This window comes from Leuresthes tenuis, unplaced genomic scaffold, assembly GCF_036924035.1.
Source record: "Leuresthes tenuis unplaced genomic scaffold, fLeuTen1.0.hap1 SCAF_11, whole genome shotgun sequence".
NCBI lineage: Eukaryota > Metazoa > Chordata > Actinopteri > Atheriniformes > Atherinopsidae > Leuresthes > Leuresthes tenuis.
Genome location: NW_027325365.1, coordinates 34,348,336 through 34,420,424, shown reverse-complemented (window position 1 = coordinate 34,420,424; position 72,089 = coordinate 34,348,336). Strand labels below are relative to the sequence as shown.

General features: G+C 37.6%; 1 protein-coding gene across 1 annotated transcript; it reads right to left on the bottom strand.

Moving 5' to 3' along the window:
• Positions 1-30,099: 30,099 nt before the first annotated feature.
• LOC140317803 (fibroblast growth factor 4A-like) lies at positions 30,100-65,805 on the bottom strand. The gene is made up of 3 exons (XM_072395306.1): positions 65,514-65,805; positions 47,487-47,590; positions 30,100-30,312 (listed from the first exon to the last, which is right to left on the bottom strand). Exons 1-3 carry the CDS (start codon positions 65,803-65,805, stop codon positions 30,100-30,102), a joined length of 609 nt encoding a protein of 202 aa, XP_072251407.1.
• Between the last annotated feature and the right edge of the window lie 6,284 nt (positions 65,806-72,089).

The following is a 72,089-nucleotide window of genomic DNA, read 5'->3' as shown; positions in this document are numbered from 1 at the left end:
ACTAAATTTTCCTGATACCAATCTGTCTGTAACCCATCATAAAATAGAGTAACATGGGGGGAATCTGGAGGTGAGACATAGGGTTCGAGTTGGGAAATCCAGGGTTTCCACTGGAGGTAAGCCGAGAGGATACCACGCCGCTCAGATGTTTCCGGCTGTAATAGACCCCAGTATATGTCCGCGTATTGTTCATTCACTGGCTGCACAAGATATTGACCAGTGATGTTCTCCATCGGTCCAGAGCACGGCAAATGAGATCCATCAGGCATGACAACAACCAGGCCATCGGCGCTGCAGAGTATCGTGGCCCCCAGTTTTATCAGGAGATCTCTTCCCAGCAAGTTCATCGGTACAGAAGGTGAATGTACAAATGGATGTGTCACAGTCTGTTTTCCCACCTGGGTGAGTAGCGGCTTAGTGAACGGCAGTGTCTTTTTCTCCCCAGAGAAGCCCATAAGCGTGATGGTACGTGATGACAGGGAACCAGCTGGTACAACTTTCAATGTGGAACATGTGGCTCCAGTGTCAACCAAGAAAGGCAGATCTTTTTTCTCAATCTGAACTGACAGCATCGGTTCTGCCGTAGTGATGCTGTCTGAGAGTCTCTGTGGGGTGTGTCAATACTGACCGGACTGGTCAGGGTTCTCCCCATTGTCCCACAATGGGAACTGACCAGCAGCAGCTGCTCCCCAAGGCTGCTGAGGATACATAGGTGCAGTAACAGGAGGTCCGGAGCCGCGACCCCTGCCTCTCCCAGGAGGACCACTATCCACACCTTTCTGTGCTCTTGGATTATGTGGGCAGCTTCTTATCCAATGATTAGGGTCTCCACAGAGATAACAACAACGAGTCTCCCCTGACTGTCCTCTTCCTGTACCGCCCCTTAGTCCCCGACCTCTTCCCCCAAAGCCTCCACCCCGCATTGGTCCTCCCCCATGTCTTCTCCCGCCTGATGGGGGCTGCGGTACCCATGGTGGGACCGGAAATAAATCAGGAACCTGTGGTGGCTCGGCAGCCAACATGACCTTCGCAGCTTCCCCTTTTTGTTTTTTATTTTTATCATTACATTTCTGTCTGGCTTCCGTTAATTGTAATTTTAACAGCTGAACCTGCAATTCTTTTAAGTCATCCTGTTCCTTCTGCGTATTATCTTGAGCACGGGTGAGGTGGTGTATTAAGTGTTTCTCCCAGACATGGGATTCACTACCGAGCATGTCCGGGTTATTTACCATGGCTGTTTTGACATTCTCCGGCACTCCTTCCAGTATAGCCTGTCTAAACCACTCTCTCTGAGCTCCAGCTCTCCCTGGGTGGCATCCTGTGTGTTTCAACCATAAATCCTTGCTCTGATCCACATACTCCCTGGGATTTTGTTTGGGGTCCCATCTCATCTTTGGCATTACGGTGGCGTTAGGTAGTGGATATTTTTCTCTCATAGCTTTCCCTATTTCAGTGCTATGATGCGTGAAAGGGGTGTCATCTGTCACCCTGTCTGTATGAGCGATAGTCTCAATTTCTCTCATGTCCCCACCCGTCATGCATCGTCCTGCAATAGCTCTAAAGTCCCCCAATGCCAATTTCTGTCCTGCCGTCAGAGAATCCAATTTGCTGAGCCACAAATTTCCACCCTCGGCTACAGGTGGTAATTTCTCCACTATGGCCTGTATGTCCCCTATAGTAAATGGTCGGTACCGGTCACCTTGTCCTGGTACTGCTGTTAGTGGGTACATTGTGACCGGAAGGATTGTCCCACCACGTCGGCGCTGGCTAACTCTTCTGCCTATCGTATCTGTCAGTTCCTCTGCCGCCTTCATTCCTTTCTCTACACTTCTCACCAGTCCGTCCCTTTTTTGACAGAGCTCTTCTATCTCTCTCCGACATAACTCATCTAGCTCTCTCTCTTTCCTGACGGCTGAATCTTCCTCCTCTTCCCTCCATGATCCTGCCAAGCTAAAACTTACTGGTACTTCTTGTCTTTCACCTTCCCACTGTCCCTTTCCTTGAAAAGAAGCTGTCCCTGTTGCTTCTGCTTCCTCCTCACAATCTGAAATCTCACTTCCCCTCATGACCTGCCTCCGTGGCTGTGGTGTGACTTCTCGTTCTACTGTGGGCTGTGGAGCCTGTTCCCTTGCCCGTCTCTGCGAGAATGGGTCTGGGGGCGCCGAAAGGTTATCACCTGTGAAGGGGTTATAAGAGGATTTGGACGTCGTCCCTGTCCTTACTGAAGTCTCAGCGGTTGATGCTGTAGGTGTGGCTGCACCTGCTTCAGTCACACTGTCACTTACAAGTGTCTCTTCTGAGGATCCAACCTGAAGTGTACCACTAGTCACATATAGTGTGGGATATAACCCTGGTGTCGGTGCAGCAGGCGGTGCATATGGAGGTGGGCATGTAGGAGTGTCAGGTGCAGTTACCATTTGTTTGCCTCCTGGTTTTCCTGCGTTCTCATGGAGATGTCTCACACTTTGCCAGAAGACCGCCAGCTCAGACCAGCCCCGTCGTCGCTCCTCCTGCTCTTTCGCCTCCTTTTTTAATTTCGAACGTTGCAGCACACCTGCCTTTTGTCCCTGCTCTGCCAGCTCTTCTTTCCTCACCTTACATTCTTTCTCCTTTTCCCACAACCAGGCCCCTAACGGACCGGGGTCTGACATTTTCTTGCCCTTATATCTCACCAATTGTTCCACTTGTCCCTTCATGTCGGCTAATTTCCTGTCCCTACCCTTTTTAGGTAACACTGCCCCTGCTGCTTTTAACGTATTCTCTAACTGCAGCTCGAGGGGCCTCCAGGCACCCGTACCTGGGCCCCATCCCCCATCATCTATTTCCCTGTCAAACTCTCCCTCCATTTTACTTCTCTTTTTCTAAATTCTGAGGCCAGCCGGTTTGTATGACGTACGTCCGAGCAACAGGCCTTGTAAGGTGATGATTTATTAACGGCCAGTCAGTTTGTATGGCATAACACCCGAGCAACTGACCCTTTTGACAAACCAAGCCACTTATGTTAGCACCGCTAGGTTTCGATGGCTCAGACAGATTACGTTATCACCGTTAGGTTTCCTCTGTCTGATTGTCGAGTTTGTCAAGACACCGTTTTATGCACCATTCACCTTTAGACACCTCAGAATTTTATTCTTCCCACAGCCCGCTTCTCCTTATTTCTCTCAAACAAATACAAAACACACAAAGCACGTTACAATCTTCACAAACTGTTTCAAAATGCACTTATAGAAAAATACCTCAGGAACCCTGTTCCTGTACTCTAGTATAGGGGACTCTAGCCCCAAACAGACTTCAAGAATTTATGAGGAGTATAACCTCAAGGGACTCTAACCCAACTCCGTAGAGTATACTACTTTAGGGGACTCTAACCCCAAACAGACTTCAAGAATTTATGAGGAGTATAACCTCAAGGGACTCTAACCCAACTCCGTAGAGTATACTACTTTAGGGGACTCTAACCCCAAACAGACTTCAAGAATTTATGAGGAGTATAACCTCAAGGGACTCTAACCCAACTCCGTAGAGTATACTACTTTAGGGGACTCTAACCCCAGGGACTCAAACCCAGTAGAATTCGGGGTGTCTTCACCTCCCCGGGACTCTAACCCAGCAGCCTCTCAGGCTTCCGGTTCCTCGTCAGGCAACCGGTGGGGTCCGCCACGACCAAAGACAGTCTGTTTTATCCTCTTTTATATTCACTTTTCTCTTATAGTTTCACGCAGTTATCGACATTAATTCTTATCGTCTTTTGCTGATTCAACCACCAGTTTCAGGACAGGACACGTTGTTTTAAAATATTCAATGTGCAGAGTTTGATAAAACAGGTTCTGCTTACCTCTGTGTTAACGTGCCGGCTCGTGTCCCGTCTCTGTCACCGTGAAGGAATCTTTTATCCGAATGAACTCCGTCCTCTCCTCACCACATCCCGAACGAGCCCCCAAAATTGTTGAGGTCAACCTGTACCTCTTTCCTGAGTCCGTTGATGCAGTGAAGGAGGAAGACAGAGGAGACGATATAAGAATCATCACAGTTTTATTTGCGCAGTTTGCAAAGTGCGGAGAGCAGTTCAGTACAATGCATGCGAACAGCACAAAGTACGGAAAAGCTCTGTCTTTGTCTAGGGGTGTGATGTTATATAGACTTGAGTTCAGTCTCCGCCTTATGAGATGTGTGTGCGTCAATATCTTATCTCTTCCTCTATGTGTGCGTGTGTGTACTGGTATAAGGCGTTACTTTCAGAAGACCGTTGTGGGTGCGGTCCTAGTTTTACAACATGTTGTTCTCAGAGATATTTCCTTATCAGGCTGCTGTGCAAGCACAGAAATGAGCAAGCCAGTTATACAGGATATCACCTTATACAGCTATCCTCACTCGCATTAAGGCATTCTCACTATTGTTTTCCTGTTTCTCTTTATTATTGTGAGAATGCATTAAGGCATTCTCACTATTTTCCTGTTTCCCTTTATTATTATTGTGAGAATGCATTAAGGCATTCTCACTATTGTTTTCCTGTTTATCTTTATTGTGAGAATGCATTAAGGCATTCTCACTATTCTTTTCCTGTTTATCTTTATTATTATTGTGAGAATGCATTAAGGCATTCTCACTATTGTTTTCCTGTTTATCTTTATTGTGAGAATGCATTAAGGCATTCTCACTATTCTTTTCCTGTTTATCTTTATTATTATTGTGAGAATGCATTAAGGCATTCTCACTATTGTTTCCCTGTTTATCTTTATTATCATTGTGAGAATGCATTAAGGCATTCTCACTATTGTTTTCCTGTTTCTCTTTATTATTATTGTGAGAATGCATTAAGGCATTCTCACTATTCTTTTCCTGTTTATCTTTATTGTGAGAATGCATTAAGGCATTCTCACTATTCTTTTCCTGTTTATCTTTATTATTATTGTGAGAATGCATTAAGGCATTCTCACTATTGTTTTCCTGTTTATGTTTATTGTGAGAATGCATTAAGGCATTCTCACTATTGTTTTCCTGTTTATCTTTATTGTGAGAATGCATTAAGGCATTCTCACTATTGTTTTCCTGTTTATCTTTATTATTGTGAGAATGCATTAAGGCATTCTCACTATTGTTTTCCTGTTTATCTTTATTGTGAGAATGCATTAAGGCATTCTCACTATTATTTTCCTGTTTATCTTTAGTATTATTATTGTGAGAATGCATTATGGCATTCTCACTATTGTTTTCGTGTTTATCTATATTATTGTGAGAATGCATTAAGGCATTCTCACTATTGTTTTCCTGTTTATCTTTATTGTGAGAATGCATTAAGGCATTCTCACTATTGTTTTCCTGTTTATCTTTATTGTGAGAATGCATTAAGGTATTCTTACTATTGTTTTGCTGTTTATCTTTATTGTGAGAATGCATTAAGGCATTCTCACTATTGTTTTCCTGTTTATCTTTATTGTGAGAATGCATTAAGGCATTCTCACTATTGTTTTCCTGTTTATCTTTATTATCATTGTGAGAATGCATTAAGGCATTCTCACTATTGTTTTCCTGTTTCTCTTTATTATTATTGTGAGAATGCATTAAGGCATTCTCACTATTGTTTTCGTGTTTATCTATATTATTGTGAGAATGCATTAAGGCATTCTCACTATTGTTTTCCTGTTTATCTTTATTGTGAGAATGCATTAAGGCATTCTCACTATTGTTTTCCTGTTTATCTTTATTGTGAGAATGCATTAAGGTATTCTTACTATTGTTTTGCTGTTTATCTTTATTGTGAGAATGCATTAAGGCATTCTCACTATTGTTTTCCTGTTTATCTTTATTGTGAGAATGCATTAAGGCATTCTCACTATTGTTTTCCTGTTTATCTTTAGTATTATTATTGTGAGAATGCATTAAGGCATTCTCACTATTGTTTTCCTGTTTATCTTTATTATTGTGAGAATGCTGTAAGGCATTCTCACTATTGTTTTCCTGTTTATCTTTATTGTGAGAATGCATCAAGGCATTCTCACTATTGTATTCCTGTTTATCTTTAGTATTATTATTGTGAGAATGCATTAAGGCATTCTCACTATTGTTTTCCTGTTTATCTTTATTGTGAGAATGTATTAAGGCATTCTCACTATTGTTTTCCTGTTTATTTTTATTGTGAGAATGCATTAGGGCATTCTCACTATTGTTTTCCTGTTTATCTTTATTATTATTGTGAGAATGCATTAAGGCATTCTCACTATTGTTTTCCTGTTTATCTTTATTGTGAGAATGCATCAAGGCATTCTCACTATTGTTTTCCTGTTTATCTTTAGTATTATTATTGTGAGAATGCATTAAGGCATTCTCACTATTGTTTTCCTGTCTATCTTTATTATTATTGTGAGAATGCATTAAGGCATTCTCACTATTGTTTTCCTGTTTCGCTTTATTATTATTGTGAGAATGCTTTAAGGCATTCTCACTATTGTTTTCCTGTTTCTCTTTATTATTGTGAGAATGCATTAAGGCATTCTCACTATTGTTTCCCTGTTTATCTTTATTATCATTGTGAGAATGCATTAAGGCATTCTCACTATTGTTTTCCTGTTTATCTTTATTGTGAGAATGTATTAAGGCATTCTCACTATTCTTTTCCTGTTTATCTTTATTATTGTTAGAATGCATTAATGCATTCTCACAATTGTTTTCCTGTTTATCTTTATTGTGAGAATGCATTAAGGCATTCTCACTATTGTTTTCCTGTTTATCTTTATTGTGAGAATGTATTAAGGCATTCTCACTATTGTTTTCCTGTTTATTTTTATTGTGAGAATGCATTAGGGCATTCTCACTATTGTTTTCCTGTTTATCTTTATTATTATTGTGAGAATGCATTAAGGCATTCTCACTATTGTTTTCCTGTTTATCTTTATTGTGAGAATGCATCAAGGCATTCTCACTATTGTTTTCCTGTTTATCTTTAGTATTATTATTGTGAGAATGCATTAAGGCATTCTCACTATTGTTTTCCTGTCTATCTTTATTATTATTGTGAGAATGCATTAAGGCATTCTCACTATTGTTTTCCTGTTTCGCTTTATTATTATTGTGAGAATGCTTTAAGGCATTCTCACTATTGTTTTCCTGTTTCTCTTTATTATTGTGAGAATGCATTAAGGCATTCTCACTATTGTTTCCCTGTTTATCTTTATTATCATTGTGAGAATGCATTAAGGCATTCTCACTATTGTTTTCCTGTTTATCTTTATTGTGAGAATGAATTAAGGCATTCTCACTATTCTTTTCCTGTTTATCTTTATTATTGTTAGAATGCATTAATGCATTCTCACAATTGTTTTCCTGTTTATCTTTATTATAGTGAGAATGCCCTAATGCATTCTCACTATTGTTTTCCTGTTTATCTTTATTATTATTGTGAGAATGCATTAAAGCATTCTCACTATTGTTTTCCTGTTTATCTTTATTGTGAGAATGCATTAAGGCATTCTCACTATTGTTTTCCTGTTTATCTTTATTGTGAGAATGCATTAAGGCATTCTCACTATTGTTTTCCTGTTTGTCTTTATTATTATTGTGAGAATGCATTAAGGCATTCTCACTATTGTTTTCCTGTTTCTCTTTATTATTGTGAGAATGCATTAAGGCATTCTCACTATTTTCCTGTTTCCCTTTATTATTATTGTGAGAATGCATTAAGGCATTCTCACTATTGTTTTCCTGTTTATCTTTATTGTGAGAATGCATTAAGGCATTCTCACTATTCTTTTCCTGTTTATCTTTATTATTATTGTGAGAATGCATTAAGGCATTCTCACTATTGTTTTCCTGTTTATCTTTATTGTGAGAATGCATTAAGGCATTCTCACTATTCTTTTCCTGTTTATCTTTATTATTATTGTGAGAATGCATTAAGGCATTCTCACTATTGTTTCCCTGTTTATCTTTATTATCATTGTGAGAATGCATTAAGGCATTCTCACTATTGTTTTCCTGTTTCTCTTTATTATTATTGTGAGAATGCATTAAGGCATTCTCACTATTCTTTTCCTGTTTATCTTTATTGTGAGAATGCATTAAGGCATTCTCACTATTCTTTTCCTGTTTATCTTTATTATTATTGTGAGAATGCATTAAGGCATTCTCACTATTGTTTTCCTGTTTATGTTTATTGTGAGAATGCATTAAGGCATTCTCACTATTGTTTTCCTGTTTATCTTTATTGTGAGAATGCATTAAGGCATTCTCACTATTGTTTTCCTGTTTATCTTTATTATTGTGAGAATGCATTAAGGCATTCTCACTATTGTTTTCCTGTTTATCTTTATTGTGAGAATGCATTAAGGCATTCTCACTATTATTTTCCTGTTTATCTTTAGTATTATTATTGTGAGAATGCATTATGGCATTCTCACTATTGTTTTCGTGTTTATCTATATTATTGTGAGAATGCATTAAGGCATTCTCACTATTGTTTTCCTGTTTATCTTTATTGTGAGAATGCATTAAGGCATTCTCACTATTGTTTTCCTGTTTATCTTTATTGTGAGAATGCATTAAGTTATTCTTACTATTGTTTTGCTGTTTATCTTTATTGTGAGAATGCATTAAGGCATTCTCACTATTGTTTTCCTGTTTATCTTTATTGTGAGAATGCATTAAGGCATTCTCACTATTGTTTTCCTGTTTATCTTTATTATCATTGTGAGAATGCATTAAGGCATTCTCACTATTGTTTTCCTGTTTCTCTTTATTATTATTGTGAGAATGCATTAAGGCATTCTCACTATTGTTTTCGTGTTTATCTATATTATTGTGAGAATGCATTAAGGCATTCTCACTATTGTTTTCCTGTTTATCTTTATTGTGAGAATGCATTAAGGCATTCTCACTATTGTTTTCCTGTTTATCTTTATTGTGAGAATGCATTAAGGTATTCTTACTATTGTTTTGCTGTTTATCTTTATTGTGAGAATGCATTAAGGCATTCTCACTATTGTTTTCCTGTTTATCTTTATTGTGAGAATGCATTAAGGCATTCTCACTATTGTTTTCCTGTTTATCTTTAGTATTATTATTGTGAGAATGCATTAAGGCATTCTCACTATTGTTTTCCTGTTTATCTTTATTATTGTGAGAATACTGTAAGGCATTCTCACTATTGTTTTCCTGTTTATCTTTATTGTGAGAATGCATCAAGGCATTCTCACTATTGTTTTCCTGTTTATCTTTAGTATTATTATTGTGAGAATGCATTAAGGCATTCTCACTATTGTTTTCCTGTTTATCTTTATTGTGAGAATGTATTAAGGCATTCTCACTATTGTTTTCCTGTTTATTTTTATTGTGAGAATGCATTAGGGCATTCTCACTATTGTTTTCCTGTTTATCTTTATTATTATTGTGAGAATGCATTAAGGCATTCTCACTATTGTTTTCCTGTTTATCTTTATTGTGAGAATGCATCAAGGCATTCTCACTATTGTTTTCCTGTTTATCTTTAGTATTATTATTGTGAGAATGCATTAAGGCATTCTCACTATTGTTTTCCTGTCTATCTTTATTATTATTGTGAGAATGCATTAAGGCATTCTCACTATTGTTTTCCTGTTTCGCTTTATTATTATTGTGAGAATGCTTTAAGGCATTCTCACTATTGTTTTCCTGTTTCTCTTTATTATTGTGAGAATGCATTAAGGCATTCTCACTATTGTTTCCCTGTTTATCTTTATTATCATTGTGAGAATGCATTAAGGCATTCTCACTATTGTTTTCCTGTTTATCTTTATTGTGAGAATGTATTAAGGCATTCTCACTATTCTTTTCCTGATTATCTTTATTATTGTTAGAATGCATTAATGCATTCTCACAATTGTTTTCCTGTTTATCTTTATTGTGAGAATGCATTAAGGCATTCTCACTATTGTTTTCCTGTTTATCTTTATTGTGAGAATGTATTAAGGCATTCTCACTATTGTTTTCCTGTTTATTTTTATTGTGAGAATGCATTAGGGCATTCTCACTATTGTTTTCCTGTTTATCTTTATTATTATTGTGAGAATGCATTAAGGCATTCTCACTATTGTTTTCCTGTTTATCTTTATTGTGAGAATGCATCAAGGCATTCTCACTATTGTTTTCCTGTTTATCTTTAGTATTATTATTGTGAGAATGCATTAAGGCATTCTCACTATTGTTTTCCTGTCTATCTTTATTATTATTGTGAGAATGCATTAAGGCATTCTCACTATTGTTTTCCTGTTTCGCTTTATTATTATTGTGAGAATGCTTTAAGGCATTCTCACTATTGTTTTCCTGTTTCTCTTTATTATTGTGAGAATGCATTAAGGCATTCTCACTATTGTTTTCCTGTTTATCTTTATTGTGAGAATGCATTAAGGCATTCTCACTATTGTTTTCCTGTTTATCTTTATTGTGAGAATGAATTAAGGCATTCTCACAATTGTTTTCCTGTTTATCTTTATTTTAGTGAGAATGCCCTAATGCATTCTCACTATTGTTTTCCTGTTTATCTTTATTATTATTGTGAGAATGCATTAAGGCATTCTCACTATTGTTTTCCTGTTTATCTTTATTGTGAGAATGCATCAAGGAATTTTCACTATTGTTTTCCTGTTTATCTTTATTATTATTTTGAGAATGCATTAAGGCATTCTCACTATTGTTTTCCTGTTTCGCTTTATTATTATTGTGAGAATGCTTTAAGGCATTCTCACTATTGTTTTCCTGTTTCTCTTTATTATTGTGAGAATGCATTAAGGCATTCTCACTATTGTTTCCCTGTTTATCTTTATTATCATTGTGAGAATGCATTAAGGCATTCTCACTATTGTTTTCCTGTTTATCTTTATTGTGAGAATGCATTAAGGCATTCTCACTATTGTTTTCCTGTTTATCTTTATTGTGAGAATGTATTAAGGCATTCTCACTATTGTTTTCCTGTTTATTTTTATTGTGAGAATGCATTAGGGCATTCTCACTATTGTTTTCCTGTTTATCTTTATTATTATTGTGAGAATGCATTAAGGCATTCTCACTATTGTTTTCCTGTTTATCTTTAGTATTATTATTGTGAGAATGCATTAAGGCATTCTCACTATTGTTTTCCTGTCTATCTTTAATATTATTGTGAGAATGCATTAAGGCATTCTCACTATTGTTTTCCTGTTTCGCTTTATTATTATTGTGAGAATGCTTTAAGGCATTCTCACTATTGTTTTCCTGTTTCTCTTTATTATTGTGAGAATGCATCAAGGCATTCTCACTATTGTTTTCCTGTCTATCTTTAATATTATTGTGAGAATGCATTAAGGCATTCTCACTATTGTTTCCCTGTTTATCTTTATTATCATTGTGAGAATGCATTAAGGCATTCTCACTATTGTTTTCCTGTTTCTCTTTATTATTATTGTGAGAATGCATTAAGGCATTCTCACTATTGTTTTCCTGTTTATCTTTATTGTGAGAATGAATTAAGGCATTCTCACTATTCTTTTCCTGTTTATGTTTATTGTGAGAATGCATTAAGGCATTCTCACTATTGTTTTCGTGTTTATCTATATTATTGTGAGAATGCATTAAGGCATTCTCACTATTGTTTTCCTGTTTATCTTTATTATTGTGAGAATGCTGTAAGGCATTCTCACTATTGTTTTCCTGTTTATCTTTATTGTGCGAATGCATCAAGGCATTCTCACTATTGTTTTCCTGTTTATCTTTAGTATTATTATTGTGAGAATGCATTAAGGCATTCTCACTATTGTTTTCCTGTTTATCTTTGTTATTATTGTGAGAATGCATTAAGGCATTCTCACTATTGTTTTCCTGTTTCGCTTTATTATTATTGTGAGAATGCTTTAAGGCATTCTCACTATTGTTTTCCTGTTTCTCTTTATTATTGTGAGAATGCATTAAGGCATTCTCACTATTGTTTTCCTGTTTATCTTTATTATTATTGTGAGAATGCATTAAGGCATTCTCACTATTGTTTTCCTGTTTATCTTTATTGTGAGAATGCATCAAGGCATTCTCACTATTGTTTTCCTGTTTATCTTTATTATTATTTTGAGAATGCATTAAGGCATTCTCACTATTGTTTTCCTGTTTCGCTTTATTATTATTGTGAGAATGCTTTAAGGCATTCTCACTATTGTTTTCCTGTTTCTCTTTATTATTGTGAGAATGCATTAAGGCATTCTCACTATTGTTTCCCTGTTTATCTTTATTATCATTGTGAGAATGCATTAAGGCATTCTCACTATTGTTTTCCTGTTTCTCTTTATTATTATTGTGAGAATGCATTAAGGCATTTCACTATTGTTTTCCTGTTTATCTTTATTGTGAGAATGAATTAAGGCATTCTCACAATAAAGATAAACAGGAAAATAATAGTGGGAATGCCCTAATGCATTCTCACAATTGTTTTCCTGTTTATCTTTATTATAGTGAGAATGCCCTAATGCATTCTCACTATTGTTTTCCTGTTTATCTTTATTATTATTGTGAGAATGCATTAAGGCATTCTCACTATTGTTTTCCTGTTTATCTTTATTGTGAGAATGCATCAAGGCATTCTCACTATTGTTTCCCTGTTTATCTTTATTATCATTGTGAGAATGCATTAAGGCATTCTCACTATTGTTTTCCTGTTTCTCTTTATTATTATTGTGAGAATGCATTAAGGCATTCTCACTATTCTTTTCCTGTTTATCTTTATTGTGAGAATGCATTAAGGCATTCTCACTATTCTTTTCCTGTTTATCTTTATTATTATTGTGAGAATGCATTAAGGCATTCTCACTATTGTTTTCCTGTTTATGTTTATTGTGAGAATGCATTAAGGCATTCTCACTATTGTTTTCCTGTTTATCTTTATTATTGTGAGAATGCATTAAGGCATTCTCACTATTGTTTTCCTGTTTATCTTTATTGTGAGAATGCATTAAGGCATTCTCACTATTATTTTCCTGTTTATCTTTAGTATTATTATTGTGAGAATGCATTATGGCATTCTCACTATTGTTTTCGTGTTTATCTATATTATTGTGAGAATGCATTAAGGCATTCTCACTATTATTTTCCTGTTTATCTTTATTGTGAGAATGCATTAAGGCATTCTCACTATTGTTTTCCTGTTTATCTTTATTGTGAGAATGCATTAAGGTATTCTTACTATTGTTTTGCTGTTTATCTTTATTGTGAGAATGCATTAAGGCATTCTCACTATTGTTTTCATGTTTATCTTTATTGTGAGAATGCATTAAGGCATTCTCACTATTGTTTTCCTGTTTATCTTTAGTATTATTATTGTGAGAATGCATTAAGGCATTCTCACTATTGTTTTCCTGTTTATCTTTATTATTGTGAGAATGCTGTAAGGCATTCTCACTATTGTTTTCCTGTTTATCTTTATTGTGCGAATGCATCAAGGCATTCTCACTATTGTTTTCCTGTTTATCTTTAGTATTATTATTGTGAGAATGCATTAAGGCATTCTCACTATTGTTTTCCTGTTTATCTTTATTGTGAGAATGCATCAAGGCATTCTCACTATTGTTTTCCTGTTTATCTTTAGTATTATTATTGTGAGAATGCATTAAGGCATTCTCACTATTGTTTTCCTGTCTATCTTTATTATTATTGTGAGAATGCATTAAGGCATTCTCACTATTGTTTTCCTGTTTCGCTTTATTATTATTGTGAGAATGCTTTAAGGCATTCTCACTATTGTTTTCCTGTTTCTCTTTATTATTGTGAGAATGCATTAAGGCATTCTCACTATTGTTTTCCTGTTTATCTTTATTGTGAGAATGCATTAAGGCATTCTCACTATTGTTTTCCTGTTTATCTTTGTTATTGTGAGAATGCATTAAGGCATTCTCACTATTGTTTTCCTGTTTATCTTTATTGTGAGAATGCATTAAGGCATTCTCACTATTATTTTCCTGTTTATCTTTAGTATTATTATTGTGAGAATGCATTATGGCATTCTCACTATTGTTTTCGTGTTTATCTATATTATTGTGAGAATGCATTAAGGCATTCTCACTATTGTTTTCCTGTTTATCTTTATTGTGAGAATGCATTAAGGCATTCTCACTATTGTTTTCCTGTTTATCTTTATTGTGAGAATGCATTAAGGTATTCTTACTATTGTTTTGCTGTTTATCTTTATTGTGAGAATGCATTAAGGCATTCTCACTATTGTTTTCCTGTTTATCTTTATTGTGAGAATGCATTAAGGCATTCTCACTATTGTTTTCCTGTTTATCTTTAGTATTATTATTGTGAGAATGCTGTAAGGCATTCTCACTATTGTTTTCCTGTTTATCTTTATTGTGCGAATGCATCAAGGCATTCTCACTATTGTTTTCCTGTTTATCTTTAGTATTATTATTGTGAGAATGCATTAAGGCATTCTCACTATTGTTTTCCTGTTTATCTTTATTGTGAGAATGTATTAAGGCATTCTCACTATTGTTTTCCTGTTTATTTTTATTGTGAGAATGCATTAGGGCATTCTCACTATTGTTTTCCTGTTTATCTTTATTATTATTGTGAGAATGCATTAAGGCATTCTCACTATTGTTTTCCTGTTTATCTTTATTGTGAGAATGCATCAAGGCATTCTCACTATTGTTTTCCTGTTTATATTTAGTATTATTATTGTGAGAATGCATTAAGGCATTCTCACTATTGTTTTCCTGTCTATCTTTATTATTATTGTTAGAATGCATTAAGGCATTCTCACTATTGTTTTCCTGTTTCGCTTTATTATTATTGTGAGAATGCTTTAAGGCATTCTCACTATTGTTTTCCTGTTTCTCTTTATTATTGTGAGAATGCATTAAGGCATTCTCACTATTGTTTCCCTGTTTATCTTTATTATTATTGTGAGAATGCATTAAGGCATTCTCACTATTGTTTTCCTGTTTATCTTTATTGTGAGAATGAATTAAGGCATTCTCACTATTCTTTTCCTGTTTATCTTTATTATTGTTAGAATGCATTAATGCATTCTCACAATTGTTTTCCTGTTTATCTTTATTATTATTGTGAGAATGCATTAAAGCATTCTCACTATTGTTTTCCTGTTTATCTTTATTGTGAGAATGCATTAAGGCATTCTCACTATTGTTTTCCTGTTTATCTTTATTGTGAGAATGCATTAAGGCATTCTCACAATTGTTTTCCTGTTTATCTTTATTATAGTGGGAATGCCCTAATGCATTCTCACAATTGTTTTCCTGTTTATCTTTATTATAGTGAGAATGCCCTAATGCATTCTCACTATTGTTTTCCTGTTTATCTTTATTATTATTGTGAGAATGCATTAAGGCATTCTCACTATTGTTTTCCTGTTTGTCTTTATTATTATTGTGAGAATGCATTAAGGCATTCTCACTATTGTTTTCCTGTTTCTCTTTATTATTATTGTGAGAATGCATTAGGGCATTCCCACTATAATAAAGATAAACAGGAAAACAATTGTGAGAATGCCTTAATGCATTCTAACAATAATAAAGATAAACAGGAAAAGAATAGTGAGAATGCCTTAATTCATTCTCACAATAAAGATAAACAGGAAAACAATAGTGAGAATGCCTTAATGCATTCTCACAATAATAATAAAGGGAAACAGGAAAAGAATAGTGAGAATGCCTTAATGCATTCTCACAATAAAGATAAACAGGAAAACAATAGTGAGAATGCCTTAATGCATTCTCACAATAATAATAAAGATAAACAGGAAAAGAATAGTGAGAATGCCTTAATGCATTCTCACAATAATAATAAAGATAAACAGGAAAAGAATAGTGAGAATGCCTTAATGCATTCTCACAATAAAGATAAACAGGAAAACAATAGTGAGAATGCCTTAATGCATTCTCACAATAAAGACAAAAAGGAAAACAATAGTGAGAATGCCTTAATGCATTCTCACAATAAAGATAAACAGGAAAAGAATAGTGAGAATGCCTTAATGCATTCTCACAATAATAATAAAGATAAACAGGAAAAGAATAGTGAGAATGCCTTAATGCATTCTCACAATAAAGAAACAGGAAAACAATAGTGAGAATGCCTTAATGCATTCTCACAATAAAGACAAAAAGGAAAACAATAGTGAGAATGCCTTAATGCATTCTCACAATAATAATAAAGAGAAACAGGAAAATAGTGAGAATGCCTTAATGCATTCTCACAATGATAATAAAGATAAACAGGGAAACAATAGTGAGAATGCCTTAATGAATTCTCACAATAATAAAGAGAAACAGGAAAACAATAGTGAGAATGCATTAAGGCATTCTCACTATTTTTTTCCTGTTTATCTTTATTATTGTGAGAATGCATTAAGGCATTCTCACTATTGTTTTCCTGTTTATCTTTATTGTGAGAATGTATTAAGGCATTCTCACTATTGTTTTCCTGTTTATCTTTATTATTGTGAGAATGCTTTAAGGCATTCTCACTATTGTTTTCCTGTTTATCTTTATTGTGAGAATGCATTAAGGCATTCTCACTATTGTTTTCCTGTTTATCTTTAGTATTATTATTGTTAGAATGCATTAAGGCATTCTCACTATTGTTTTCCTGTTTATCTTTATTGTGAGAATGTATTAAGGCATTCTCACTATTGTTTTCCTGTTTATCTTTATTGTGAGAATGCATTCAGGCATTCTCACTATTGTTTCCCTGTTTATCTTTATTATCATTGTGAGAATGCATTAAGGCATTCTCACTATTGTTTTCCTTTTTGTCTTTATTGTGAGAATGCATTAAGGCATTCTCACTATTGTTTTCCTGTTTATCTTTATTGTGAGAATGCATTAAGGCATTCTCACTATTCTTTTCCTGTTTATCTTTATTATTATTGTGAGAATGCATTAAGGCATTCTCACTATTGTTTTCCTGTTTATCTTTATTGTGAGAATGCATTAAGGCATTCTCACTATTGTTTTCCTGTTTATCTTTATTGTGAGAATGTATTAAGGCATTCTCACTATTGTTTTCCTGTTTATTTTTATTGTGAGAATGCATTAGGGCATTCTCACTATTGTTTTCCTGTTTATCTTTATTATTATTGTGAGAATGCATTAAGGCATTCTCACTATTGTTTTCCTGTTTATCTTTATTGTGAGAATGCATCAAGGCATTCTCACTATTGTTTTCCTGTTTATCTTTAGTATTATTATTGTGAGAATGCATTAAGGCATTCTCACTATTGTTTTCCTGTCTATCTTTATTATTATTGTGAGAATGCATTAAGGCATTCTCACTATTGTTTTCCTGTTTCGCTTTATTATTATTGTGAGAATGCTTTAAGGCATTCTCACTATTGTTTTCCTGTTTCTCTTTATTATTGTGAGAATGCATTAAGGCATTCTCACTATTGTTTCCCTGTTTATCTTTATTATCATTGTGAGAATGCATTAAGGCATTCTCACTATTCTTTTCCTGTTTATCTTTATTATTGTTAGAATGCATTAATGCATTCTCACAATTGTTTTCCTGTTTATCTTTATTATAGTGAGAATGCCCTAATGCATTCTCACTATTGTTTTCCTGTTTATCTTTATTATTATTGTGAGAATGCATTAAAGCATTCTCACTATTGTTTTCCTGTTTATCTTTATTGTGAGAATGCATTAAGGCATTCTCACTATTGTTTTCCTGTTTATCTTTATTGTGAGAATGTATTAAGGCATTCTCACTATTGTTTTCCTGTTTATTTTTATTGTGAGAATGCATTAGGGCATTCTCACTATTGTTTTCCTGTTTATCTTTATTATTATTGTGAGAATGCATTAAGGCATTCTCACTATTGTTTTCCTGTTTATCTTTATTGTGAGAATGCATTAAGGCATTCTCACTATTGTTTTCCTGTTTATGTTTATTGTGAGAATGCATTAAGGCATTCTCACTATTGTTTTCCTGTTTATCTTTATTGTGAGAATGCATTAAGGCATTCTCACTATTGTTTTCCTGTTTATCTTTATTATTGTGAGAATGCATTAAGGCATTCTCACTATTGTTTTCCTGTTTATCTTTATTGTGAGAATGCATTAAGGCATTCTCACTATTATTTTCCTGTTTATCTTAAGTATTATTATTGTGAGAATGCATTATGGCATTCTCACTATTGTTTTCCTGTTTATCTATATTATTGTGAGAATGCATTAAGGCATTCTCACTATTGTTTTCCTGTTTATCTTTATTGTGAGAATGCATTAAGGCATTCTCACTATTGTTTTCCTGTTTATCTTTATTGTGAGAATGCATTAAGGTATTCTTACTATTGTTTTGCTGTTTATCTTTATTGTGAGAATGCATTAAGGCATTCTCACTATTGTTTTCATGTTTATCTTTATTGTGAGAATGCATTAAGGCATTCTCACTATTGTTTTCCTGTTTATCTTTAGTATTATTATTGTGAGAATGCATTAAGGCATTCTCACTATTGTTTTCCTGTTTATCTTTATTGTGAGAATGTATTAAGGCATTCTCACTATTGTTTTCCTGTTTATTTTTATTGTGAGAATGCATTAGGGCATTCTCACTATTGTTTTCCTGTTTATCTTTATTATTATTGTGAGAATGCATTAAGGCATTCTCACTATTGTTTTCCTGTTTATCTTTATTGTGAGAATGCATCAAGGCATTCTCACTATTGTTTTCCTGTTTATCTTTAGTATTATTATTGTGAGAATGCATTAAGGCATTCTCACTATTGTTTTCCTGTCTATCTTTATTATTATTGTGAGAATGCATTAAGGCATTCTCACTATTGTTTTCCTGTTTCGCTTTATTATTATTGTGAGAATGCTTTAAGGCATTCTCACTATTGTTTTCCTGTTTCTCTTTATTATTGTGAGAATGCATTAAGGCATTCTCACTATTGTTTTCCTGTTTATCTTTATTGTGAGAATGCATTAAGGCATTCTCACTATTGTTTTCCTGTTTATCTTTGTTATTGTGAGAATGCATTAAGGCATTCTCACTATTGTTTTCCTGTTTATCTTTATTGTGAGAATGCATTAAGGCATTCTCACTATTATTTTCCTGTTTATCTTTAGTATTATTATTGTGAGAATGCATTATGGCATTCTCACTATTGTTTTCGTGTTTATCTATATTATTGTGAGAATGCATTAAGGCATTCTCACTATTGTTTTCCTGTTTATCTTTATTGTGAGAATGCATTAAGGCATTCTCACTATTGTTTTCCTGTTTATCTTTATTGTGAGAATGCATTAAGGTATTCTTACTATTGTTTTGCTGTTTATCTTTATTGTGAGAATGCATTAAGGCATTCTCACTATTGTTTTCCTGTTTATCTTTATTGTGAGAATGCATTAAGGCATTCTCACTATTGTTTTCCTGTTTATCTTTAGTATTATTATTGTGAGAATGCATTAAGGCATTCTCACTATTGTTTTCCTGTTTATCTTTATTATTGTGAGAATGCTGTAAGGCATTCTCACTATTGTTTTCCTGTTTATCTTTATTGTGCGAATGCATCAAGGCATTCTCACTATTGTTTTCCTGTTTATCTTTAGTATTATTATTGTGAGAATGCATTAAGGCATTCTCACTATTGTTTTCCTGTTTATCTTTATTGTGAGAATGTATTAAGGCATTCTCACTATTGTTTTCCTGTTTATTTTTATTGTGAGAATGCATTAGGGCATTCTCACTATTGTTTTCCTGTTTATCTTTATTATTATTGTGAGAATGCATTAAGGCATTCTCACTATAGTTTTCCTGTTTCTCTTTATTATTGTGAGAATGCATTAAGGCATTCTCACTATTGTTTCCCTGTTTATCTTTATTATCATTGTGAGAATGCATTAAGGCATTCTCACTATTGTTTTCCTGTTTATCTTTATTGTGAGAATGCATCAAGGCATTCTCACTATTGTTTTCCTGTTTATCTTTAGTATTATTATTGTGAGAATGCATTAAGGCATTCTCACTATTGTTTTCCTGTCTATCTTTATTATTATTGTGAGAATGCATTAAGGCATTCTCACTATTGTTTTCCTGTTTCGCTTTATTATTATTGTGAGAATGCTTTAAGGCATTCTCACTATTGTTTTCCTGTTTCTCTTTATTATTGTGAGAATGCATTAAGGCATTCTCACTATTGTTTTCCTGTTTATCTTTATTGTGAGAATGCATTAAGGCATTCTCACTATTGTTTTCCTGTTTATCTTTGTTATTGTGAGAATGCATTAAGGCATTCTCACTATTGTTTTCCTGTTTATCTTTATTGTGAGAATGCATTAAGGCATTCTCACTATTATTTTCCTGTTTATCTTTAGTATTATTATTGTGAGAATGCATTATGGCATTCTCACTATTGTTTTCGTGTTTATCTATATTATTGTGAGAATGCATTAAGGCATTCTCACTATTGTTTTCCTGTTTATCTTTATTGTGAGAATGCATTAAGGTATTCTTACTATTGTTTTGCTGTTTATCTTTATTGTGAGAATGCATTAAGGCATTCTCACTATTGTTTTCCTGTTTATCTTTATTGTGAGAATGCATTAAGGCATTCTCACTATTGTTTTCCTGTTTATCTTTAGTATTATTATTGTGAGAATGCATTAAGGCATTCTCACTATTGTTTTCCTGTTTATCTTTATTATTGTGAGAATGCTGTAAGGCATTCTCACTATTGTTTTCCTGTTTATCTTTATTGTGCGAATGCATCAAGGCATTCTCACTATTGTTTTCCTGTTTATCTTTAGTATTATTATTGTGAGAATGCATTAAGGCATTCTCACTATTGTTTTCCTGTTTATCTTTATTGTGAGAATGTATTAAGGCATTCTCACTATTGTTTTCCTGTTTATTTTTATTGTGAGAATGCATTAGGGCATTCTCACTATTGTTTTCCTGTTTATCTTTATTATTATTGTGAGAATGCATTAAGGCATTCTCACTATTGTTTTCCTGTTTCTCTTTATTATTGTGAGAATGCATTAAGGCATTCTCACTATTGTTTCCCTGTTTATCTTTATTATCATTGTGAGAATGCATTAAGGCATTCTCACTATAGTTTTCCTGTTTCTCTTTATTATTGTGAGAATGCATTAAGGCATTCTCACTATTGTTTCCCTGTTTATCTTTATTATCATTGTGAGAATGCATTAAGGCATTCTCACTATTGTTTTCCTGTTTATCTTTATTGTGAGAATGCATCAAGGCATTCTCACTATTGTTTTCCTGTTTATCTTTAGTATTATTATTGTGAGAATGCATTAAGGCATTCTCACTATTGTTTTCGTGTTTATCTATATTATTGTGAGAATGCATTAAGGCATTCTCACTATTGTTTTCCTGTTTATCTTTATTGTGAGAATGCATTAAGGCATTCTCACTATTGTTTTCCTGTTTATCTTTATTGTGAGAATGCATTAAGGTATTCTTACTATTGTTTTGCTGTTTATCTTTATTGTGAGAATGCATTAAGGCATTCTCACTATTGTTTTCCTGTTTATTTTTATTGTGAGAATGCATTAAGGCATTCTCACTATTGTTTTCCTGTTTATCTTTAGTATTATTATTGTGAGAATGCATTAAGGCATTCTCACTATTGTTTTCCTGTTTATCTTTATTATTGTGAGAATGCTGTAAGGCATTCTCACTATTGTTTTCCTGTTTATCTTTATTGTGCGAATGCATCAAGGCATTCTCACTATTGTTTTCCTGTTTATCTTTAGTATTATTATTGTGAGAATGCATTAAGGCATTCTCACTATTGTTTTCCTGTTTATCTTTATTGTGAGAATGTATTAAGGCATTCTCACTATTGTTTTCCTGTTTATTTTTATTGTGAGAATGCATTAGGGCATTCTCACTATTGTTTTCCTGTTTATCTTTATTATTATTGTGAGAATGCATTAAGGCATTCTCACTATTGTTTTCCTGTTTCTCTTTATTATTGTGAGAATGCATTAAGGCATTCTCACTATTGTTTCCCTGTTTATCTTTATTATCATTGTGAGAATGCATTAAGGCATTCTCACTATAGTTTTCCTGTTTCTCTTTATTATTGTGAGAATGCATTAAGGCATTCTCACTATTGTTTCCCTGTTTATCTTTATTATCATTGTGAGAATGCATTAAGGCATTCTCACTATTGTTTTCCTGTTTATCTTTATTGTGAGAATGCATCAAGGCATTCTCACTATTGTTTTCCTGTTTATCTTTAGTATTATTATTGTGAGAATGCATTAAGGCATTCTCACTATTGTTTTCCTGTCTATCTTTATTATTATTGTGAGAATGCATTAAGGCATTCTCACTATTGTTTTCCTGTTTCGCTTTATTATTATTGTGAGAATGCTTTAAGGCATTCTCACTATTGTTTTCCTGTTTCTCTTTATTATTGTGAGAATGCATTAAGGCATTCTCACTATTGTTTCCCTGTTTATCTTTATTATTATTGTGAGAATGCATTAAAGCATTCTCACTATTGTTTTCCTGTTTATCTTTATTGTGAGAATGCATTAAGGCATTCTCACTATTGTTTTCCTGTTTATCTTTATTGTGAGAATGCATTAAGGCATTCTCACTATTGTTTTCCTGTTTATCTTTATTATAGTGGGAATGCCCTAATGCATTCTCACAATTGTTTTCCTGTTTATCTTTATTATAGTGAGAATGCCCTAATGCATTCTCACTATTGTTTTCCTGTTTATCTTTATTATTATTGTGAGAATGCATTAAGGCATTCTCACTATTGTTTTCCTGTTTGTCTTTATTATTATTGTGAGAATGCATTAAGGCATTCTCACTATTGTTTTCCTGTTTCTCTTTATTATTATTGTGAGAATGCATTAGGGCATTCCCACTATAATAAAGATAAACAGGAAAACAATTGTGAGAATGCCTTAATGCATTCTAACAATAATAAAGATAAACAGGAAAAGAATAGTGAGAATGCCTTAATTCATTCTCACAATAAAGATAAACAGGAAAACAATAGTGAGAATGCCTTAATGCATTCTCACAATAATAATAAAGGGAAACAGGAAAAGAATAGTGAGAATGCCTTAATGCATTCTCACAATAAAGATAAACAGGAAAACAATAGTGAGAATGCCTTAATGCATTCTCACAATAATAATAAAGATAAACAGGAAAAGAATAGTGAGAATGCCTTAATGCATTCTCACAATAATAATAAAGATAAACAGGAAAAGAATAGTGAGAATGCCTTAATGCAATTCTCACAATAAAGATAAACAGGAAAACAATAGTGAGAATGCCTTAATGCATTCTCACAATAAAGACAAAAAGGAAAACAATAGTGAGAATGCCTTAATGCATTCTCACAATAAAGATAAACAGGAAAAGAATAGTGAGAATGCCTTAATGCATTCTCACAATAATAATAAAGATAAACAGGAAAAGAATAGTGAGAATGCCTTAATGCATTCTCACAATAAAGAAACAGGAAAACAATAGTGAGAATGCCTTAATGCATTCTCACAATAAAGACAAAAAGGAAAACAATAGTGAGAATGCCTTAATGCATTCTCACAATAATAATAAAGAGAAACAGGAAAATAGTGAGAATGCCTTAATGCATTCTCACAATGATAATAAAGATAAACAGGGAAACAATAGTGAGAATGCCTTAATGAATTCTCACAATAATAAAGAGAAACAGGAAAACAATAGTGAGAATGCATTAAGGCATTCTCACTATAATAATAAAGATAAACAGGAAAACAATAGTGAGAATGCCTTACAGCATTCTCACAATAATAAAGATAAACAGGAAAACAATAGTGAGAATGCCTTAATGCATTCTCACAATAAGGATAAACAGGAAAACAATAGTGAGAATGCCTTAATGCATTCTCACAATAAAGATAAACAGGAAAACAATAGTGAGAATGCCTTAATGCATTCTCACAATAAAGATAAACAGGAAAACAATAGTGAGAATGCCTTAATGCATTCTCACTATTGTTTTCCTGTTTCGCTTTATTATTATTGTGAGAATGCCTTAATGCATTCTCACTATTGTCTTTATTATCATTGTGAGAATGCATTAAGGCATTCTCACTATTTTCCTGTTTCTCTTTATTATTATTGTGAGAATGCATTAAGGCATTCTCACTATTGTTTTCCTTTTTGTCTTTATTGTGAGAATGCATTAAGGCATTCTCACTATTGTTTTCCTTTTTGTCTTTATTGTGAGAATGCATTAAGGCATTCTCACTATTGTTTTCCTGTTTCTTTATTGTGAGAATGCATTAAGGCATTCTCACTATTCTTTTCCTGTTTATCTTTATTATTATTGTGAGAATGCATTAAGGCATTCTCACTATTCTTTTCCTGTTTATCTTTATTGTGAGAATGCATTAAGGCATTCTCACTATTGTTTTCCTGTTTATCTTTATTATCATTGTGAGAATGCATTAAGGCATTCTCACTATTGTTTTCCTGTTTTTCTTTATTATTATTGTGAGAATGCATTAAGGCATTCTCACTATTCTTTTCCTGTTTATCTTTATTATTATTGTGAGAATGCCCTAATGCATTCTCACTATTGTTTTCCTGTTTATCTTTATTGTGAGAATGCATTAAGGTATTCTTACTATTGTTTTCCTGTTTATCTTAATTGTGAGAATGCATTAAGGCATTCTCACTATTCTTTTCCTGTTTATCTTTATTATTGTGAGAATGCATTAAGGCATTCTCACTCTTGTTTTCCTGTTTATCTTTATTATAGTGGGAATGCCCTAATGCATTCTCACAATTGTTTTCCTGTTTATCTTTATTATAGTGAGAATGCCCTAATGCATTCTCACTATTGTTTTCCTGTTTATCTTTATTATTATTGTGAGAATGCATTAAGGCATTCTCACTATTGTTTTCCTGTTCATCTTTATTATTGTGAGAATGCATTAAGGCATTCTCACTATTGTTTTCCTGTTCATCTTTATTATTGTGAGAATGCATTAAGGCATTCTCACTATTGTTTTCCTGTTTATCTTTACTATTATTATTGTGAGAATGCATTAAAGCATTCTCACTATTGTTTTCCTGTTTATCTTTATTGTGAGAATGCATTAAGGCATTCTCACTATTGTTTTCCTGTTTATCTTTATTATTGTGAGAATGCATTAAGGCATTCTCACTATTATTTTCCTGTTTATCTTTAGTATTATTATTGTGAGAATGCATTAAGGCATTCTCACTATTGTTTTCCTGTTCATCTTTATTATTGTGAGAATGCATTAAGGCATTCTCACTATTGTTTTCCTGTTCATCTTTATTATTGTGAGAATGCATTAAGGCATTCTCACTATTCTTTTCCTGTTTATCTTTGTTATTATTGTGAGAATGCATTAAGGCATTCTCACTATTGTTTTCCTGTTTATCTTTATTGTGAGAATGCATTAAGGCATTCTCACTATTGTTTTCCTGTTTATCTTTATTGTGAGAATGTATTAAGGCATTCTCACTATTGTTTTCCTGTTTATCTTTATTATTGTGAGAATGCTTTAAGGCATTCTCACTATTGTTTTCCTGTTTATCTTTATTGTGAGAATGCATTAAGGCATTCTCACTATTGTTTTCCTGTTTATCTTTACTATTATTATTGTGAGAATGCATTAAAGCATTCTCACTATTGTTTTCCTGTTTATCTTTATTGTGAGAATGCATTAAGGCATTCTCACTATTATTTTCCTGTTTATCTTTAGTATTATTATTGTGAGAATGCATTAAGGCATTCTCACTATTGTTTTCGTGTTTATCTATATTATTGTGAGAATGCTGTAAGGCATTCTCACTATTGTTTTCCTGTTTATCTTTATTGTGAGAATGCATTAAGGCATTCTCACTATTGTTTTCCTGTTTATCTTTATTGTGAGAATGCATTAAGGCATTCTCACTATTGTTTTCCTGTTTATCTTTATTGTGAGAATGCATTAAGGTATTCTTACTATTGTTTTGCTGTTTATCTTTATTGTGAGAAAGCATTAAGGCATTCTCACTATTGTTTTCCTGTTTATCTTTATTGTGAGAATGCATTAAGGCATTCTCACTATTGTTTTCCTGTTTATCTTTAGTATTATTATTGTGAGAATGCATTAAGGTATTCTTACTATTGTTTTGCTGTTTATCTTTATTGTGAGAATGCATTAAGGCATTCTCACTATTGTTTTCCTGTTTATCTTTATTGTGAGAATGCATTAAGGCATTCTCACTATTGTTTTCCTGTTTATCTTTAGTATTATTATTGTGAGAATGCATTAAGGCATTCTCACTATTGTTTTCCTGTTTATCTTTATTATTGTGAGAATGCATTAAGGCATTCTCACTATTGTTTTCCTGTTTATCTTTATTGTGAGAATGTATTAAGGCATTCTCACTATTGTTTTCCTGTTTATCTTTATTATTGTGAGAATGCTTTAAGGCATTCTCACTATTGTTTTCCTTTTTGTCTTTATTGTGAGAATGCATTAAGGCATTCTCACTATTGTTTTCCTGTTTATCTTTATTGTGAGAATGCATTAAGGCATTCTCACTATTGTTTCCCTGTTTATCTTTATTATCATTGTGAGAATGCATTAAGGCATTCTCACTATTGTTTTCCTTTTTGTCTTTATTGTGAGAATGCATTAAGGCATTCTCACTATTGTTTTCCTGTTTATCTTTATTGTGAGAATGCATTAAGGCATTCTCACTATTCTTTTCCTGTTTATCTTTATTATTATTGTGAGAATGCATTAAGGCATTCTCACTATTGTTTTCCTGTTTATCTTTATTGTGAGAATGCATTAAGGCATTCTCACTATTTTTTTCCTGTTTATCTTTAGTATTATTATTGTGAGAATGCATTAAGGCATTCTCACTATTGTTTTCCTGTTTATCTTTATTGTTGTGAGAATGCATTAAGGCAAAAAGAAAAAAAGAAAGTCGACTAAAACAGTTTTAAAGCTAACTAAAAAAGAAACTATCAAACAAATAAAACACAACTAGCAACTTGAAATAAGTAAATGGATAAAAAATAAAACACAATAAAACACTACTTAACTATTGAAAAAAAAGAAAGAACTGTTATCATTTTCTTAATCCACAATTTGCAAGACATGGGAGCGAAAAAACCTGTCCGGCTGCTTTTATTTGAAACTTTATTGACGGGAAAATTTTCTTATGTCCCCATCCTCCAGGTGATGACTGACCTCTGAATTTCCCATTAAAACTTGTAGTGGTACCGCTATGAACTGTTGACTTTTTCTAATAGCAAAGGACAGCTAAGAAGTCCTAACACAAATAAAAATCCCCAAATGAAAGAGGAAGGCACCAAATAATTAAACAAAAAGCCTTTTGGAAAATAAAAACAAACAATAGACAATACTGCTAAACAACTGAACAACACTCAGAACATTGACCAATCAACGGAACGAAAGTCACAAAACACTAAACAATACACAACATTTAACTATGACATATGCGTATGAATATGAACATATGACTGTTAAGATATGATGATGAATGGTGATACAATGAAGTGTCATTGCTAATCGTGTGCAGAGTCGTGTAGTGCAGCTCAGTCTCTTCTGGTCCAATCCTGTCACCACTGGTTGCACTTGTCTTCTTCTAGGTGAACATCAGTTCAGAAGCAGAGGTTACGAGCACTTAACTTCCACAAAGGGGTCTTTACCCCCTTTTATCTAACTAATCTTCTTTTAAGACACATTTTCTTGACAGTGGTTGAAGGATATAGATTGTTAAAAGTTTGGTGGCCACTGGGTTGAATGAATTCTTCAAATCAGCTTTTTACTCAGTTTGGCCCATCATTGTCACATGTGAAGATTGTGTGATTGTTCCACCATCATCTTGATGTGATGGGCACACCTTCCAGAATTTCAGATGGATACCTGGTCAGTCACCTGGTTTTGGGCCCTGAAGTGCTTCTGCTGCTGATGCAATTAATTTAACCCGTGGATGAATGAGAACCAAAAAGCACAACAATACAGCATATCATCCTCACAATATTTTACATTCAGGAATTACCTTTTAACAGGTCCAATCCCAGTGTTCACTGGTCGACTAATCAAGATTTCATATGAACCCTAAAACAAAATGGCCTACGGCCACTTCCTCCAACTCTTCCGGGGGGACCCCGAGGTGTTCCCAGGACAGCTGAGAGACATAGTCTCTTCAACGTGTCCTGGGTCTCCTCCCAGTGGGACGTGCCCGGAACACCTTACCAGGGAGGCGTCCAGGAGGCATCCTCCTCTCGATGCAGAGGAGCAGCGGCTCTACTCCGAGCCCCTTCTGGATGACCGAGCTTCTCACCCGATCTCTAAGGGAGAGCCCAGACACCCTGCGGAGGAAGCCCATTTCGACCGCTTGTATTTGTAATCTCGTTCTTTTAGTCACTACCCACAGCTCGTGACCATAGGTGAGGGTAGGAACGTAGCTTGACCGGTAAATCGAGAGCTTCGCCTTCTGGCTCAGCTCCTTCTTCACAACGATGGGTAGGTGCACAGGCCACAACACTGCGGATGCCACACAGATACGCCTGTCAATCTCCCATTCCATTCGTCCCTCACTCGTGAACAAGACCCCAAGATACTTGAACTTCTCCACTTGGGGAAGGATCTCATCTCGCATTAGTCTGGTTTAAGCCATATTTATATAATAGATTCCAGTCTGTTAAACATCTTCCTCGCACACAAGAGTAACTTATGGAGTTCAACAGGATTCTGTGCTTGGACCTATTCTTTTCACTTTATAGATTCTTCTATTAGGTGACATTATTAGACAACATGGCATATATTTCCATGCTATGCTGATGATACTCAGCTGTACTTATCTATGAAACCAATAGGTCGGTCAGACTACAAGCATGTCTTAAAGACGTAAAGACCAGGATGACTCAGAACTGTCTGCTTTTAAATTCAGACAAAACTGAAGTCATTATCTTTTGAGCGCTTGCCTTTATAGTTATACTAGATAGTATTTCATTGGCTTCTAGTACTACAGTGAGGAATCTTGGAGTAATTTTTGACCAGAATTTATTATTTGATGCACATTTAAAAGAGGTTTTTAGGACTACCTTATTTCCAAACAGTTCAGTCATGTCAAACATGTGGACAGAACTTCAGAAAGCCTGGAGAAATATTGCTTGAGAGCACTTTAAAAGATTGCAAGAAAGTCTAGCTATTTGGAAGGTAAATATAAATAAATAAGAGTGGATACAAAATGTTGCACAGTACAAACAGGTAATACAGGTAATGTCCTGAAAAAAAGGGTTTGTATTTTATCTTGCTTCTGCTGTAAAGTGGGGAAAAAGACATGCCAAAAGTACCCATTTTAAGAGAAAAACAAGCTGCACACGTGTTGTTGATAAAGCACCCCTTATTCATTATCAACAGGATTTGATGTATGATGAGCAAAGTCAATTTATCATGCTACTTGCACTTGTCATTTCATTATAATTCATTATATTTTATGTCAGTTAAACAAACTAGTTAATTGGAGTGGTCTGCCAACATAGAAGCAGTGTACAGGAGAGGCCAGAGCCGTCTCTTCTTCCTGAGACGGCTCAAGTCTTTTAATGACATGATGTGCATTTTTTATCACACTGTCATTGAGAGTGCACTGTTCTATGCTGTTCTATTGTTATTGTTCTAACAATCATTGTAATTATTTATTTATTCTTTTTTTTAAAAAAGGACAAATGTTGAGCTACTTGACTATGGAATGGAAAAAAAGTTCACACTGATTTCCTCATTTTGCATTTTTATTCATTTAGGGCTATACCCAAATATTAGAAAAGATCCCAGATTTTCCTTTTTTTCCATTTTTAATACTGATACATTTTTGTATTTCGAGAAGTCCATTGAAGTCTTCATTCATAGGTTCGGTGATCCCACATCAATGCTTCTTTGTAGATGCATTCCAGAAGTACATGCTAAGCTTGCTTCCATCTGTGGTTAGCTGGCAATACATCTCAGATTGTACAATTTTTCAGTAATACTCTGATTTGTTAGTTTCAGTGGGATAACACAAGTTCATACACAGTCAATTGCAATAAAACAATGCCCCAACTCAGCTCTGTGTTGTTAATTTTTGGTCTTGAAAATTAAATATCCTGGGAAGAAAGTGTGTCATGGTCATTGTTGGTGTGACCCGGTTGCCTCTTTTGGTTTTGCCGGTCTTGCTAAGACCTATGAACATGCCAGGGTGAGCAGTTGATTCATAAGCATTATAGTTGTTGGCCAGAAGTTTCTCCTTGAACTTGCACTCGTCATTATAGTAGCCCTGAGGAGAAAAGGAAAAAGAAAGAAAAAGAAAAGAAAGTAAAACACGACTATTAATTATTTGCTGAGCTTCTCTGAGAATCTTCAGGATTTTTTTTGTTTGTTTTTGTCGTTTTTTTGTTTTACTTTAACTGGTCATGAAATATTTCATGCATCATGATGTGAATGTTTGGTTGAATGACTGATTCATCGGTTATTTATGCTGCTCTGTTCAGGTCAGCTTTACATATGTGTCTCTTCATCAAGCGTATTGAAGATATGTATGTTCTTTTGTTATCACAAACATACAGCCTCTAGGTGTACTGTATGAGGACAAAGGTTTATTATATAGATTATCTGCCCATAGTAGAAGTTGCATATTTGCATATATCAAATATATCAATATAATACACTATGGAATTCTTTTCATTTTTCAACCAAACATTGTCATGTGTCTTAATATATCAATTGCTAGTTTATTAAAACAACTGGTGCAAAACATCATGTATAAATGTTTTTTCCTTTATTTAAACATTTGGTTGACAGGAGACAATTGGTGGATTGAACCGCAGACCTCATGTTGAGATATCTTTGGGCAACACACTGAACTGCATGCTGCCTCCAGTGTGTCTATGAGTGCAACTAAGAAGTGCTGAATAAGTATGTGGGAATCCGTGAATGTGGCTTGAAGTGTAAAATCACTTTAAGATGTTAACAAGACTAGAATTGCACTATAAAATTACAGTCCATTTACATACACATCTATTTTCATTTGCATGTATGTTTTACTTCAAAATACACTAAGCATTTACTGCATTATATACACCTCCAAAAACAACATACACATTTTTATGAGTTAATGACAAATAAAATTAAAGCTGCAAGCAGTGTTATTTTGATGTCATTCCTCAAGCCATATTGAGGAAAATTCAGATTGTTTTGGAAAGAAGAGAAGGCGAGCTTTGGTGTATTACAGTAGCACAAAGCCTTAACAAGGTACTGCGGTCTGAACACTGACGTAAAAATTTGCTGCGTCTAGATTTTACAATGTGCACTTCACATGACCGTAACTCCTCAACCATTTGGTCTAGAGAGAAAATTCAAACGGTTCCTGAACAATGAGAAGACAAACTTTATTGAACCTGACGGTATGTCACATGCAAATATGGTCTAATCATAGGGAAGAACTAATACATTCAGGGAAAAGAGACAGAGGGGGTGTGAGCAGAGGTTTGCCGGTTTGACAAAGCAGAAACGTGAAGATTTGAAAATGTTTATAGTCTAAATTGAGGGAAAATATGTCAGAGAAATCTGAAAGAGAGAAAACCTTTCAGAAGGTTTATAGTTGTCTCCAGGTGGACAAGAACTGCTTTACCATCTATCACACAGACCCCAAAATGCCCAGACATTTGTAAAATAAAAGACAATATTTGGAAAACCGAGAGGTCGGGTTAAAAAAATGTTTGTACATACACATTATAGGTCATATTTCTATTTGATGTGGTCTTACATTTTGTTTATGTTGAATTCAAGTTTTCACTTAATTAAAATCCTGAAAAATCAATGACTTTTTATTTTCACTTTAACCCCTTAAAATTCTTGTAATTTTTTGCCTGAAATGCCTAAAAAAAGGCAAAGTGAAATTAAAGCTATTCTTGAACCATTTGGAGTAGAGGCATGGTTGAGGTCTCTTTTGAAAGACAACACTCTGAATGTTCACCTACAACAGTTTGAATCTGTGTTTAAACTGCGACTGTCACAGAGTAATATGAGCTTGAATACAATGAAAAATAAGGATTTTATGTCCGCCTAATGTTTCTTCCCAAATATGTGCCTTAAAAGTGACTTTAGCATAGAGCTGCAGACTGGAAAACACAATGGGACTACATCCTCAAGTCTTACCTAGTCCCACTTCAAATTTGACTATATACAACAAAATGTGAGTATGTTGTACAGGTTTTTCTAAAGATAGGACCAGGCGTACCAAAAGTGTGCCATTTGGAGACCCTTGGAAACTATGATCCCATACTTTTGGAAAAAAAGGCTGCTATTCTTGAACGCTTCAACATACAGTCATGATCTTAGGGTCTAATGAAAGGTTACACTTGCACTGTAATCCCAAACAGTTGTCCTAGCTCATAACTAATAAGGTCATAACAGTCAAATGTCGTTATGCAGTTGACCAAACTACAAATTGTTGAGCTCTGTTGAGATTTGTGCCACTTTAATTGAATAGGGCTCAACATTTAATTGCTAATTTGTGTGGAATCCTCAAAAAGTTTAGGAACCATACAGTAGTGACGTTCTGGTGGGTGGGTTTTATCTCTCCCTAAGGACACCTGAATCAGCCATTTTGAATTTGCTTTGATGCGGGAAAGTTTTGGCTAGCCCGTTTGGATGTGGATGTAATTATTTTTATTTGTTTGCAATGAGCACTTTTACACCCCACTTTTACACTTTCAGGGCCGTCTTATAATTAGCCCTGATTTGGTAGGTAACGCTAACATGTTTTTTTTTGTCTTAAATTTGGAACTGGGAATACATTTGTACAATGTTCACATTAAACATTTGTTGTAAATAGTTACAAATCCAAGTAATTGTAACTTTAGAAGATGTTGAATGAGACAAATACTTTATGTTACTTCGTCTTGCAACGGTGTAACGTTATCAGCGGGTTTCCAGTATGAACTGCATTTCCCATAATGCGTGTTTGCCCGGGACATTAACGGTGAAGTTAGGTCCATGGCTGTGTCCGAAATCACTCATTCATCCCCTACTCCCTACTCCCTATATAGGGAAATAAATGTTGTGCACTATATAGTGAGCTCAACAGAAAAATCTTTGGGACACTACTCTTGGCGCCGGTTATTACATCATCGCTGTGGCACAATTAAAACATACCACGTTAATGTCATCTCACACAATCTTGTTTGTTTACTACTGCATGCACTACTGTCATGTAATTTTTCATTTTCGTATTTGGTATTCTATTGAGCATATTTTTATATTTTGTTCTCTTGGCTCTTTAGTAACAGCAAGTTACAGTGTAACCTACTGGAATGTTTAATTATATGTTGTTCGTTTTACACTTTTTTTTTCAATGAATATAGGAAGCCATTTAAATTGCCTTGTTTCAAAATTTGTAATAAAATAAACAATGGAGTAAACTGGCTTCATGACTGTTGTACTTATCCACATCTGATGAATTTGTCTAACACCTGTCATCCAACGGCTAACTATGAGCAATTCACCGGGAATAAAAAACAACTTACCGTTATCTAGAAAATTCAGATAGCTCTATCGAAATGCCGTCTTCTATCAATCTGGCTGTGTTTCTTTTAATAATAATTCAATTAATGATGATACAGAGGAGAATTCAAATTGCGAGAGAGTGAAAGGAGAAGACGTGCTGCTCTTGTAACGCGAGACGAGCAAGACACCATCAAATTGTGAGTGTTAGCCTAATTAGAGTAATATCTTTTTTTTTTTTGTTCTCTGAAACTCAAACTACAACCCTACTGGCAAAACTTCCTGAACCTTAGGCAGTTCCTTTATTGCGTGTCTCATAATATTGGACAAACTGATTAATCCAGTTGTCTGAGTAATCACAATGGTCAGATTCACTCAGCTTTCAGTCACACACTGTACTAGCCATCATTAATAAATGGCAAATTATTACTTATTAAAATCTATGTATATTTTCTAGATAAAGTTGCAACCATCTCTATTACTAAAGTTTAAATATTAATTTAATGTCTGTCTGCCATCCCTTACGAGCAGCCCAGAGAATTTTTGGCAATGCATTATGGCATATTGACAGTGACATAGTCACTTGATGGTTAGTGACCATCGGATGCTCATTACATTTCGCGGTGAATTGTGGGATACATTGAGTGTACTATATAGTGAGCATCAAAAATCTGTAAACATTCTGACACCACCACAAAATGGCATGGGCACTATATAGTGGTTAGGGAGTGATTTTGGACACAGCCCATGAGTTTGAACTCTCTGGTGGAGGCCAAAAGCATAACGTTGTTTCTGCCGGATGTTGTTTTCGCTGTTCGCCGGTAATGCGCATGTGTACTGTGAGGATACATATTTCAATAAGTGTCCGCGTTACACAGTCAATATTTTACGTTGTCGAGCTGTGTGTATGTGTGTGCTAGCGTGAAACAAACAATGCTAATCAACATAACGTGACTTTTTAAAATTTAATTTGTGTATTACTTTTAAAATGTTTTTGATCAATATTTAATAATCTTTGTGCGCATTTTGCTTAATGATCGCACTTGCTTCATAAATCGCTAATCAGTTGTTGTGTTGTCCTGTGGTTTGAGGTCATCTATATCCACAGTTGTGTTGTATGTGATTGTTGTGATTGTCTTTTTTGGTTTGTTTGTTTTTTTGTTTTTTCTCTGCTTGTCTGTTTACAGATGCTCCTGGTGGCTCGAAGGCTGGATTCCCCACAGAGGCCTGCTGTTTTGTTTTTACAGGTGTAGCAGCTGGTTGCCTGGTTTTTCATTGTTTTCTCAGATTGTTTCTTTCTATTTCTGTACCATTTATTTTTCTTTGCTCTTCCTCTTTCCCTGTCCGCCGGTCTGGTTCGGCACTATTACATATTAAGTATTGTAACAAAAATAAATAAATAAGCAGTTTATGGGCATCAAGGGGAGCTTTACATTTATAAAGCTTCCCTTGGCAAATTTGTTTGGCAAAAACGGTATTCAGATTACAATTCTGCTGCCGTAATGCTGGACAGGACAAGGGAAAAAACAAACAAACAAAAGGAATAGGAACGAAAGAAAATTTCCCACACTGGCTGAAGTAGCTGAGAACCTGGTAGAAATTGAGTTTAGTCAGCTCTAACTGATGATTAGAGGCTTAGTTCCAAAATGAACTACAGCTCTAACAATAGAAGATGCAAAGGATGGCAGAAATCCAGCAGTCTCTTTAGGACATAAGTGGCACCGTAAAAAACAAATCAAACTTTCCTGACGGTAACGTAACTAACAATAAGTGTTGATGGGGTGAAGAACAGCTGAGGTTTACCAGGTGTTGTAGTCACAGCAACCTCTGTATCCCAGATATGCACGATGACAGTGAACATTCGCTTGTCTAAAGGTTAAAAGCTATGGTTAAGATTATGATCTCACAGTTTTTTTTTATATAGACCTATTGTAATTCTGCTGATCAGCAACTATTTTAGATGTGTGTTTAGAAGTGTCACAAAATCTTTCACCCAACATAACGCCTGCTAAGTACACTTCTCTCTGCAGATTATTCTCCCTCATTTTGTGGCACTGAATCAGGAGCTGGCTATGGCTGACGTCAGTGAACAACCATCCATGATCTTTGTATATACCTCTGAAAATGTCTTTGTTTTTAGGTCTTGGGCGCTCACAATCTGTGCAGTTTCAAGTATAATAAACTAACTGCTTTTTAAGAGATTTTCATATTGATCACCAATGACTAGTGACGTGTCTGAGCGGCATACATCGATCACCCAGAACATTAAGACTACTGACAGGTAAAATGACAACACTTCTCATCTTCATCCAATACAATGCTCTGCTAAGAAAACCTGCATTCTGGGACTCACATTAATTTCACTTTGACATCTACCTAAACATTTCTGCAGACCAGTCACCCCAACAGCCATACAGTATGGCAACACCATTCCCATAATAAGCAGCTTTCCACAGTGGGACAGCACTGAGCCTTGCAAAAGCAACTTAGGAAAGGCAAAAAGGCATGTCAAAGAACTTGAGGTATTCCCCTGACCTCTAAACTCTCTAGATACCAATCTGATGGGATCTGATAGCATCTGTGGGAAGCAAAGCCAAAACACAAAGGTACTCCCCACAATCTACAAGGCCAAAAGGATCTTTTGCTAAAGTCCTGATAGATGACAATCCAGGACACCTTCAGACGTTCTTTGACAATGTCTTGACTGGTCAGAGCTCTTTTGGCAGGATTAAGAGAGCTCACTTTATTTTAGGCAGGCGGCATAATATTGATTGGTATATATTTAATAGAAAACCAAATTAATAAATAAAACTTTTTTCTTTTTCCCTCGTCCTGTCCAGCATTAGGGCAGCAGAATTCTAATCTGAATACCGTTTTATGCCAAACACATTTCCTTCGCCAAGGGGAAGTTTTATGAATGTAAAGCTCTCCTTTCTTCCCAAGGACTGCTTACTTATTTATTGTTGTTACAAAATTTAACATGTAATAGTGCCGAACTTTATAGTGGGACAGGGAAAGAGAGAGAGCAAAGAAAAAGAAAGGAGACAGTAATAGAAAAAAAACTATCTGAGAAAACAATGAAAAATCAGACAACCAGCCGCTACACCTGTGCAAACAAAACAGAAGACATCCCACAGCCTCTGTGGGGAATCCAAGCGGAGAACCACCAGGAGCACCTGTAAGCAGACAAAAAGAGAGAAAAAACAAAACAACAAAAAAAAGCACAAGGAGCAACAGCGCCAGAAGCAAACACATACAACACAACCGTGGATACGGATGACTTGAAACCACAGGACACAGCAACGTCATAGCATGCATGTGACTGGGCAAATTAATTTGTGTGTGTGTGTGTGTGTGTGTGCATGAACATGCAATACACGTGGCACAGGTCCCACATGAACAGAGCTCAGCTATGAGTGTATAGGGACACCGCCCACCCCCCAGCGATCAGAAGCAGACAGAGAAGACTCCAAGACCCAGGCCACCAGCAGGCCCCACAGAACCCGGGAAGCCAACTGCAGGGACAACCACGCGTCCACCCAGAAGACCGCAGAGGAAGCCTCCGGACAGAGCCCTTGTCAAAAGGGTTTCTGACCATAGGGCAAAGCACTACCAGGAACCAGGGGCTGTCGACTGTTGCCCCTGGTTCCCTGCCAGGTCCCTGCCAGGTACCCACCACCCAGACACGAGTCGAGTGCTAGACCTGGGCTCCACAAGCCTAAGCGCCACCAAACCCCCCATCAGAGGCCCGCCCAATACCCAAGAGGGGGGGGGCTGCAGAGTACAGCAAAGGGGACCACCGAGGTAGCCACAAAGCCATTAACTACACCCCACAGAACACCATTATTTAAAAATAATCCAATTCATTCATATAGAGCCAATTAAAAAAAATAATATCCTAGCTAAGGAAACCAACAGATTGCACCGAAACTTGTCTTCAGTCCAATCTCCCGTCCTGAGCGTGCCTGTGGCGACTGTGGAAAGGAACGACTCCCTTTTAACAGGAAGAAACCTCTGGCAGAATCATACTCAGGAAGGGTGGCCATCCGCCTCGACCAGCTGGGGTTTGAGAAGACAGAAAAGGGGGGAAAAACACCATAACAGCATTCACAGGATATCTGTTGGAACAGGGAAACACAAGTTAATAACCACAATAATGTCACATGTAAATAATATCACTTGAGAAATTAAACAGGGTGAAAAAGAGATCAAAGTGAGGAAAGGTGTGACAGATGAGCTCCCCCAGCAGTCTAAGCCTATAGCAGCTTAACTATGGGATGTTTCAGGATCACCTGAGCCATCCCTAACTATAAGCTTTATCAAAAAGGAAAGTTTTAAGCCTAATATTAAAAGTGGAAAGGGTGTCTGCTTCTCGAACATTTACTGGCAGCTTATTCCACAAGAGAGGGGCCTGATAACTGAAAGCTCTGCCTCCCATTCTACTTTTAGAAACTCTGGGAATAACAAGTAAACCTGCAGTTTGGGAGCGAAGTGCTCTGTTAGGAAAATATCTTAAAATGAGATCTTTAAGATATGATGGAGCTCAGTCATTAAGAGCTTTATATGTGAGGAGAAGAATTTTAAATTCTATTCTGAATCTAACAGGGAGCCAATGAGGAGAAGCTAAAACTGGAGAAACATGATCTCTCCTGTTAGTTCTCATCAGAAATCTGGCTGCAGCAGTTTGGATCAGCTGGAGGCTTTTCAGAGAATATGTGGGACAGCCCAATAATAAGGAATTACAGTAGTCCAATCTTGAAGTAACGAACGCATGAACTAGTTTCTCTTCATCACCCTGAGACAGGATTTTCCTGATTTTAGCAATATTACGAAGGTGAAAGAAGGCAGTCCTAGAAACCATTTATTTTTTTTCTGCGTCAAATAATAAATTCTGGTCAAAAATAACTCCAAGGTTCCTCACTGTAGAACTAGAAGCCAAGGAAATACCATCTAGAGTAACTATTTAACTAGACAATTTCTCCCTGAAGCGCTCAGGTCCAAAACTTCAGTTTTGTTTGAATTTAGAAGCAGACAGTTCTGAGTCAAGGTCTTTATGTCTTTAAGACAGGCTTGTAGTCTGACCAACCTATTGGTTTCATCTGGTTTCATAGATAAGTACAACTGAGTATCATCAGCATAGCAATGAAAATTTATGCCATGCTGTCTAATAATGTTCCCTAATGGAACCATGTATGAAGTAAAAAGAATTGGTCCTAGCACAGAACCCTGGGGAAGTGACTTACTCCGATGTGTGAGGAAGATTTTTCATTTACAAGAACAAACTGGAATCTATCAGATAAATATGACTTAAACCAGCCTAATGCAGTTCCTGTAATCCCAATAACATGTTGAAGTCTCTGTAACAGAATGCTGTGATTGATCCTATCAAATGCAGCACTGAGATCCATCAGGACAAGCACAGAAACAAGTCCGCTATCAGAGGCTAAGAGGAGATCATTGGTAACTTTCACCAGTGCTGTTTCTGTGCTAAGATGCACTCTGAATCCTGACTGAAACTCTTCAAACAGATTATTTCTATGTAAATGTTCACGAGCATCTCTAGCATTTTCAGTCATTCTAATGATGTTCAGACATATTTGTGGCCAGAAGTTACCATTAGAACTGATGGATTGATCTGCCTCCCATTTTGAGGATGGTAGATAAATTGTGTCGTCTATCTTGGACAATAATTTATGTATTTTTGATAGCGGTTTTGGGGTGCAGATGTTTAAAAATTCTGCTATCCTAATAGAGAGTTGTAAGTCTAGTTGGCTGAAGATATATTTCTTAGTTATTATAGTGATTGTTGTGATTGTCTTTTTTGGTTTGTTTGTTTTTTTGTTTTTTCTCTGCTTGTCTGTTTACAGATGCTCCTGGTGGCTCGAAGGCTGGATTCCCCACAGAGGCCTGCTGTTTTGTTTTTACAGGTGTAGCAGCTGGTTGCCTGGTTTTTCATTGTTTTCTCAGATTGTTTCTTTCTATTTCTGTACCATTTATTTTTCTTTGCTCTTCCTCTTTCCCTGTCCGCCGGTCTGGTTCGGCACTATTACATATTAAGTATTGTAACAAAAATAAATAAATAAGCAGTTTATGGGCATCAAGGGGAGCTTTACATTTATAAAGCTTCCCTTGGCAAATTTGTTTGGCAAAAACGGTATTCAGATTACAATTCTGCTGCCGTAATGCTGGACAGGACAAGGGAAAAAACAAACAAACAAAAGGAATAGGAACGAAAGAAAATTTCCCACACTGGCTGAAGTAGCTGAGAACCTGGTAGAAATTGAGTTTAGTCAGCTCTAACTGATGATTAGAGGCTTAGTTCCAAAATGAACTACAGCTCTAACAATAGAAGATGCAAAGGATGGCAGAAATCCAGCAGTCTCTTTAGGACATAAGTGGCACCGTAAAAAACAAATCAAACTTTCCTGACGGTAACGTAACTAACAATAAGTGTTGATGGGGTGAAGAACAGCTGAGGTTTACCAGGTGTTGTAGTCACAGCAACCTCTGTATCCCAGATATGCACGATGACAGTGAACATTCGCTTGTCTAAAGGTTAAAAGCTATGGTTAAGATTATGATCTCACAGTTTTTTTTTATATAGACCTATTGTAATTCTGCTGATCAGCAACTATTTTAGATGTGTGTTTAGAAGTGTCACAAAATCTTTCACCCAACATAACGCCTGCTAAGTACACTTCTCTCTGCAGATTATTCTCCCTCATTTTGTGGCACTGAATCAGGAGCTGGCTATGGCTGACGTCAGTGAACAACCATCCATGATCTTTGTATATACCTCTGAAAATGTCTTTGTTTTTAGGTCTTGGGCGCTCACAATCTGTGCAGTTTCAAGTATAATAAACTAACTGCTTTTTAAGAGATTTTCATATTGATCACCAATGACTAGTGACGTGTCTGAGCGGCATACATCGATCACCCAGAACATTAAGACTACTGACAGGTAAAATGACAACACTTCTCATCTTCATCCAATACAATGCTCTGCTAAGAAAACCTGCATTCTGGGACTCACATTAATTTCACTTTGACATCTACCTAAACATTTCTGCAGACCAGTCACCCCAACAGCCATACAGTATGGCAACACCATTCCCATAATAAGCAGCTTTCCACAGTGGGACAGCATTGAGCCTTGCAAAAGCAACTTAGGAAAGGCAAAAAGGCATGTCAAAGAACTTGAGGTATTCCCCTGACCTCTAAACTCTCTAGATACCAATCTGATGGGATCTGATAGCATCTGTGGGAAGCAAAGCCAAAACACAAAGGTACTCCCCACAATCTACAAGGCCAAAAGGATCTTTTGCTAAAGTCCTGATAGATGACAATCCAGGACACCTTCAGACGTTCTTTGACAATGTCTTGACTGGTCAGAGCTCTTTTGGCAGGATTAAGAGAGCTCACTTTATTTTAGGCAGGCGGCATAATATTGATTGGTATATATTTAATAGAAAACCAAATTAATAAATAAAACTTTTTTCTTTTTCCCTCGTCCTGTCCAGCATTAGGGCAGCAGAATTCTAATCTGAATACCGTTTTATGCCAAACACATTTCCTTCGCCAAGGGGAAGTTTTATGAATGTAAAGCTCTCCTTTCTTCCCAAGGACTGCTTACTTATTTATTGTTGTTACAAAATTTAACATGTAATAGTGCCGAACTTTATAGTGGGACAGGGAAAGAGAGAGAGCAAAGAAAAAGAAAGGAGACAGTAATAGAAAAAAAACTATCTGAGAAAACAATGAAAAATCAGACAACCAGCCGCTACACCTGTGCAAACAAAACAGAAGACATCCCACAGCCTCTGTGGGGAATCCAAGCGGAGAACCACCAGGAGCACCTGTAAGCAGACAAAAAGAGAGAAAAAACAAAACAACAAAAAAAAGCACAAGGAGCAACAGCGCCAGAAGCAAACACATACAACACAACCGTGGATACGGATGACTTGAAACCACAGGACACAGCAACGTCATAGCATGCATGTGACTGGGCAAATTAATTTGTGTGTGTGTGTGTGTGTGTGTGCATGAACATGCAATACACGTGGCACAGGTCCCACATGAACAGAGCTCAGCTATGAGTGTATAGGGACACCGCCCACCCCCCAGCGATCAGAAGCAGACAGAGAAGACTCCAAGACCCAGGCCACCAGCAGGCCCCACAGAACCCGGGAAGCCAACTGCAGGGACAACCACGCGTCCACCCAGAAGACCGCAGAGGAAGCCTCCGGACAGAGCCCTTGTCAAAAGGGTTTCTGACCATAGGGCAAAGCACTACCAGGAACCAGGGGCTGTCGACTGTTGCCCCTGGTTCCCTGCCAGGTCCCTGCCAGGTACCCACCACCCAGACACGAGTCGAGTGCTAGACCTGGGCTCCACAAGCCTAAGCGCCACCAAACCCCCCATCAGAGGCCCGCCCAATACCCAAGAGGGGGGGGGCTGCAGAGTACAGCAAAGGGGACCACCGAGGTAGCCACAAAGCCATTAACTACACCCCACAGAACACCATTATTTAAAAATAATCCAATTCATTCATATAGAGCCAATTAAAAAAAATAATATCCTAGCTAAGGAAACCAACAGATTGCACCGAAACTTGTCTTCAGTCCAATCTCCCGTCCTGAGCGTGCCTGTGGCGACTGTGGAAAGGAACGACTCCCTTTTAACAGGAAGAAACCTCTGGCAGAATCATACTCAGGAAGGGTGGCCATCCGCCTCGACCAGCTGGGGTTTGAGAAGACAGAAAAGGGGGGAAAAACACCATAACAGCATTCACAGGATATCTGTTGGAACAGGGAAACACAAGTTAATAACCACAATAATGTCACATGTAAATAATATCACTTGAGAAATTAAACAGGGTGAAAAAGAGATCAAAGTGAGGAAAGGTGTGACAGATGAGCTCCCCCAGCAGTCTAAGCCTATAGCAGCTTAACTATGGGATGTTTCAGGATCACCTGAGCCATCCCTAACTATAAGCTTTATCAAAAAGGAAAGTTTTAAGCCTAATATTAAAAGTGGAAAGGGTGTCTGCTTCTCGAACATTTACTGGCAGCTTATTCCACAAGAGAGGGGCCTGATAACTGAAAGCTCTGCCTCCCATTCTACTTTTAGAAACTCTGGGAATAACAAGTAAACCTGCAGTTTGGGAGCGAAGTGCTCTGTTAGGAAAATATCTTAAAATGAGATCTTTAAGATATGATGGAGCTCAGTCATTAAGAGCTTTATATGTGAGGAGAAGAATTTTAAATTCTATTCTGAATCTAACAGGGAGCCAATGAGGAGAAGCTAAAACTGGAGAAACATGATCTCTCCTGTTAGTTCTCATCAGAAATCTGGCTGCAGCAGTTTGGATCAGCTGGAGGCTTTTCAGAGAATATGTGGGACAGCCCAATAATAAGGAATTACAGTAGTCCAATCTTGAAGTAACGAACGCATGAACTAGTTTCTCTTCATCACCCTGAGACAGGATTTTCCTGATTTTAGCAATATTACGAAGGTGAAAGAAGGCAGTCCTAGAAACCATTTATTTTTTTTCTGCGTCAAATAATAAATTCTGGTCAAAAATAACTCCAAGGTTCCTCACTGTAGAACTAGAAGCCAAGGAAATACCATCTAGAGTAACTATTTAACTAGACAATTTCTCCCTGAAGCGCTCAGGTCCAAAACTTCAGTTTTGTTTGAATTTAGAAGCAGACAGTTCTGAGTCAAGGTCTTTATGTCTTTAAGACAGGCTTGTAGTCTGACCAACCTATTGGTTTCATCTGGTTTCATAGATAAGTACAACTGAGTATCATCAGCATAGCAATGAAAATTTATGCCATGCTGTCTAATAATGTTCCCTAATGGAACCATGTATGAAGTAAAAAGAATTGGTCCTAGCACAGAACCCTGGGGAAGTGACTTACTCCGATGTGTGAGGAAGATTTTTCATTTACAAGAACAAACTGGAATCTATCAGATAAATATGACTTAAACCAGCCTAATGCAGTTCCTGTAATCCCAATAACATGTTGAAGTCTCTGTAACAGAATGCTGTGATTGATCCTATCAAATGCAGCACTGAGATCCATCAGGACAAGCACAGAAACAAGTCCGCTATCAGAGGCTAAGAGGAGATCATTGGTAACTTTCACCAGTGCTGTTTCTGTGCTAAGATGCACTCTGAATCCTGACTGAAACTCTTCAAACAGATTATTTCTATGTAAATGTTCACGAGCATCTCTAGCATTTTCAGTCATTCTAATGATGTTCAGACATATTTGTGGCCAGAAGTTACCATTAGAACTGATGGATTGATCTGCCTCCCATTTTGAGGATGGTAGATAAATTGTGTCGTCTATCTTGGACAATAATTTATGTATTTTTGATAGCGGTTTTGGGGTGCAGATGTTTAAAAATTCTGCTATCCTAATAGAGAGTTGTAAGTCTAGTTGGCTGAAGATATATTTCTTAGTTATTATAGACTTATAATGTTGATATTCTAGAAATGTATTGTTGCCTATTCCATGTTCTGATATGAGTGCATCAAATTAAATAAAATGTCCATTTTGGACCATGTGTTTAAGATGTTTTATTCCATTGTTCTTTCATAGAGTAGAGTAAAGTCATTTTTCCAGGCTATCGGTGACTAGCATGGAGGTCCAAAAACAAAACACAGATCTGGTTCAGACCAGGGAGTCCCTCCCAATCACATTCCTCCATGTCATTACATTAAGTGCCGCAGGAGAATCTTAGAATCTTCAAGTGGCACCCGTCCAGGACACCACAGACAGACTCCAAGAAGCTGGGTAATCTGAACTACTGTTTGATGCATATGTACAAACGACAGTCAGAACCTTCCCTCCCCGACGTTCAGTCGCAGTGATGCAATCCTTTCACTTACCGGGCAGAACTCCAACACAGAGTCAGTCTACTTAGGTCTCCACACAGGGCTGCTCTCTCTGGGTATCCCAAAGTATGGGAGAGTCAAGGTCCTCTCTAGGAGATTGGTTCCAGAGCCATGCTGTGCATTGAAGCCAACTATATCAAGTTGATACCGCTCTCCCTCACACACCAGCTAACGCTTTTTCCCTGCCAACAAAGTAGCATCCCAAGTCCCCAAAGCTAGTTTGCAATGCAGGGTATCAGCATGCCCAGTCCCTTGCCTTTGTCTGCCACCCATAGATATTCTGACCCCTCCACAGATACCATTTTGCAAGGGGAAACCCTAGCAGGGGCTAACAAACCTAACAACACACCTCACAAGATGATGGGATATTCAAACCCCTTCACAACAATGATGTGCTGCTTCCACAGAGGGTGTTTTAATTAGCAAAACTTTATTATAATTTCACTTCACTTAAAACAAAAGTGTGCTGGTTTATATAGATTTAACAGATAATAGACAAGACAGATAATAAAGATGTAATAATTAGGTAGTTATCATGTAAGCTATTAATAACAATGGGACTATTGGAGTAATAACAGTCAAAAACAGTTACAGGGTAATCATGTGTCCGAAACTCAGAGCAACAATGGAGAAAGAAATTCAAAGATGAAAACAAAGCAAAACTAGTTAGTAATAGTATAGTAATACACTGTACACTGGACACCACACTACCAGACTTTCACCAGTTTGTAAGCTGCCACACCAGAAAGAACAGGACTTTAGACCTCCTGTATGCCAATGTGAAGGAAGCTTACACGGCCATCCCTCTGCCCCCACTGGGAAAGTCTGATTATAACCTAGTCACACCACACTACAAGCCAGAGATCCAGAGACAGTCCACAATCACACGCTGTTTCAGGAAATGGTCTCCCGAGGCAATGGTGACAGAGGAGCTGAAGCGCGTACAGAAGGAACTCAAGGTCCGGCTGAGAGAGGTAAAGGAGGAATACAGAAGGAAGGTGGCATAGAAGCTGCAGTGGAACAACACGAGGGAGATTCATGTTGACTTTCGAACGACTGCTGCTCCATCTTCTCAGACCCCAGGTCCTCCACGCACAGGATCCACTGCAGTTTGGATACCAGGAGAAGGTGGGCGTGGAGAATGCCATCCTCTATCTGCTACACAGGGCTTACTCTCATCTGGACAAGGAGAGCAGTGCTGTGAGAATCTTGTTCTTTGATTTCTCAAGCGCTTTCAACACAATCCAGCCCCTCCTGCTGAGAGACAAGCTGGCAGAGATGAGGGTGGACTCACACCTGCTGAGATGGATTACAGACTACCTCACAGAGAGACCACAGTATATCAGACTGAAGGACTGCACGTGGTTAGCAGCACCGGAGGACCACAGGGGACTGTGCTCTCTCCCGTCCTCTTCATCTTGTACACATCTGACTTCCAGTACATCTCTGGGCTCTGCCACATGCAGAAATATTAAGATGACACTGCGATAGTTGGCTGCATCAAGGACGGACTGGAGAGGGAGTACAGGAGCCTGGTTGAGGACTTTGTGGGGTAGTGCAGGTCCAACCGGCTACAACTGAACACCTCCAAGACTAAGGAGATGGTGGTGGACTTCAGAAGGAAGAAACCACAGCTCCAACCTGTGTCCATCGAGGGGGTTGATGTGGAGGTGGTCAGGACATACAAATCTGGGGCTGCTGCTGGATGACAAGACTGGACAGCAAACATAGACTCTGTCCACGAGAAAGGACAGAGCCGTCCGTACTTCCTGAGAAGGCTGGGGTCTTTCAACATCTGCAAAAAACTGCTGCAGATGTTTTACCAGTCGGTGGTGGCCAACGCTGTGGTTTGCGGAGGTAGCAGCAAGAAGAGGGACTCTGCCCGACTGGACTGACGGGTGAGGAGAGCAAGCTCAGTGGTGGGCACAGAGCTGGACTCTCTGGTGACAGTGGCAGAGAGAAGGACCCTGGACAAACTGCTGTCCATACTGGACAACACCCACCACCCTGCACAATACCTTCATCAGGAAGAGGAGTGTGTTCAGTGACAGACTGCTGTCTCAATCCTGCTCCACCAACAGACTCCAGAACTCTTTTGCCCCTTTGGCCATCAGGCTGTACAACAGCTCTCAGTGATGGTACTTCTGCTAGTTCCACGGTCACTTTATATTTGTAAATAATTTATAGTTCTACAAAACATTTATTGTTGTACAAAACATCTATAGTTCTACAAAACATTTTATTTGTACAGTTACTTCTAAGTTTTTGTATAGATCCTAATGGATGTTGAATGTATGTTATGTTACTTTTTTGCTATTGAATGTTTGAATTTCCTTCAGGATCAATAAAGTATCTATCTATCTATCTATCTATCTATCTATCTATCTATCTATCTATCTATCTATCTATCTATCTATCTATCTATCTATCTATCTATCTATCTATCTATCTATCTATCTATCTATCTATCTATCTATCTATCTATCTATCTATCTATCTTAATTCAGTAACAGCATGACAAAATTATTATATTAGTTCAATAATTTGAATTTAACATGGTCACATGAATGGTGTCATATCTGTATGAGACATCCTGGTTGAGCCCAGGCCTAAAATGACTGAACAATTGAGTGGCAACTGCAGACCTTGAAAGCGACAAAAGCTGATGTTCATCACTGCTTGCAGCTTTAATTTGATTTTATCTAATATCATTGCTATTTTAAAAGACCTTTTCAATTCAACAATGATTGTAGTACATTAGTAGTAAAAGATAAGGTGGCATCCTATAAAACCAGTTTTACACCATTTCCCCTGACCCGACTTTATTTCATTTCAACCCTCAGTGAGACAGTAGGCAGACTACAGAATAGACCTATAGTGTTGGAATGTTGTGTCAAACAAACAAACATTTAAAAAAAATACTCACCAAATAATCAAAATAATTCCTCAAAATAATCACCAATCACTTTTTTGATGATTGATGATGATTGTATTTCAGATCACATATTTTACTGTGAAATAAGAATCATATTAGTTCTTACCGAACCGTACAGTTTGCCTTTGTCACTCATGGCGATGAAGAGACCACTTCTTACCCCATACAGAGACACCACTCCTCTCTCCACTGTAGAAATTTCTATAAGGCCTGTGATGACATAAGAATGATCAGAGGTTTTAGAAATGACAATAAAAACTCAAGGTACACAGATAATACTTACTCTGGACACTCTGAGTACTTGCACATTTAATTGGGTTTCTTAGACTTTCTTTCTTTTGTATGATTTGAATTTGCTTTTTGATTAGTTTTTTTTTCTTTGAATTGTTTCCATAGTTCATAGTCCATAGTTATTTTTTTAATCTAATTTGTTTTTAATTTAGGTAATCTTATTTTCTGTCTATTTTGTAATCACTTTTGCTTTGTGCCTCCTGCCTTTAGTTTACAGCTGAGTTTAAAACTGCATTTCTGGTAAAGTTTGGGATGCTGTGCAAAATTATAATAAAAATGATAATAAAATTATAATAAGCAAGAAACTTGCACTGATTTGCAAGTCTCGTAAACTAATATTTTTCACGATAGAAATGATTTAGTCTTTGTATTTTTTATTTAAAAAAATTGAGTTCAATATGCATGAACAAACAAAAATACGGGGTGTGTGGCTGGATGGCAATGGAGTAGGGTGCGTTTAGCATGGGCTCCTGCCTAGCCTATTTTAATGTAGTTTCTTTTCTGAACATTTCACTATTTTAAATGGTTTCAGTTTCACTCTAATATTATATCCTCTAATACTAGGCCCAATGCCTCCTCGGACCGAGGTAACTCAGAGCACCCAGGTGGAACGTCATCATCCCCAATAGACTTTGGTGACATGGACACTCTGAAGTCTGAAATTCCTCTCACTGAAAGCAGACATTTCAGTGGTAATAAAGTTGGAGCTGAAAAATGCTCTTACGGAAGATTTTGACTCTCTCAAGGGAAAGCTTTGAGCTGTGAAAACAGAAATAATGATAGCACCGCAGAGACTGAACATATGAAGGCCAATGTCAAGGAAGTGGATGACGGCATGTCCACTTCGTCAGATGAGGTGGCCAATGTGAAAATATGGAGGGGCGAATGAGGAGGTGTAATGTAAGGATCCTTGGTGTTCCCGAAATGCCTGGCTCGAGTTCTACTGCATTGGTTGCTAAGCTGGTAACTGAGGTACTACAGCTTGAAAAGGAGCCGGTGATTGACCGTTCACATCAGAGCCTGGGACCGGCAAAACCAGGTGGTAAGCCTCAGGTTTTCATTGCAAAATTACATTACTACCATGAATGTGCAGAGGTGCTACGCTACACACACTCTTGGGGCCCACTTTGCTTCAACGGAGGTCCGATCACTATCTTCCCTGACAACAATGCAAGCGTGGGCAAAGCCTGGGATGCTTTCATGGAGGTGAGGTAGATCCTGCGAGTCCAGTTTGGATTATTGTTTCCAGCTCAGCTCCAAATCACACACGGGGGAGAAGACAAGCAGTTTAACAAACTGGATGAAGCGATGGTCTATGTGAAGATGAATATCATCCCAGCCACGGACAATGGAAATTAACCGTAAGACTGAACTCTTTAAACTCATAACAGCCGGGCTGATTTTCTTTACATCAATAACTCTCTCTGAGGAGATGACACTTTAATATTGTATATGTCCCAGACTGCTGATTCAGTTAAATTCAGTTTTATTTATATAGCGCCAAATTACAACAGTTGTCATCTCAAGGCACTTAAATAATATAGTCCAATTCAAGCCAATTAGAATTAAATTAATTGTAATCATAATCCAATTAATTAATTTAAAAATAATCCAATTCATTCATATAGAGCCAATTCAAAAAACAATATCCGAGCTAAGGAAACCAATAGATTGCACCGAAACTTGTCTTCAGTCCAATCTCCCGTCCTGAGAGTGCCTGAGGAAAGGTGAGGAAAGGTGTGACAGATGAGGTCCCCAAGCAGTCTAAGCCTATAGCAGCTTAACTATGATCAGTTACTATGTTTTTGTAGACTGGTACTTTTATGTTAACGTTGTGGTTCACTTACTTCAGAGCTGCCTATAGTTGTATCTGCACAGCTGGAATGGAATATATGTATAATTTAAAATTTAATTTAAAAAAGATTTGAGGCTGGGCAGAAGTCCGGGTAATCAGGGCTATATTCCCCCATAACAAGCACTAAATGTGTGGATTTTCTACAATCACTGTGTTCATGTAGGTGATGAGGCGGGTACATATGCTGGACCTATTTATTTGTTGGGTTTTCAGTATCCATAGGTCGCATATACAGAATGTGTAATATATCCTGAGTAATATCAGCAGGTATGGTTGTCACCCCGTTAAATGTGTGAGCTGGAATGTTAAATCCCTGAACCACTTAGTTAAATTGAAAAAAATGATTACACACTTAAAACAGCTTAATGCAGACATTGCATTTTTACAGGAGACCCATATACATTCAGTCAATAATCTGTGTCTCAGCAAAGGGTGGGCAGATCAGGTCTTCCAATCAAACTTCCAGGTCAAGGCAAGTGGGGTGGCTATTATGATCAGTAACAATGTGCAATTTACAGTGTCTGACGTACAGACTGACTCAGCTGGACGATATGTTATTGTGGTTGGGGAATTGTACACGCTTCCAGTCATACTCGCCTGTATTTATGTGCCAAATTGGGACAAACCTGTTTTTTAATATTTTTTTTTCTACCAAACATGTTAACACATAATCTTATAATTGAAGGAGATATAAACTGTGCACTCTCACCTCATGATCGGAGCACTCTCGGGAGAACAACCCACACAAAATCTGCTCAATCTATCGATCTATTTCTTGAGACTTATGGAGTAGCTGATGTGTGACGTTTTCAAAGCCCCACCTCAAGGGCCTACTCTTTCTTCTTCCCAGTTTATAAAACATATTCACGGATTGATTATTTCTTTCTCGCTAAGAGAATTTTGCATTCTATAGCAGAATGCGATAACGAAACCATAGTTATTTTGGAGTATGAAAATACTTATTCCTGACACACAGCCCATCTATCGCCCATGGCGACTCAATTCTCTACTTCTCTCAGAGATCAAAGACCAAAATGAAATTCTTTCTTAAGATCAATCAAACTCCAGGAATGTCATCCTCCACTATCTGGGAGACATTAAAGGCATACCTGAGGGGTCAAATTATTCCATATTGTGCAAACAAAAAGAAGACAAACAATGAATGGCTTAAGCAGTTAACCAATGAAATATTAAAATTGGATAGGACGTATAGCCACTATATCAAAGCTGTTTGATACTACATACAGAGTTTGACAACCTATCTACTCGACAGGCTGAATAGCTCATTTCCAAAGCGAGACATTATGAACATGGGGAAAAGGCTGCGCATGTGCTTGCACATCGACTGCGCCAAAAATCCACCAGCCAAACAATTCCAGCAATGATGATCATAGTGTAAAATACACTCCTGTTTTAGTAATTTCTATTGGTTATTGTACACCTCTGACTCAACCACTGACCCATCTGAAGTTGGAGACTTCCTTAAGTCCCCGATTATACCGTCTGTAAATTCTGATTTAGTTGCTGAAATGGAGAGGGATTTTTCAGTCATGGAAGTAATCTCAGCACATACAGAGTGGCAAGTACCAGGACCAGACGGCTTTCAAACATAATTTTTTTTTAGAAATCGAGCTCTCCCCTTCATTACTATCAGTATTTGAAGAATCCCTCCTCTCAGGATCTTTACCTTCCTCCATGCATGAAGCGGTTATTTCGTTGTTGCTTAAAAAGGATAAAAATCCTCTTAATTGCAGCTCATATTGCTCTGTCTCCCTCCTGAACATAGATGCAAAACTATTTTCTCTTCAACCATTATCTCCCCTGATTAGACGGGTTTTATAAAAGACCGATATTCCTTTTTTAACACGGGGCACCTATTTAATATCCTGTGTTGTCCATCTCCACCTATCCATGGTAACAAGGAGTTGATACTTTTGCTTTGAACATACCTTGTCTGCAGCCTTGCTAGCTAAACTACCTTTTAAAAATCCCATTTCTACTTTTACATCCAACCCGACTGTTACCCATACATTGAAGATCCCTCAACATTACAGGGCTATCGCTTGCTGGTCCAGTGATGAAAAACCACATGTTCACCGCATTAGTAATCGATGATGCCTTTGATTCCTGGCCACGAATTGGAATAAAATCATTATGCGACCTTTAGCTTTTTTCAGCTATCTTAAAGTAATTTATTATATTCAGTTATAATAAGAGTATGGCTATGACCACTAACCATAATCAGAAGCTAATAACTAAAACCCAGTATCAGTCTCAAAATACTTTGGTCTATAGGTGTAAATCTGGGGCAGATATGACACGTACAGAGCGGATATGAAGGCTATGAATGCGAGCACTGAAATTTTCTTTTTTCAAGCATCATTAGAAAGGTCTTCCAAAGCCATCCAAACCATGACATGCAGCTTCTATTACCTATATACGCAGACCCTATCTGTCACACCTCTGCATTTCTCTGACCACTATTTCATTCAGTTCAGAGTGAGTCTCCCGAGAAGACCATCTGCTTCTACCCCTATGGTTTCCTTCCGCCGCAATCTCCGCAACCTGTCGCCCACCCGCTTCTCCTCCGTTGTTGCCTCCGCTCTTCCAACCTCCAGCACATTCTCCTCCCTTCAGGTTAATGATGCCACAGAGTCCCTTTGCTCTACTCTGAGCTTATCTCTGGATAGTCTGTGTCCTCTATCCACCAAACCCTCCCGATCCTCCCAGTCTCACCCCTGGCTTAATGATACTCTCCGAGCGTCGCGCACCAATCTCAGAGCTGCCGAAAGGAAATGGCAAAAGTCAAAAGATCCGGCAGATCTAGCTAAATTCCAGGCGCTACTGTCATCATTTGCATCCAGTGTTACTGATGCAAAAGAGTCTTTCTACATCAACAAGATTCATAGTACTACTGACACCCAGAAACCACCTTCAAAATTCTACTTAATCCTCCGCCACCTGCTACCAATATAACAGCAGACACCTTTGCCTCATTTTTTACTGACAAAGTGGCAGCTATAAGCAAACAGTTTACCGAACCTGGTACCACAAAATCTGGATGCAGAAGTCCTACTGCATCATTTTCCTCATTTACCCCTCTCGCTCAGAGCAGTGTGTCTAAACTTCTCACATGTAGCCGTCCTACTCCATGCCCGCTGGACCCAGTCCCTACTAATCTTCTCCAATCCATTGCTCCTACTGTAACTGCAGCAGTCACGCATGTGATTAATACTTCACTGACATCAGGCACATTTCCTACCACATTCAAGCAAGCTCAGGTTACACCGCTGCTCAAGAAACCCTCCCTCCCTCCAACTCATGTGGAGAATTATCGGCCAGTCTCTCTCCTCCCGTTTCTGTCTAAAATCATTGAAAGGGCGGTCTTTAAGCAGGTCACCGATTACCTCTCATATAACCACCTCCTTGACCCAAACCAATCTGGGTTTAAAAGTGGACACTCCACCGAAACGGCTCTGTTAGCTGTGACAGAAGCCTTAAAAGAAGCCAGAGCGACAGCTAAGTCCTCTGTACTTATCCTGCTCGATTTATCAGCTGCATTTGACACTGTCAACCACAGTATCCAACCACAGATGAAGACGGTCATTCCCACCTGACGACCACACGGTCTCAGCACGAATCTCAGACTGTCTCTCTGATATATTAACATGGATGAAAGCCCATCACCTCCAACTTAACCTCCCAAAAACTGAACTGCTGGTCTTCCCAGCCAAACCAACCATACACCACAGCATCTGCATCCAAACTGAATCCCTATCTCTTGCTCCATCAAAGGTTGCTAGAAACTTGGGTGTCATGATTGATCACCAACTAACCTTCAAAGATCACGTTACCTCGGTTGCTCGTTCATGCATTACTAAACATAAGAAAGATCAGACCATACCTAACCCAACATGCCACCCAACTCCTGGTGCAGGCCATGGTCATCTCCCGCCTTGACTACTGCAACGCTCTCCTAACTGGTCTCCCAGCCTGTGCTGTGAAACCTCTGCAGATGGTCCAGAACGCGGCGGCACGTCTAGTCTTTGATCAGCCACACACGTCACCCCTCTGTTCATTGAACTCCACTGGCTACCCTTAGCCGCCCGCATCAAATTCAAGTCACTGATGTTAGCCTACAAAGTGCTTAATGGAACGGCTCCCATCTACTTGAAAGCTCTTGCAAAGGCTTATGTCACAACTCAGCCCCTCCGTTTGTCCCAGGATTGTTGTCTAGCAGCTCCTACACCACGCCTAAGACAATCCAAACTCTTTTCATGTGTTGTCCCACGATGGTGGAATGACCTACCGAGCGCTACCAGAACAGGGCCGTCCCTGTCTATCTTCAAGAAGCTCTTGAAAACCCAGCTCTTCAGAGAGCATCTTCTATCCTAGCACTTACCTTGTACTTACCTACCCCCTCTATCTTTGCACTTTATCTTTCTGCACTTCCTTCTATGCCTGCACCCTATCTCTACTCTGTCACCTCTGACAGAGTCGGACTAGTGGGTTTCTTCTATGTAGTTTATTGTTAGCTTTTTGTATAGCTTGTTATATCTTGATTTGTAAGTCGCTTTGGATAAAAGCGTCTGCTAAATACATAAACATAAACATAAACCTATACATATATATGATATACTGTATATATAATATATTTATACCCAACAATTAATTAAGAGTATAATACTAAAAAAATGGTAAGGAATATTCACTATCATACTGAACAATCTTCATGAAATCATTTCGATCTATGTTGAATTAATTTACCTCTTTTTTTGTTTTTTTGTTTTCAAATAATTTCAGTGGAGCAGATTGACTTTCAGGATAAATCTGTTTAAGGGAGATGACACCACACTATTGTAAGTAATCTTGATCAAACTGGCTTTATTTCTACCTTTTCACATGTTGCAGCTTATTGATGCAAAAATGACATCATCTCTAACCCTTCACTGTTCTTCCTTGGTGATTCACGTGCGCCAAACAAATGCAGCACACACACCATTGTGGAACATGGCACTGATAACGCTAGTGTTTCTCAATTCCGGTCCTCATGACCCATTGCCCTGCATGTTTTCGATGTTTGCCTCCTCCACCAAAACTGATTCAAATGAATGGCTCCTTATCAGGCCACTGCAGAACTTGATGACGAGCTGATCATTTGAATCAGGTTTGGTGGAGGAGGCAAACATCGAAAACATGCAGGGCAATGGGTCATGAGGACCGGAATTGAGAAACACTGGATTACGCAATGGCTTGCCATTAGACATAGCCTGTTTCACATTTGTTCTTACCGCTTTTTCTCTCTCAGAGGTGTGTCAGCAACAGATCAACTGTGACTCCCCATGCTTCCATCTATACTTTCACACATGACACGGACACACAAAAGTGTGTTGCTCCCAACTGGAAAGGCATGTGTGAATAGGCCTCAAGGGTATTGTTACACTCTGGATAAGAAAGAGGTAATAGATTATAGCAGCTTACTTATTCATGTTCAACAGTAATCTATTTTAACAGGCTATCACGTTTTGTGTTTTGATTAATTTTGTTTTCATTTTCTTTGTTTTCAGGTTCCTCATGTTTTCAGGTTTTCAGGTCACTTAGTCCCACTCAAGTCACCTGTTTCTGTTCACAGTTGTACGCATGGCCGGCTCTGGGTATAGGCGAACCAGGCGGTCGCCTTGGGCGGCATCTGCTTGAGGGGCGCAAAAATTGAATTCTCAAAATGGAAAAAAAATAATAAAATAAATAATACTCTAAGATACGAATAATAAATTTAAACTTATCCTTCAAATTCCTTGACACTTTTTCTGTTAAATAAATAATAAAAAGAACAGAAAAGCTCAATATGAAAAATCCGGCTGACATCTTGCAAACGGCTGCCAAGCTGACATTGTCTGAACTTGTGCAGTAAATAGAGGGTAAAAGCTTCAGAATAAAGCCTAAACACCACGAATGTATGAGAGGAACCCTGAGATAAACTCTGTTTCTGTCTATTATCCAAATAAATCAATGTTTACTATTTGGATTTTTCCAGGTGCAATGAAAAAATATTTGAAAGCACAACAGGCACCTGAGGAGCCTGCGTCACAAGAGGCCTCACAGTCTTCAGCTGAGCCTTTCCATGAAGAAGAATTTAAGTTTATTCAATTTTGGAATATGACGGAAGTACAATTACTTTTCATTATCTGTTTTTATTAGTAAATATAATATGAATACCAACTTGTAGCCATGTACACTGTTTTTAGGAGTTTTGCTACAAAGTAATATATCAAAACAGGAATGCAGAAATTTCCTGGCACTGCTACTTTAAAATGTTTGAATTCTACAGTTTTTTATTGCCTTTGTATTTGGTGATGTTAGTGCTATTTTATCATTTAAGATAACTGTTTTGCACACTATGTTAATCGTTTTTAAAATATTTTCAGTTTGTCTTTGCACTGATATAATAATAAAATCATCTGTATTATTTCAACGTATTGGTTTATGTGCTGCTGTGGGTGGGTGTATTTTTTCGGGGGGGTGACGACTCTCGTCTGGACCGCCATATTACCCAGAGCCGTCCCTGGCTGTACATCATCACGAATCACCTCCCCACAGTATTTAGTTTCCAGGTTCAGTCTCACTCATTGCGAAATCCTCACTTCACTTACCCTTTCATGTCACAGTCTTGTCTTGTCAAGTAAGGTTTTGCCACCATAGTCATTGTCTTGTTTAGTTTTTCACAGTTTTAGAATTTTGATAATCCGGCTCAGCCGCGCTTTCTGTTTTTGCCTTGTGGTTTTGGAATAGTTTTTTTTTAAGTCTGCATCTAGGTCCTCCCTTCACCTACATCATTGTTGCTGACAGAAGTAATTATGAGTATAATTACATGACAGAAGGCATGGGCCAGACATGGACCCAGCAGTCTTACGTGTTCTCCAGACCCGACGCGCGGCCATGACCGACTGCTTAATTAAGCCGACAAGTGGGCGGCGTCCTGGACAGTCTCTTGGGGGGGCGGGTTCCGGGAATGCCAGCAGCTAAGGAGATCTGGGGAGTGGCGGAGAAAGTCCACTATAAGGCTTTGGTGGACATGTTCGATGCAGGCTCGGCCAAGGTATCGGCCGTGCTCCACCACACACTCACCTCTCCTTTTGCCTCGCTAGTGTCGTCTTCTCCTGTGTTGCCGTCCCCACAGCCCGCTGCCATGCCCAAGCCCGCTGACGCCGCTAAGCTACAGCCCGCTAATGCCGCTAAGCTACAGCCTGCTGACGCCACAGCCCGCTGATGCCACTAAGCGCTACAGCCGGCTGATGCCGCTAAGATGAAGACGGACTGTTCCAGCCACGACCCCGACTGTTACCACCAAGCCTGTTGCCACGACCAAGCCTGTTGCCACAACCACGACCAAGAATGTTGCCACGACCAAGACCAAGCCTGGCCTACCGATGAACCGAGTCCCTCCCTCCCACCCTGAATTGGGAACGTCTGGAAGCCATTCCTTGAGGAGGGGGCTGTGGGTGTCGCCGGGGGTGGGCCGGGTGGGCACATCTTCATCCTTGCCTTCGCCAATGGAAGCCCAGGTGGGGCATCTCCACCACTGCTTTTGCCAGTTGGAACTCGGGCAAATGGAGAGTGCATTAATCTTGCTGCCCTACCTTAAGTTACATTAGCTTAGTAGTTTACTACAAACTCCCAAGTCACCTCCAAGGTCTGTTAAGGTATGTTAAGGTCAAGTTTATTTATACAGCAATAAAATAATAGAAACCAATAAAACAACAATAAGTACAAGTAAAAGATGATAAAGAAAATAAAAGCTAATTCTAAATTTAGATCTCATACTCCACTCAAGTTGAAAGCCAAGAAGAGAAAAGGTGAGCCTTTAGCAGTGACTTAAATATCTCTACAGTCTGAGCTGTACATATACGAAAAAGTAAACTGTTCCTCAGATTTGGAGAAGCCACTGAAAAAGCTCAATCCCCTCTGGGTTTTATCCTAGATCTTGGAACATTTAAGAGCTCCTCTCCATGTCAATGTCCATTTCTTCTTCCTCCAGCAGTACAGGCCAGTCTGTGACATCAAAGCAGTCTCTCAATGGATCACGCGCCTCTGGTGACCACTTCCTGAAAGATCTGGTAGTAACAGGAAGTCTTTGTACACAAGGTCTGTATGTGGGTTATAGATAGACCATGCTGTGATCAGATCTACCCAGTGGTGGAAGAGACACTGCCCTGTAAGCCTCCTTCACGTTAGCATAAAACATATCTAATGTCTTTTCTCCACGTGTTGGACAGTCCACATACTGTACAAAGCTAGTCAGGCAGGAGGATAGAGAGACGTGGTTGAAATCCCTGGTGACTGCAATGAATGCCTCAGGATGCTGGGTCTGTATCCAAGCAACGGCATCATGGACGATTCTGAGTCATCCAGGTCTTTATGTCTTACCGTATTACCTCATGGATTTCTCTTGTTCATGTTCTCGTCCCTGTCTTCAGTCTGGTACTCCTGTTCATCCTTAGGTTTTGTTTGTATTTCTGGCTCAGTCATGCCTTTTGCTACAATTTTAATCAGTTTAGTTTCTTTTCTACCTCCTGCCTCAGAGTCTGCATTTTAGATCCTTCTCCTCTCAACTCCACACCTCGTGATACCTGTTTAAAAGGAGTATTGTTGGTAATACTATATTTCTCAAACCAAAACCTGTTTATAACTCAATATATAATTGAACATATGAGGGTTTTTGCTGTTCTAATAAAAGCAGTCTAATTACATTTTGCTCCATTATTTGAAATGATAACAAAACTATTGCGTCATTATCATAGCCAGCTGTTGTGGTGTAGCTGACTGAGCTTTCTTGTCTTTTGCTATTTGTCTCAGGTGGAGTTGCATGGCTTGCTGCTTTTGTTTGCTTCCCTTTCAGTATGTGCAGGCTTCTTCTTTGTTGTGACAAAGGAGGACAACTAAGGATTTAATCAGGACACTGTAAATCCCCTTTAATACTTCACGCTGCAAATTACATGGTCCACAGTATTATCATAATAGGGACTTTTCTGGTGTTAAGAGCTGAAGGCAGGGATCATCCGCTCTGATAAAATGCATATCTTATCCGGAGGGTGGGAGTTTACTGAACTTTACAATATTTCCGTGATTATTTTTTTTCTTACAGTTTATAACTGTGAAGCATATCAGATTTAAATAAATAATAAAATAAAAAATTGCATTAAAGTAATTTCAAAGTCTCCTATTAGTTTAAAATTTGTTAGGAATTCATATATAGAGATTTGTAATTGACTGGTCATCTCTAACCCACATCTCCAAGAACATACATACATGTTAAGTCTAAAAAAACCCCCCTGAGATAAGTGTGGTGATACACAGTGAAATTGTTACGGTTCTGTAAACCAGAAGACAATCGGAATAAGTCAAGCCATCTTCCTTGTCCAGTCCCCTGAACTAAGACACTAAGTTATATAGACTAAAGAAGCCTTTATATAACCATCAATCAATTATCATAACATTGTACTTTGTATGGTTTGTAATGACAATAAACGCCAGCATTTGACAATATCATTGGCTGTTTTAAGCAGCATTCATCTTGATAGGAACACAACAAAATGCCTCTGGTGTCATCATAAATAGATTAACAATGATTAAGTAAATAGACCTGGGGTCCGTTTCACAAAGCAGGTTCAACAAACTGAGTATAATCCTAAATTGAATCTGAGTTGATCTACTCTGAGATCGAAAAGTTTTCTGTTCCAGAAATGCTGATTTGAGTTAGTTTAGTCAACTCAAAGTAATTTCACCTGGAGTTAAGTGCGTGCGCCACAACTATAAAAAGCCAGCATCAATTGAGCGCCAATTCGATGAGTCACCATGGCAACGGGGAAGAGGAGGGCTATGTTTTTCGCCAACCTCAAATTGGAAATCTTAATGCACTCCTATAGCAAATTTCAACAAGTTTTTAGAAAGAAGTGCAACACCGCTTTAGCTGCATAAGAGAGTGAGATGGAGTGGGAGAACATTGCTGCTCGGGTCAATGCAAAGTATAATGTAGTTATTTGCAATCACACTAATATTACAGGAGAAAACTGCTTGAATGGTAGCCTATTCATTTATTTCATTCATGTGCAATCCCGTGGGGGATAAGCGCACTTGGCAGCAGCTTAAGGTGAAATAATGTCTTTACATTGTTCAAACAGGTAAGACCTCGGCATGGAGGTACCTCATTTTACACTGTAAAGTGAATATTAAGTGGCTATTTGACTGTGCAGTTTCTTTATCCCCAACATAATGCTGTTTTCGCACACAAATGTCTTCTCATCTATATCATGTTCTGTTAAATAATTAAGCGTATTTAAACTAGTTCAGACTTCTACTCAGCCAAAAGAAAGAAGGCAGATGCCCGTAAACAACAGCAGAGAGGCCTCCTCCTGTCTTTTGGGTCTCATAATACTATGTAGCAAGCAAAATTGTTTTGACTGTCTGAACTCGTCTTCCCATAACATTAAATGGCTAGTAATACCTTTTCCTATAACATTGAATGTCCCTTTCCCATAAACAATAAACAACATAAACAATATAAATAGCAATAGTACCATTTTGTTAGTCAGCAAACTCTGAGCCAGTTTCCTGACAGGTTGTGCGGACTTGTCTCTTTCTTGCAAGAAATAAATGTTTTGTGTTCATCGTATCCAGTGACTCTGAGCCTAATTTTGAGAATTTTTCTGACATAATGGTCCTTCAAGCCGGATCCTAAAAATCCTTTCCACCTCCCAGGATCGGAGCTGAAACCGTCCAGGACTCTTAACTGAAGTCCTCTCCGCAGAGTTTCTGATAGAGGCCGGCTGCCACTGGCTGGACGGAAGGTGACAGGATCTATTTGTGAATCAGTGGTCAGACTCACTGGATTCTTCGTTGTTGGACTTACCAGTGGATTTATGGTAAGGAACCAATTGTGTTACTATTGATGGCGAGAAATAGTGTGATTATTAAGGAAAAAAACAACCTTAGGGAAAAATTCGTGATTATATAACTAACAATTGTCAGAACCAAGAGGCCTTTAACCAAGTAGGGGCATTGCTATTTTCCTAGAAAAACGTTACTATTTCGAGTGCAGCTTAGTATCAGGTATCAGCCTTTAACTGGGAACTGAGTGGTGATTGTATTGGATTAATCCATAATTAAAGCAGTCAGTAAGGGTGAGTGAGTTCATAGTCTGTGTGAGAGAAGACTACAAGGGCATAGCCTAGCCTTTAACTGGAAACTGAGTAGTGGTGTTGAATTAACCAATGATAACATAAAAGCAGTCAGTAAAGGTGAGTGAGTCCATAGTCTGTGTGAGAAGACTACAGGAATAAATAACTCTGCACCGTGCGTTAGAAACGGAATCTTTCTCAAGAGAGTTTGCGATGGGAGATCGCAAGAATTAAATCCATCTTTGTTTATTTGTTGCAGTGTTGTTATATTTGCTATGTATGTATAAAGTATGAAACAGCTGCTAATGGTATGTTGATGTTGCTGCTGATAACGACAGGAGTAATGTTTTACTGACAAGTTTGGACTGAGTTGAAGTGAACATTAGAGTTTTGTTGTTGCTGGTGACATAACGACAGAAAAAGTGTTTCATTGACTTGTACTCAGATTAACTCCACTGGAATTTGCTTAGCTGTGAGAGGACAGAATGGGGAAATACCTGTTTTAAAGCTAACCGGGAGTTAAGTGGGAGTGCTAAAATTATGTTTCAGAAAAACCCAGATAATATAAAATACTTATGAGAAAATAAATTTGGGTTTGAGGAAGATTTGAACACGACAACATTGTCCAATCCTAGAGAAGGATGACAAAAGTAATGTACAAAGTAAATCTAGTTAAAAACACAAGGTTTAAAACTAGACATTAGTACAAGTTTGTGTATTAAGATTTAACAGCTCTCTTAAAGAGTTAAAGTTCAGAAGATCTCAGATAAACATACAGAGCATTTCAAATCTTTACTCCTTTCACAGGAAAAACTGTTTGAGCAAAAGATGTTTTACAACCTGAGATTTTTATAATTTCCATATCAAACCTGTCATTCTTAGGCAAAGTCCTAGAAACGGTTGTATACTAACAGCTAACAGCAACTAACAGCTGACTTTTTCCTGTCTAACAATGCTTTTGATACTTTCCTCTCACAATCTTGATTTTATGTGTTTAAATAAGAGATGAAACTACAAGACCGAGGTCAAAATTGGATTTGATCAATCTGTCTTTTTTGACAGGATATGTACCTCAGAGTTTTAAGGTTGCTGTAATTAAACCTTCACTTAAAAAAAACTACTCTTGATTCAGAAGTGTTGGCAAATTATCGACCTATATCCAATCTCCCTTTTTTGTCTAAAGTAGTTGAAAAAAATAGTTTGTGATCATTTACATAGAAATAATCTGTTTGAACAGTTTCAGTCAGGATTCAGAGTGCATCATAGCAAAGAAACAGTACTGGTGAAAGTTACCAATGATCTTCTTAGCCTCTGATAGCGGACTTGTGTCTGTGCTTGTCCTGTTGGATTTCAGTGCTGCATTTGATACGATCGATCACAGCATTTTGTTACAGAGACTTCAACATGTAATTGTGATTAAAGGAACTGCATTAGGCTGGTTTTAGTCATATTCATCTGATATATTCCAGTTTGTTCTTGTAAATGAAGAATCTTCCTCACACGTTGAAGTAAGTCATGGAGTTCCTCAGGATTCTGTGCTTGGACCAATTCTTTTTACTTTATACACGCTTCCATTTGGTAACATTATTAGACAGCATGGCATAAATTTTCATTGCTATGCTGATGATACTCAGCTGTACTTATCTATGAAGGTTGGTCAGACTACAAGCATGTCTTAAAGACATAAAGACCTGGATGGCTCGGAACTGTTTCAGTGAGAAATTGTCTAGTTATACAGTTACTCTGGATGGTATTTCCTTGGCTTCTAGTTCTACATTGACGAACCTTGGAGTTATTTTCGACCAGAATTTATCATTTGATTCACATATAAAAATAGTTTCTAGGACTGCCTTCTTTCACCTTCGTAATATTGCTAAAATCATGAACATCCTGTCTCAGGGTGATGCAGAGAAACTAGTTCATGCATTTGTTACTTCAAGATTGGACTACTGTAATTCCTTATTATTGGGCTGTCCCACATATTCTCTGAATAGCCTCCAGCTGATCCAAAATGCTACAGTGAGAGTTCTGATGAGAACTAACAGGAGAGATCATGGTTCTCTAGTTTTAGCTTCTCTTCATTGGCTCCCTGTTAGATTCAGAATAGAATTTAAGATTCTTCTCCTCGCATATAAAGCTCTTAATGACCGAGCTCCATATCTTAAAGATCTCATTGTAAGATATTTTCCTAACAGAGCACTTCGCTCCCAAACTGCAGGTTTACTTGTTGTTCCCAGAGTTTATAAAAGTAGAATGGGAGGCAGAGCCTTCAGTTATCAGGCCCCTCTCTTGTGGAATAAGCTGCCAGTAAATGTCCGGGAAGCAGACACCCTTTCCACTTTTAAGATTATGCTTAAAACTTTCCTTTTTGATAAAGCTTATAGTTAGGGATGGCTCAGGTGATCCTGAAACATCCCATAGTTAAGCTGCTATAGGCTTAGACTGCTGGGGGAGCTCATCTGTCACACCTTTCCTCACTTTGCTCTCTTTTTCCCCCTGTTTAAATTCTCAAATGATATTATGTACATGTGACATTATTGTGGTTATTAACTTGTGTTTCCCTGTTCCAACAGGTATCCTTTGAATTATGTTTTTCCGTCCCTCTTTTCTGTCTTCTCAAACCCCAGCTGGATGCGGGCAGAGGCCAACCTTCCTGAGTCTGGTTCTGCCAGAGGTTTCTTCCTGTTAAAAAGGAGTCGTTCCTTTTCACAGTCACCTCAGGCACGCTCAGGACCGGAGATTGGACTGAAGACAAGTTTCGGTGCAATCTGTTGGTTTCCTTAGTTAGGATATTGTTTTTGAATTGGCTCTACATGAACGAATTGGATTATTTTGAAATTGAATAATTGGATTTCATTGGATCATAATTACAATGACTTAAATTCCAACTGGCTTGAATTGGACTATATTATTTAAGTGCCTTGAGATGACAATTGTTGTAATTTGGCGCTATATAAATAAAACTGAATGGAATTGAAACGGAAACCTCAAAGTTTCCCTCATTTCAGGGTTAATAAATTCAGAGTTTTCACTAAACATTCTTTGTGAAACATATCTCTGTTCTAATCCCTCTGTGGATTTTGGACACCTTCCTGAAAGCTGAGGAACTTTTCCGGAATAGGGTATTGGTCTGCTAGATTGGACAGGATACAAAGTGAATTGAACGCTGTAATTTTGGTTGATTTGTGAAGTTTGTCTGTCTGTTCCCCAGTGATAGATACAAATGGAGCTGGGCAACAGCATGGTGACCACAGTAGGATGTATTTAGTTGTAGTAGCAACATTAGTATGTAAAGTTTGTATTGTGTTGTCCATTTTGTTTACTTTTAAGTTCCCTGCCCAGGGACTACAGATGCAAAATGGCTGTATAGCTAACTCTGGTATAGAACTTGTTCTGTACATGGCCCCTGTTAAATAAACTAATAAATTAAATGAAAAATTAGACCGGGTTAGAGGAGGATACTCAAAGCACTTATTGTGAATTATTGTGGCATCATTTTACAGAACACACCGTGCTAAACCTGATTAATATTTTGTACCACAAATGGTGTGTTTGTCAAGTGATTGGTGATAAAGAGCAGAGTAGTTGTATTTCTGCTCCAAAACAGAAGTACAAATACAAAATTGCACAATGTCAAAGCAAGGTAAAGTAAGCAAAGAAACATGTTCTGTTAATAGTCTGGTTCTGCTGGAAGTTTCTTCCTCTTAAAAAGGAGTTTTTTCATATAGGCTACATAATGCTTTTCTTCTACGTATTCATACACCTATGGACGCATCGGTAGGCAGATGGATCAATCTATTACAGGAGAACATTACTTGACTTATTACTGTCCTTCACTTCTCAACCTGTTCAGTAAATTTTTCCTCTCATGTCTGACGATATCCAAAGGCATTTAAGATAAGTAAACTAAGGATTCTAACATAGCTAAAGGTGGTTGTTTGAGCATACATGGTTTTCTCTCTATTTCAGCCCTGTGACCTGCCAACCTATATAGGGTCTACCCTAATTTTTCAACCAGTGTGACCAAGAATAGCCTTTCGGCCTTAAATAAAACAAACCTATATAAAAGACTGACAAAAATGTAAAGCTGTCTGTGTAATTCCTGAAATGATCAGAGGGATACATGAATTTTCTCTGTGTATTAGAGATTTATTTGTATATCAAGTTGTGACGAGCAATTTCCTCCGGGATAAATAAAGTTTTCTCATTCTTTAACCCTCTGAGGTCTATGATCATGTCGGCATGATCAGATCGCATGACGTCATTAATGGGCTCAGACACTAGAAGGTTAATTGAGATTGATTCACATTACTGATAAATACACAAGAGTAAATATTCACGTTGAAATCGCTTAATCTGTGTAGTCTAAGAAATCTGACTTAATGTACAGATACTTTACCTTTTCTCATATGTCAGTGTACATTGAGGAGTAGCTTTTAATTTTGATTAAAGCTCAGGTGGAGACAGTGGATTATAGAATTAAAAAATGTTTGACAAAACCAAAGACATTTCAAGACAGGATGATTTAAGATCCCTCAACTAATTCAACTGAAAACTAAACAATAAATTCAAAACAGAGCATAAACAAACAGGATGATATAAAACAATCTGACAGAGAGAACGAAGACCTTTGTTTGTTGGCAGGGCAATGAAATTCCTAATAGTTGTGATAAATTGGAATCATTGACTAAAATTCTCTCTAAGTACTTTTTTTAAAACATACATTGCATGGTCAGTTATGTAAGGCAGCTGGTTATGACCAGTAACACACAAATTATCTTTACATGAATCAGGTAATGTCAAAATTACTTACTGTATCTGTTTTCATTATGTACTCCTGTTATCTTTCCGTTTGGTAAGACCTGGATGTGAAAGCCAATACCCACATTACAGTAAAGCCTTCTTAGTCTTTTTATTCCAAGCAGATATTCTCCAACTCTTCCTGTTACTTCCCGTTTGTTCCAGGAATTGCTGATGCTCTTCACCAATGATCTGGCACTATGTATGGTTTGTCTTGTATTGCTGGTGAGTGGAAGAGTGGCAAAAGAGCAGCACAGGAGGATTCCATACAGGATCAGAGGAACCTTGGACCTGGACACGGACATCGTCTGTTTGTCAGTTGTGATGATCCTTTAGGTAAACACAACTATGTGTGTTTCTAATTCAATTTTACCTATGAAGAAAAAAGATTTATCCAGCTACAGAGCAATACCATGAAGACAATAGCTCAACTTCTGCACTCTTAAATGCACCCCCAAAAGTTAGAAACTGCATATTTAAACATCTCTAAACGCCTAACCCAGATGGGGACCAGTTTGCCAGGACGTTTTTTTGGTGTTTCTTAATTTTGCTTTCTCCAAAGGTAAATCCTGAGAAAAGAGACCATACTTATATGTTCCCCATATTACATCATACACCACCTGCTGTCTTGTTTGGCTGAGTCATATATGCAGCAGAGGCACACAAACTGAGAAATTTATAAAATACATAGTGACAGCAAACAAAAAGTACACGTAAGCACACAGAAACAGTAAACAAATTAGTATAGAGATCTGATGCTGAGATGGGAGTAAAGGGCCCCCTCAGCAATATTCTTTGTATAACACCATATGAAAAACATATTGGAAATGTATATTCATGCAAACTAAACATACAGCTTCTTTCAGTTCTAGGTTTTTATGTATCAGGGTATGATAAAAAAAATCATTTTAAAGGGCTTATAACCTATTGTACAGTATGTACATCACTTTCTTTCTTGCAGAAAAGGAAACGCAGAGTGGATACACGTTAAGCTGTGCAACAATCCAATTGGATTCAGTCAGTTCAATCAGTGTTTTAAGTTTAAAATGTATTACAATATTCAAATGTTGATAGATTAAGGATAATTTGTTGTTATAATCTATTATTATTATTGGTATTATTTTATTTACAAGTACTTCGCAGTGCTGCTTTACATTTTCATGTAAATATCAGTATAATTCTAAGTCTGTAAATCCAGGTACATTTGTTTCCTATATCTGATTTATCTGCAGATTTAACTCCATATGGAGTTGCCATTAAATGTTCAATAACAACTCCACTCTTTATCTTGAGTGTTAAGTCTTTAGGAAGTAAACATGGGTGTTATGGAGGATTTCCAGTGATTATGAAACCCTTCTGATATAAATAATTAATTTTACTTTTTAGTTGTTCCACAATCCTTATCATAGGTTGCCCTTGATTACCTGTCATAACAGCTCCCAGTATTAGTTGTTTACTTGGTATTTATAGCATCATCATTATAGCATTTATTAAGGTTCAGTGGCCACTATACTGTGCATCTGGATATTTGAGATACCTTTTCAGTTTTATGGACTGTTTTTTATATTGCTTTTTGCAGCTTCTAATAAGTGTAAGCTATGCCTGTAACTCCCCCAGTGCTGAGACCAGCAGATTGCTCTCAGGCAACTTGAGGATGTAGAAAAGCCCAGGTGTTAAATGGAGAATAAAGAAATGGAGGTTTAAGGGTTACACTACTGTGTTTTATTTTACTTACCTTGCCTTACCTTACCTTTTCCCCCCAGAGACCGTTTTTCTGATAGACAGACTACCAAACGTTCCAGTGATGGCAAAACAGATCAAAATATGGACAGAGAGAGACCCAATGTTGTTGCAAGTTAAGAGATGGGTGATGCAGTGTTGGTCTGTAGCTGTAGACCAGGAGATTTCAAACCTTATGCCAAGCACCAGCCGGAGCTAGGTGTGCTTAGCTGCTGTATCCTGCGGGGCTCCAGAGTGATAGTTCCTTCTCCAGGGCAGAAACAGGGACCCACCTAGGGATTTCCCAGATGAAGAGTCTGACCAGGTAATTTGTGTGGTGGCCTGGGATGGATGGTGCCTTGGAATAAAGGGTAAAGGCATGTTTACAATGTCAAAGTAACCAGAAGATGCCAGTGGTGGCACCGTTTCACCCATGGCAGCCTTCCATGGTCAAGGCTGCACCTGGATTTTGCAGTCCCATTTATGGGTCAGACATTCCTAGTTCTGATGGACACACATTCAAAATGTCTCGAGGCATATATCATGTCCAATATTACTTCTGCAGTTACCACAGGTTTTAAAGAGTCAGGACACTCTGGAAACCAAACTTTCCTGCTTCCTGTTCCAATACCGACTTACTCTTCGCACAACGGCGGGAGTAGTCCCAGCGGAGATGCTGTTGGGAAGGAGGCCAAAGTCTCACCTTGATCTCCTCCACCCGGACATCAGAGCAAGAGTTGTCAGGCCAAAGCATAAGCAAAAGGTGAGGCAGGACCGACATGCTAAAGAGAGACTCTTTCAGCCAGGGAACAGTGTGTATGTAAAAAACATTGCCACTGGCTCACCCTTGCTTCCAGGAGTTATTCACCACCAGACAGGTCCAGTATCTTTTGTGGTGGATTTGTCTGACGCCAGGCACTTGCGCAGGCACCAGGATCATCTGCATGTCCGCTCTGATACAGGAGGGCAGGAATCTCAAAGCGTTTCACACAAGGACAGTGTGGGCAGCTCTGGATGCCTAGTGAGGTTCCATAGGGAAATTTTGAGACCTTTCCTTTCTGGCCACCTATCCCCCGGGCCATCACCAGATGGCGTTTCGGGATGGGCAAGCAGGAAGAATGGGACCCACTTCACATCGGGCCAAAAAGCAGTATGGGTCACTTTAAGTCAGAATGGTACACTTGTCTCCATGGAAATGTGGCCCAATTTGGAAATTTCAACTTGCTATTTCAACCCGAAATGAGCAGTAGAATTTTCTGTGACCGTGGCGGGCCTTTATTTGGTAAAAAAAAATTCTAAATTTCGAGGTCCACCCCTCAAAATCTACCAGGCCAATCGGAACCATACTGGTGTCTACCAGCTCACCTCAGGCCGAGGAACAAGTTTTACGGATTTTTGTTTAGGGCCCCGAGGCAAGCCTTTACTCATCGATGGTGGCATATTCGACCACTGACTCATTAAAGAAAGTGGTCCAAATTGAGACACTTTGACCACGGGCATTGGATGAAGTCAGAATGGGACACTCTTGAAGTGGTCAACGGGCAGATTGGATGAATCTGTAATGAATTTATAATAGGTAATACTGGGCCGTTCTGTTAATGAGAAAGGTGTCCAAAATGGACTTCAGAGACAGCTGTGGAGCAGTTAGGAGACAAAGTTTCCCGAACTGACTGAAAAGTATCCCAAACTGAGGGTAGAGTGGTCTAAGATACACCCCTGTCAATCGGGTCACTTTCCCATGGGTTTTTGGCGTCACCCAGTGTTAAAGAAATTCGGCACAAGGCAAAAGCCCAATAAAGGACTAAGTTCCCCAAAATGCATGCATAACCAGCCACATTAAGTCAAAGTGGCCAAATTTGAGTGGCCCTGGAAAGCTTGGGGCCACTTTTCACCCAAAGTATACATGCAGACGCTGCAGTGGCCAAGATGAATCTTTCCCTCAGCTATCAAGAGCACGCGTAGATGTCAACTGAGCAACTGTTGTTACAGACTGCTCCACCTGCCCCCACCACAGACCTGCTTGGTAGAGCACAACTTGCTTCTGATGCTGGTGCACCTTTTTGCACCTTTTTTGCATGTTTCAGCTTTTGTTTCAACTATTTTACACAGCATTGTGTTTTGCCATCTGTGTAAGTACACAACTCATCAGAGTGGTAGGAGACCATTGTTACAACTTTCACTAAGGCCCAGTGGATTGAAAGGAAGAAGTCTTTCAGGAAGACTCTGGAAACATATCTGTACATCTTACCACAGATGAGACACAAATTATCTTCATTATGTGCCTACTAAAAAAGTAATTGGCAATGCTATATGTAAACTAGAGACATGAGTATCTGAGCATCTCTCATTTATATAGACTAGGCATTGCAATGATGTGACATCGTACATTATTTCTGTTCTTCTGTTAGGAGGGTGCTTACCTAGTTGACTCACAGTGAAAAGTTCAAAGAAATGTAAACATATTTTAAGCACATATGGGCGATGCTGCAGTGTGTTGCCACAATCAGTGGATAGCACATTCCATTCTTGGACCAGCAGAATACCAAACAAACAATTTTATTCACAAAGGCTGTCACAGAATCTTTCAACAAGCTGTTGTGGATGGGAAAGGACTATTCTTGAATTGTTTTGTCAGAGTACCAGGGAGCTTATATAGCCAGTCTGACACTTGCTACAGGACCTGTGTAATATTTGTGAAAGAAAGACTAACTTAGGACCGCTGTTGTTTTCCCACTGACATGGAAGGTTTATTCTGGGTGTTTGTTTTTAAATATCATCAATACAACAACTTCATGCACGCATGCACACCTTCAGGAAAAACAGAAACAGCGACAAACTGCATTTGAAACCAACTGCATGCTACAGGAACCTTTCTTCGGATCAGCAAATGAGCATGCTTTAATAAAGTTATGACTTTATGAAAATAACATATAAATACAAAACAGATGACATGACAGCACAAAAGATAAGTTTGAACTGTGTTTTAGTATCTTTGTAGCATTTAATTAGATTTTTTAATGTATTCAACATTCATAGAATGCATGCAGATGCACATTAAGTCATCCGTGCTCTAGTTCATAGACTATTAAAATCTGCATCCAGCTACATAATAATAATACCACCTGTCATTCCCCATTTGGGCAATTATACATTTGTTAATGAATGCTCACTTAAGAGAGGGTCAGCAGGTTCGCCCGGTGAGCCAGGTTTTGAAAAGCGGGGGATTTGAGAAGCCCTGAAGCCTATCAAGTAGCTTCTGGTTCTTGTGTGGAGGCCAGAGGGTACCCCTCTGGATGAAGGAGAACCGCACTGGGGAGGACTAGTATGGAGAGACTTTTATATTTGAGGTTGTGGGGACTGTCCCCTACCCAGAATAACCCTTTTGGCGTGAGAATTTGCATCATTCAGCTGATGGAGCATGTACGAGCATGGAGGTTGAAGAAATATGAACATATTCATCAGAGTACCAGGGCCGAGACAGCACCTAAGTTATTAGGTGGATACTGTCATCTTCCCCTGGAGTGGGGCCAGGCCTGGAATTTCGTCATTTTAGGGGCAAGGCCACTTTGCCTTTTGTGTTGTCAATTTTTTGAGGGCACAAAGGCCAAAAGCCAGGGCACCAAGGACATAAAATAAAACAATGATTTCAAGTCCATGTCCATAATGTATTTAATTTAAGGACTAATCACGTTTCTGAGAGAGATTGGAGTCAAGCAGGTATAGAAACATCTCCTATACTTTTTTATGCCTGAAGATAAAAAACTATTGAACATAACTTAAACGAATACAGAATGAATTATATAAATTTGATTGTTGCTTGTGATTTGTTTGTTTGTTTTATACGTGATTATGTTATTATATATTTTCATATTTGTCTATTTTTAACCTGTCTGCAAGCCAAGTTTCCCTTAGGGGACAATAAAAGCAACTGAACTGAATTGAAGCACACAGGAAATTATTAAGTCCATCACTCACTTCAAAAACTATAAAACTTGTTAAACCGATCTCCAAATTGGTAATAGCTGAATGTCTTGTGACCCGTTTAAAGTTTGAATAGTGTCTCTAGCTGAAAGTATGCAGAAGTAGTTAGTTTGAAAAAGGAGGAAGTTTCTGAAGAGTTGAAAGCACTTTCAGTTCATTTGATGTATGGGAAAATTTGAATAAAAGTTAAATATTTTAAAAAAGTATAAAAGTTAGAAGCACCAAAAGATATTGTATAAATCTCCTGAATGAGCCGAATGTTTTGAGACCAAAATTGTTGAAATCGGTGAAAGTATGGAAGAGTAGTTAAAGTCCCCAAAACGTACGGGAAAACTAAAATGTTGGAATAATATTAAAGTGATGCCTAATCAGCATTCTCACAATACATGTTGTAAGGTAGCCAGCCATCGGTGTTAGCCTACCTGTCCTAATAATTATTTAACCAGAAAAAACCCATTGAGATAAAATCTCTTTTGCAATGATGATCTGGTCAAGACGGCAGCAGTTACACACTGGTTAAACGGCAAACATAGATTAAAAAAGCAACTATGAACAGCCAACACACATCAACCAACTGTAACTTACCCAAGTAGTAACTAGAAGATCATAAATACATAAAAGTTACACATTACGGTGGGAACAAGCAACTCGACAAAGGAAAAACATGCAAGCTAGCAAGCGTTTGATGACATTAATGTTACAGGCTATGGTCGGCATGTTAAAACTGGGTCAACGATATAGTGCATGCGGACACAAAAGGGTGGGGGTCGGCGATAGATTGGTGTCGAACTGTCATTATACCATCCGAACCGTTTGAGTGGTTCATGCCAGGCTCAAATCAACCCCACCACTGATGATAAATGTCACCAAAAGCCCTTCTTTTTTTTCC

What these genes read in the sequence shown, in the direction of transcription:
- LOC140317803 (XM_072395306.1), bottom strand. Translation starts at nt 65,805, where the DNA reads ATGTCCGTGTCCAGGTCCAAGGTTCCTCTGATCCTGTATGGAATCCTC. An exon ending in ACATAATGAAAACAGATACA is followed by an intron (nt 47,591 to 65,513) that starts GTAAGTAATTTT and finishes ATGTCATCACAG; the next exon opens with GCCTTATAGAAATTTCTACA. An exon ending in AAGGCAAACTGTACGGTTCG is followed by an intron (nt 30,313 to 47,486) that starts GTAAGAACTAAT and finishes TTTTCTCCTCAG; the next exon opens with GGCTACTATAATGACGAGTG.